At 29.4% G+C, this 72089-nt stretch overlaps 1 long non-coding RNA gene across 1 annotated transcript; it reads right to left on the reverse strand.

Annotated features, from left to right (window-relative positions):
- Positions 1 to 5977: 5977 nt before the first annotated feature.
- On the reverse strand, positions 5978 to 35395 carry LOC133319204 (uncharacterized). The gene is made up of 3 exons (XR_009752879.1): positions 35278 to 35395; positions 6864 to 6935; positions 5978 to 6192 (listed from the first exon to the last, which is right to left on the reverse strand). It is a non-coding gene; the product is annotated as an uncharacterized LOC133319204 (long non-coding RNA).
- Positions 35396 to 72089: the final 36694 nt, after the last annotated feature.

The raw sequence follows: 72089 nt of genomic DNA on the forward strand, positions 1-72089 counted from the left end.
GCAGTTTACAAACAAATGAGGCATTTCAAAAACATGTTTTTTATATTACTTCGAGTACATTTTCTTAAAATATATTGGATTTTGGGATGTTCAATCTATTCAACTGGTACTTTTTAAAAAGAATTTTTTTTGGTAACGAAACTATCCAACAAAACATAAATGTTAAAAAAAAAAAAAAATTATAGAAAAGTTTATGCTTAAGGACTAATAGATTTATAATTTGGTCAGCTATCACAACTAACTAAATAAACTGTGGTATCACAAAGACGCAACACTATCAACGCTTCGCTTGGACTCATCCTAAAACGTTTGAATATATCCAAACGGTTGCAGATCAGATCAGAAATATTATCCAATTATGATGACCGCTGCTCTACAGTGGGTGGGACTTAAATCATCTTTATAAACAGATTCTAAAATTGTTCTAATGAAATTCGCTGTATGAACTATTACATTAAGGTATTATAGAATTTAACAGAAAGATTTGATTGCAGTTTAATACCGATAAACGTGATTGTAAGAATATTTAGAATATATATATTATATTGTTATCACGCTTTAGGTTCAGCTTCGTGAGGGCAAAGCAAATGTTTCAAGCCTTATGATCTTAGTCCCAGCTGCCGGAAGTCCGGCACTCCGAAACTTATTAATTGCGTGCCCTAAGGTCTTTGAACGTTTTCTCTTACTCTTGTCAATTTATAATGTGGTAATCTTGGCTTTCGTTCTTGCAACTATTTTACAGTTGAAGTGATAAGGTTGTTCTGAAAACGGAAACTTTCATAATAGCGTATAGTAGTCAAAAACATATTAATGTCAGTTATTAAATATGATTATAAAATAGTATGCTTTACGGACAAGTAACATAACTAGGTTAAGTTGATTAAAGACACGTTGTTAAAATAAACCAATTACAGTCCGTATAGTCTAGGCTGTATAGATTTTTCAGTAGCATTATAATCAAAGAATTATGTCAATTCAAACAAATTAAAAATTATCAGGTTTCCTTTTTTAATTAAATGCAACATAAAGCAGATGGTATATTATCACTTCGCAATAATTATTATTTAGTGTAAAAATTGCCGTTAACGAGCTAACTACTCAATGGTTAACAAACACATTATTTAGTTAACCGGTGTACGAACAAACACCATATAATTGACTGTTACACTGCTCATTGTTACAGAGCACGCGACGTTTGCTAATGACTCGTAATATCATCATTGATATTATTTATCGGTTATAGTTTAAAAAATGTGTGTTGAAAATAGCACATCCAGATGTGCGACCGCGTTTATAGAATTATAAATTCAAAAACATTGTTTTATCTGTTTTTATTTAGTATTTGAATGTTTAAGAACTTATGAGTATTTTTTTTTTTATATTTCAAGTATCAAAAGCAAAATTATCAACGTAGTTTGATAAAACATTAATGAGACATTGTTTTTTGGTAGGATGATGGATTCCTACTAAGACCTAAAATAATAATTTTTCTTTACAAATAAGTCAAGTAGTTTGTGTTAATATTAGTATTACTTTTTCAATTTAATAATTAATATAATATTATTCAGGTACACTGAAAAGCTTTATCTTCATAATTTAGCTCTAACTCATATAAGTCATAATAAATAAGACGCAGACAGTGCTCCAATAAAACTTTTAAAATAAATCTCCCGTATAGCACAAAACAAATTTTTCTCTCAACTAAATACATAATTCATACAAGATTCCTCGATAATCGAGAGAACGCTACCGGTACAGTTTTCTTTATAAACGCCTCGAGCTAAGCAGATACTGCGCTCGGCAGAAATAATAGTACAACTTTTATCAGAGACAAGGGAATCGAATGGTTTTATCTAGAAAGTACTCTTTCAAATTGCAGTGGCTGTGTTAGTTTTTATCAGTGCGCCTCGGGCTAAGTCATAATCAATGAAGAGCGGCTACCGCATAATGGCTTAGACTTATGGCCTCAAGTGAAATATCATTGAAAATAAAACTTTATATATAATTTCTTTAAAAAAATAAGTATTTCTAAAGATGAACATATATTTCAGATTAAACTATATCAGCCCTCGAACAAGTAATGCAATCGTAACAGAATAATTCCAACAAAAACCGTTTAATTTCAACACACGTAGCGCTATCACAGCAGATGTCATATACACAAAACATTTTCCAGAGGAATTGGGTTATCACACTTTACAATGGACCGGGGGCTAGCATCTGATAGGCGCTTTGCCAGAGTTACTTGGCTCAATGTACGAACGATTGTGGTTCAACATCCATTCGCTCTTGAAGATTGAACTACTATTCTAGTGTCATGTAATAGTTCTGTTTTATATAAAAAAAGCTCAGATCTTTCTTAATGGTCTATTATTACCTTATACCAATTTCATTCCATCTTCTTTTAATATTTTTTTCCTAGTTATATAATAATTATGATTATAATTACATATTTATATATCTCAAAGCAAATGATATAAAATCTGTTTACCATTAATTCTTATTTGTTAATTCTAATTGAAATATGCATTATGCAATTCAACATCTTAAACAGCTGTCAAATATATAACTAAAGGTCTGATAAAAGCCTAAAAAAGTTTGTGCGACTTGATGACAATTTTTTTTTTTTAATAATTTAGCTTGACAAAAAAATCTGTAGAATAAAGTGAAGTGATGTGAATCCAAGCTATTAATAAAACATAATCCACATCAATACGTATAAGTTACAACTGTTTTATTAATTCTTACTAAACAATGTTACATCATTTGAAATTAATGGTTTTTGGAAGATTGCAATCTAACCATTTAAAATATTTTATCCAAAGATATCTTGTAAACTACATATTTTAGGATCCTTGTAAATCAAATATGACCAAACATTACTAACCAAATTCTGATAGAAGAAGTAAATGTTTTAAAACTATTCAAAATTAAATCAACGTAAAAATAACTGTATGTCTAACAAAACATCAAAATGTGCAACTTATTTAAAATGGTGCTGTTGGATCTGAGTACAGCATAAGAAATGTAAAAATTAAAACGTGGAATTTAGTCATGTCTTTCCATGTAGACTATATGAGGGTTATAATATAAGTAAACAATTATGATGAATATGGATAATGGTAATCGATTTAGTTAAAAAAAATACTTTCTGTTCTAGAAAACATTGTCAAAAAATAAATATTGTCATTGATTTAATATGAATTGTAAATATACGACAAAAACTAAACGTATTTTTTGTAATAAGGCGAAGGTCTTTTTAAATAAAGCTTTATATAGTTATAACACAAAAGATGTTTTTCCTCATTGTCCCATTCATTTGTTTTACCTGTGTATAGATTTTAGCATAAATAAATTAAGTCTGACTTCATTATATATATTTTTTATAAACTGACGAAAACACGGCTACTCGTTTTAATATCGTATAAAATTATTTGTAACAGGATAATGGCTTTATTTAAAATTTAATTCTCTTTCTCATCTCATTTAAATAAAAGTAAAATTATGTTAATTATTAAAAGGTTTATGTGTTCCTGCACGTTCCTTTCGAGCGGTTTACATATTTTCAATACTTCTCTTGTAAACTTTTCTCGTAGTTATATTTATATTCAAAGGATATTCTTAATACAATACCTACCAAATGGTTGAATTAATTCAATCGAATTCAAATTCAAAAATATATTCATAACAAACTTTGGAGTACAACTGTAATTTTGCAATGCATGCAAGCAAAATTGGAGTTACAACATAGTAATATGCATATAGTTATTCTTAAAACTTTCTTTACAAATCGCATATCATCTCTGTAGTTTCCATACGCAGTGTTTTTGAATCATTTTCATATAAAACTGAATCCTTTCAGATTTACACATACGTAGGTAGATACTTACAGTTAGAAAAGCGTCTGGCTCGACTCGCGTTATGGGGCCTCGAGTGGTGGATCGTTTACACTTGTTTACTTTACTTGCTTAAAAATTTTATTTTTTACAATATTCATCTTTTTATAATTATATTTTTATTATATTTTTGGCCAAATAACAGCAAACTCTCTATGAAATTTGCCAAGAAATCAATAAAATTGTGTGTAAACAACGTCTTAATAGCTTTTTTATAAACCAAAATCAAATAGTAAAACGTTAATATAAAACTTTTGATAAGTTACATGTACATGTACACTAGAATGAATATCAAAACATGTAACGAGTGTTATGATAATTGAAACCAGTAAGACTTCAAGCACTCTCCTCTCATAAAACACAACACTGGGACGTCACCTCACTCAGTGGCACTCAATAATGCATGCGCAGACTACGGCCTACGACCTGTTTCGCTCCCACACGACTAAAATGAACACCTAACAAATTTTTGTAGCTTTTTTCGTAGTAAAAATGTTGTTTTTCACGATCTCTTATTTCAATACAATTTACTCGTAGATGGTTCTAGGCCAATGTAAGTGGGTTTTAGCATACGTTTAATAAACCTGTAACGTTTGGGACTTCTTATCTCTTTATTATTTCAAATAAACTCACGAGCTTTCAAAATATATACCTAAAAGAACACAAGTATTCCTTTTTTTTTTCAAAGAAATTTAGTACATTTTTGAAGATCCATTTTTTCCAGCCAATAGGACTTAAGGAAGTTCCTTTCATTTACACTACAAAGTGAATAACTTTTAATAAAATTAGTTCCATCCACTTTATATAAAGCCGGTAATAACCGGTTTGAACCGCTTTGAGTCGGGAATGGCTGGTTGCATACAACCTTGAACTTGTAGAGATTGCACCCTCACAGACTAGCCGTCTCAAGTGGTCTGAGGGGGGCTGTGTAAAAATTTAAACTACCCACATCCCTGTAATATTTTTACAGCTTTTTAAATTAAAAAATACCATAACAATTCGACAAAATTTAATGAAACCATAACTGAATAAAATATATTATTTTTCAAATTTAATTATATCACTATTACTCAGATTATTGAACAATCTATATATTATGATAACTAGGATTTCCGATAGAATACATTCAAAATTAAAGTATGTTCTTCAGATACACTACGAATATTTTATTTTATTTTACATTTTCCCGACGTTTTGATTACTTTCAGCAACCGTGATAAACGTCTCATTAAATAAATATTAAAATTATCACAAATAATATATTACAATATTATAATTAGTTTTGTGTATATGTCATTTAAGTCAGTGGAACAGGTATTTTAAGAAATGAATTTAATTTATTTTTGGATAATCAAATTTATAAATAAACAAAATTACATAAATTAAATTCATGCAGACATTGCTATGAAAAAAATCATAGGATAGCTGAATCATATTATGTGATTAATGTATGCAATAAAACCTGACGGTAAATATAAATTTGGTAACATTGTAACGACGAAACAACACAGTACATATTACTCACTGTTCACTGTCTCACATTAAAGGAGATGTGACAAACTGCGGAGCAATTACAAAATGCCTACAAGGATTTAAATTAAGCACATACACTCCCTCTGAGTTCGTTAGAGTAATTTCATAATAAACGCGAATGCTTTTTGTTTACACAATCCTTACTTATTTAGGACTTTGTAGTTAACGAGTCCCATTTATATAGAGTATTTAGGAAAAAATATAATTGAAAGAAATCCCTATTCCCGTAAGAAAACTTTTCAAATTGTTTTTTCTTATTAGTTCAGCATTTTTTTCATTACAAAATTATTTTCAACAGTATCGAATTTTAAAATTTTTGTAAATATATATATATATATATAAATTATTCATGAAAGTTATATCAAATGTATCGTACGTATTTTAGACGCAAAAGTAATAGGGTTTTTAATGCAAATATATTTTTATATTATATAAATTTAAGGCCAAATATTGGTATGTCTAGGAATAAATTTACAAAAAAATATATATTCTAAAATTAACCGAATATATTACACAATTCAATTCCATCACGTGTGAAGGTCCTGGAGATATGACACTCGCAATCTAGATATCACATACCAAACAGCAATTAATTAAATCTGAACGCGACAAATCAATTTCAAAGTTAGATATTAAATTGCCAACTAATTACCTAACTGCGGGAGAAACAAAAGGGTTTGATTCCATTCGCTTACCCTTCCACCGTGCTGTTTAGGACGTGATCACGAGATAATTGCACCCCACCTGACAGACCTCTCCCTTGCTGAAATATCCAACATGCATTTAGGATAAAGGTAGTTCCATAGTACTAGCTGAAATGCATCTTTAAATAATAGTGAATATACATTAAGATGTTTTATAGCGTTCTTGTTTAATATTCATATGTTATTATAGCATCAAGGTTATTATAGCATACTTTGTAAATAATTAAATATAAATCAACACCCTTGTCTTACAGGTTTTCTTATAAATATGAACAAGAAAACCAAGTGATAATTTTTTGTACCAGCAATACAATTGTATCGCAAATCTTTGAGTGTTTTTGTATCTAAATCCACCCTCTAATTGTAACAATATATCGCCCCTGGATTGCGTGAAATCAACCAAGGCCGGTCCCGAGTTAGTGGACCGTGCGAGCCGACCATGACAGTGTCTGTCTGGTAAAATGTAGTGTAGTATCCAGTTTTTCTTTGATTTTGTCTGCTATGTGACATTATGTACAAAGTTGGATATAAAAAAATCTATTAATTCCAATATTATAATATATATTTATTATATATATTTTATTGACGACACTAAAAATACACCAAAAACAACATAATTATATATTTTTAGTTGAAAGTTATATTTGAATAAATAAAAAAATATATACCACTGACTTTTTTACTCTTACGAAGTTACTCTATTGATATAGAGTTAAGAGTTAATACTCACCTTGGGTATAGTGCATAATATTAGCAGTTCACCATTCGTGGCGGTTGAATCCCAACCAAAAACGCCACTCACCTGTGACAAATAAAATATAACATTTATAGTGCTATAGACGATTACGATTGGCGCATACATAATATTGGATGACTTGCAAACCAATAATTTAATCAGCAAGCGAGAGTCGAAAATATCGATGTTTTAATATATTTTCTTTTGAAAGGGCATTGGTGAAATGAAAGTTTAATTATTTTGGAGTCCATAACATTTTGTAAAATTTACTGTACTATATTTACTTTTTGAAATGAATCAAAAAATTCAATATAAAAAGTGATATTTCCTAAACAAATATCCTGGTTAGACAATCAAGAAGATTAATTTTCATATGTACAGCTTGGTCTAGAAACGCACACATAGAAATAGGTGTTTCAGAGCCAACTGCAAGACATAAATATAGGAAAACACAAAGTTATCGATGCCGCTAAGCCGCTTTTATTGACTATCGTTACATCACTAGTGGAATGGCACAAATCCGATTTATACTCGATACTCTATTGCTCGGTAATAAGGTTGTGATTCAAATCAGTTATTGTATAGGGATGTTTTGTTAAGCACAAACGGAGTTCGGTTTTGCAATAATGACACAGTGACAGCCATGGTGTGTACAAACTGTATTTCATATCGTTAATCGATAAACTGGTATCACATCTGAATACAAACTGCCTTTAAGTATGGACTATGAAGTGCTTAATGGCCACTTGCGTCACTGTCCAAATTTTATTTGTTTTCGTTCTTCCGTTCAATTAATATTAAAAGCTGTTTAACTAAATTTGCAGCTATACTGCGCAAACAATCATCTGTTAATTATTACTAGCAAGTTTTGATAAATATTGTACAAGACAACCTTCATAATATTACTGGTTACGCATAAATAAAGTTTAGAGTTTTATTTTTCTATTTTACTTCTATTACAACAAACACAATCCCCCGATGCCGCAATAATTTTAAAACTTGTAAGTGAAAAAAAAAAGATTTTTTAATATCCATATCGGTTTTGAAGTTACTACGTCAAAAATACAGATAGAAAAATAAACTTGATTATTTAACCTAACAGATAAAAAAATAATTTAATTTAAAAATAAAATATAACTAGTATTCCAAAACAGTCCCATTTATATAACAATCTAGCTCAAGTCGCAATCTAAGTTTGCTGTGCACTCTATTCCGGTCTCCACCTTTGCCAATTTAAGTAACACAATAGACACTACAAGAGTGAGTTTGTATCAATATTTTATTTTTTCTTTCATTTCGTTCATTTTTTACAGTTCAATATTATTATATAATAATGCTATAAATTTTTTAAAACTAATTGAATACATTACTTATATTTAATAATATACTTCGTGGCAGATACATAAAGTCTCAGAGATGACAGGAAAAGCATTAATTAACAAGTAATAATCTCCCCTAGACAATCTGTACAAAGGCGTCAAACCCTTACGATGAAAAATAACACAGCTGTCCGCTTGTAGATTTGCGATATTAAAACAAAGACATATTCATATACACAGCACAATACGCGACAATTAGCCCTGTCCCGCCGAAGCCGTAGAATCGTAAGCTGGTGTCAGACGCCTGTGTCTCTACTTTTATTTCGTAGACAGCTAGACTATAATCCTATAACTAGTTGTAAATTATTTCGTATATTTATATACACTTGACTTTTTTAATAAAATAGTGATTGGATGTTACAAACTGAATAAACAAATATTTGTTTATATAAAAAGAGACATATTCTTTTCTACATGCCTTTATGCCTCTAGAAAAGTCTGACAAAAATAATCATATACCTAATTTAAATGTTGAATAATTTTCAGCACTGGTTTTTTCTTTGAAAAATTTTAAAAAGTTAAGGTAATATTTAAATTGTATCTTTGCTTTCCAATTTAACTTTTCAAGTTGTCGCATTTTACCAAATGTGTAAACTATGAAGCGCATCAAAAGAATTGACTTAAGACGACCCAGCTTTCAATAAAAATTTGAGTTCATCAAAGCATTCTTCAATCATATTCCTTTATGATTATGATGATGATTGATTATTAATAAGAAATGTCGCAGGTAAGAAATGTTATACCATAATACTACATATCACCATCGAAATAGTTGAGACAGGTTTAGCATAACAATATTATTGATTTTGTTTAAAAAAAATAGAATTGAAATAATAAATTCTATCTACCGTGTACATTTATTTTTTAACATACCGTAAACAGAGTAATTATCTTCACATTGCCAGACAACGTATTGTAAATTTTTGTGTATCAACCCGGAGCTGAAGCTCCGTCTTGTCGAAATAAGATATATTTTGTTATTGCCAAATTATATAGCTCTTGTAACTGGTAATTTAAAATGTTTACATACTAAAAATTTTAATTGAAAATTTAATTGTCTCGTTATAACAATTAAAACTAATGCCCATAAGGACGTCAATTGGCTATCCATAGAGCATAAATTTTTCACTACAAGGATTACTTTTTCTGATAACTTCATATATAAAAATATTGTTTATAAATATTTTTTTGACCGATTACTAAAACTATGATTTTAAACATCTTTCACTTCAACACAACTGACAAAACTGTCGGATGAAAGCGTAACATTTGTAATGATTTTTTATAGTTTTAAGAAATAAAACACTTAAATTATTTTAGCACCATGTTAATAATAATGCTATAATACCCTATCTGGAACACAAACTGCATATTTTTTTATAATTAAGCGATCAGTAAAAAGGAAAAAGATTTTTCAAATATCTATTAATTAATAACTTCTCGTGTATGTCCTCGCTCAGAAAGAATTTGCTAGAAAGATTTATCTGTTAAGATAATAAATTAAAAAAAGCTTCATGCATTATATAAAAAAAAACAATAAGAAGCAAATTCATTTAGTACAATAAAACATATTCCGACCCAAATTGTCTGTGAAAACGCCATTACTCACGTCCAAAGCAAGTAAGGCTTCGGTGGCGTGTTATTTCTTTCATTGTTTGGGATCGATTACATCAACTCGTCAAAGACGGCTGACGGCTTTTATACGCAACTTTTTACGCATAAAACGATTCTTGAAGCTTTGTGAATTACCTGACGGTTATAAAATATAAAGACATTTTGACAGTATAAAGCTACTACATACATGTTTCCAATGAAAGGGATATACAAAAATATGGCTTGAATAAATTATTTCAGTTAGTTCTTAATTGTACCTTAATTGTTTTGTCACAAGACACTAATCTATAGATTTATCAATAATAATGTTTATCTATAAGTATATTTGTCACTGTTCAGCATATTCAGCATAGCTTACTGGGGGCTGAGTGTCACGAGTAGTGGCTACAAGTGGGTTACCCTCTGAACTATTTGACGATATATTGTCCTAGATTAAGTGTCTAAGATCCTAAGTCTTCCTCCACACTGACATATAGAACAATAACAGTCTAATCACTCTTTTAAAAATATTTAGGAAGCTTCATATTCAAATAAAATAAGACGTAACATACACATATAATTTTACATAATTGTTTTGTTCGTGTTTAAATTAAACGACTTTAAGAACCAATGCGTTTTTTACGTTATTAAATTTAAATATTACGGTCCACTAGACCTTTGTTATTAATTTTCAAAATGCACACTTATTATATAAATGTTCTGTCAGTTATATTGTTACAAGTGATAATAATCTTGACGAAGTTAACTTCATATTATACGAATATTGTTTTACGTAAATCTTGTTTAAGCTCCTATAGACATCGAACGTATATGAACTGGTTTTACAAAAAAAAACTTACAGAATATCGATTATAGCACGGATCCTTCCTCCTTGCTGCCTCTTATCTTAACTTAAAATTTCCTACTTTCAATACAGTGGAATATCTTATGGTTGTACGGTGACTATATTAAAGAAATGGCTTGGTTGTTAAAATGTCTTAATATATGGGTATTACAGTTAGTAATGATGATGAACTAATGACGGAGAAGTTTAACTTAGGATAGAAAATCAAATTTTTAATGACTTCCTGAAAACAATATATGCATCTGCATTTTTTTTTATAAATGAACACATCTAAAAAAGTTAATTCAGTATATCCGTTATTTCCATAAATCTCGTTTCAGTTTCTTTGAACTGGTGGATTTAAAATATTCTTCGCAAATGTCGTCAGCGATTCTTTCTCACGGCATCTCGCGTGAAACATTACTGACGTGATTGGTGTAGGTGATAATCGGAAGCGGCATAAAATAATACAACTAGATATATATAATTAAATATAGAATTTGTTAGAAAAATTCCAATAAAGATATTAAATACGTTCTTACTACGACAAATTGCCATTCAATTGAGGTATTAATAGCGTACTTTGACGTTCTTCATGTTAAATTTATAATCCAACCGTTATACAACGCTCAATTTGTAAAAGTTATAGAATGTAGCTATTCAAAAGAAAAGAATTTTACAAAGGTGTTAATTATTCAATAATTTTAACCAGTGTTGTCGCATCTTGTGTATATTAATATCGACAAGTATCTGTGCAATAACGTATTGGTGCTCTGCGTCTTAAACTTAGGTCATACAAGACTACCTACTTCAAGTAAAAGTTGCTATTTTTCCCATCTTAAAGGCTTCTAATATCGCAGTTCCTCGCCTCCGGCCCGTTGTCATTTGTCCGCAGCTCTGTAGGCAAACTTTGCCTCAATGTTTGAAAGCACTACATTATATCCGTAGCTCTTCATCGTCTTGTCTGCTTGCTAGTTATGCGATTGTATCGATATGTAATTGATTTTAGATCTCCTAAAAGTATAATATCATTGTATACATAAATAATATACGTAAGTCCATTAGTAACAAATTTCGAATAAAAAAATAATAATTATAAAATGACATTGGTGTTGATAGTGAACTGAATTTAAATTAATACTTCTTCCTATTTTTACAATTTAATATTTTTCTTTAACAAATATATTAAAGTTTAATATAAAGTTACATGCTTTTTATATAACCTAATTACATCAAATTATAATATCGATACCGTGAAAGCAGGTACATCACTGGCCATAAGTAAGACGCGGCACTTCCTTACAGTGGATTTCTTTTTAATACCCTACATTTAAACTCCTTGGAAAACACATGTCGACGTATAAACTTCCGTCTCTTTTTATCATGCTAATGTTGCCATCATATAACTGTTAAAATGAAAAATATTAACTTTAATATTTATCAATTTAACATTGTGATCTGTAATCTTTTACTATTTGTTGATTATTAAATAACCATTAAAATTTAATTTCTAACACCTACTTAAATTTATTGATTTTCTAATTATCACAGACTTATTATTTGATTCGTACATGTAATCACTCTTACCGACTTCAGTTATGTCGAATCATAAGGTATTCCATCTATAAATTTATATAGTATAAAAATAGATGAAACAATAAAAGAATATTATTTAATGAAAAAGTTACTGTTTAATGAAAAATTATAATTATTCATGTGCGAGTAGCGGTGTAATCATATCGTACTATGTGTATAATTAAACTTAAATAAAATAAATACAAAGTTACTTTAACAAGAATATAAATGATACCAAAAAATTAAAAAAAAATAAGACTATGTTTAATAAAAGAAACAAATAAGTAATTATTTTTTAATAATTTCAAAATACAGAGAAGTTACAATAAGGATTCATACAAAAGAAATGGGTACTAAAATAACTCAAAACTATTCACAACGAAGATATTTATAAATCTCATTTGAAACCAAGAGCTATCACAACGCGAATTAAATTCTAAGTAGATAACACAAAGCTAACAGTAGCCCCGTCTTAAACATCCACCTTAACGACTTTCGAAGGAGGAAAGAAAAAGAAACAAGAACTCTCCTAGGCTCCTGCTCCTTGAGTGTCGTTGCGTTTTAAAGAAATTAACTTTACAGTTTTTGAAATAAAAGCTTTATACAGTCTGCATTATAATGAGTACTTGAAAGACCGGTCGCTATCTGAATCTGGTTATTACCTGTGAATTGTACTAGATAGTGCTGGGAAATATCTAGTAAATCTATAAAAACTTGCAAAATCAACTGCAGTGAAAATAAATCTTTAAAATATATATTTAAATCCATTCACACTTTTCTATAAAGTCTATAAAGTCATTAGACTTTTCTGTTACAATTTTGTATCTGAATGAATTTAGATGTAATTATCTCGTTTAAAAATTGTTCTTTCTTGAGATCAGTAGTAATGATAACAGGTTTTATATCCGCTGTTATAATGATCGCACTCTTTTCAGACTTCAAGGACAGACTACGAAGTATGTCGCATGACGAAAAAGTCATTAGTGTCATTACGCTGATTAATGAGTTAGTTACAAAATCTTGTCGAGGCACAGTTTGGGTTTAGAGTGACGCGCTCAACGACCGACTCCCTGGATGCTCAGAGAGGGATAATAAAGGCGGTTAAGGAGAGTTTGGACTAGTTTCTGTGGTTTCGCTAGACATCTCGAAAATCTGTAACAGTCTCCTGTTTGAGATCCTGAAAAACTTAATCGGCTACCATAGAGTCCTTTGTATCACAAGAGGCAGTTGGAATCCTTCCTGAAGAAAAAAAAAGTTTTATAGAAAGATAGTGTTGACCCTCACCATCGTTAAGTTTCAGCTATAGTTTCCCACAAGGCTTGGATCTGAATCTGATCCTGTTCGATATCGGTTCCTATTGGCTCCTCAGGAGTCCCCTACTCCGAAGGATGAGGATGTTTTGCTATCGCGACAACACACTTTACATGCACATATTGTCAACACTATATTCGGAAACGATGAATACTTGAGCGCCATGACCTCCTTTTTTGAAAGAGTTATTTTTACAAAAAGAAGCTCGCTAAGCAGAACAAGAAGAAATAATACTCAGTTGATTTGTTGTGCCAGAGAATATTAGGAATGGGAGAAAGCAATATGCTCGACAACTAGCTCAGTGTTGAGCCTATTTGGCATGTAAGAGTAAACTTTTGTACAGGAAAAAAACCACCTGAATTCCTGCAGGAGTATCGTAGAACGTCACAGTTGCATGAAAAACGATCCTAAGGTGCTTCATTATGTCAATGAGGATCACCGCTATGTTTTAGAGAATATCTGAGTAAACGATAGGTTGAAAATTTCACTAAACAACCTTCGTCTTCCCCTGGTTTGAGGTGTAAGATCCCAAAACCTTTTCCAGCGTAAATAAATAGTTTACTCTCCAATAATTTACTTAAAATTTTTCCGTTTCGTATGGTAGATCTAAAAAAAATATGTTTTTAAATTGTGAATTCTATGTGACACTGCCAGAGAGTGTTACATAGAATTCACAAAATTCAACAAAAATACAATCGAGTTTTCATGAATCTCCTCTATACAATATTCAGTGGATCGCATTATGCAATGGGTCCATAAGTAACAAAATCAATATAGCCGTTGTTGTAAGAAAGGCTTTCTTGGTTTTGTCATAAATATTTAACGAGACCAGATCTATTTGTACATCTGACAAAAATGTTTATTTTGGCAAGATTGCCTCGTCATTAAAGGATTACTTACTATTTTTTGTCGATAGAATTCATAAAATTATATTGTCTTTTTAGCACATTTTTTATATTTCAATGACAAAAAAAAAACAAATTAAAATTTTCCTATAAAAGGAACTGAAGGAGGTTTTATTTAAAACGTTACTGTTACGCCTTACTTTGTTAAATAGTTTTGAAGCGAAAAAATTCCAAGAAAGAATTTCTAAATTTTTTTTAGCCACTTAACATAATTTTTTTTTAAATCCAAATTACCGAAATTTTATGAAACCTAAAGTTGCACCACCCTTTAGTCCCCAGAGTCGATCGGGATCTGACACGCTACCATAAATATCAGTCGAAGCCTTCCATGACTGAAGGAACCTGATTTCCCCAGTGACATCACACGAGTTTGAATTGCTTCATTTACAACCTTGGCTTTGGTTGAAGTTTTAGGTCAAGGCCGCTACTAAACAAATTTAAAATTTTCATACACATATTCTATTCATCATGAGGTGGAGCAAGGTAGTTAGTGAACGTCCCATTTATCACTGTGAGGTTGAAATGAAAGAATGTCTAAAATTTTCATTCAACTATAAGTCAATAATGAAGAAGTCTTAAAACTTGCTATAAAATCTTTCTTGCACAAAAATATATTTATTTCTTTTTTTCTGATATGATCTTCAACAGTAACGGTCTAATTACATACATAATTTTATGTAGAGGGATTACAAATAAAGTCTCAGTCAATCAGAATCACCAAATGTTAATCCAAGAACTACACAACTTAATTTAAAAGTTTTGAGTGAAGGTTTGGCGCTGCTTTGGTTCATCAAACCTAGGCTCATCCAACCTAATAATTTCAAAAAAGAATAACTACATCTTTAACATTTTTATTTTCGCATTATAATAAAATATATTAGTTTCAGAAATATTCTATTAAAAGTCAGGATGAAACAAGTTATTAAGTTATAAGTTCATTTTTTCTCCTTTCTGCCAAATTTTGAATCTAAACTTAAAATGATGTAAGCATGTAACGTCAAATCTGTATATTACATCAAATCCAAATACATTATCTTATAACATTTAAATAATGTATCAACATTAGGGTGGTTGTCTCGACCATAGCATTTTTGTAAAAATTACTGGGAACACTTAGACGATTTGTCAAAAACATCAGTAAGTGAGCGTTAATTCGTCGCTTGTCATTCGACGCCGCGCCTAAAACAACATGGACGATAAAAGCACCCCGCATCCGCTTCCGGCCTCACAAGACGCAATAGACACATTCATTAACTATATCTGACAAAATCACCACAAAAAAAGTCTTATAAAAAATACTTTGAGAATATTATACAATATTATTAATACATACAATATTTTAAGTCTAGCAGAAATGTAATAAAATTATGTCATCACGCAGAGCTGTAACGTAATATAATTATTTCAACACCTTCGACTATGAATAATGATATTAATATTTTCAATAATTAATACCAAGTGAATGCAGATTTTCTTTGCCTATTCCGTATTAAATATATCCTTACTAAAATATAAGTATACAAAATATAGAATGGATTTATTTTTATTTATATAGAAATTAGTGAATTGTTCATAAAAATACCCATGTTAAACATCATGACGATGATGATTTGAAATTGTACATTAGAACATCCTTGCAAATATAGTTAATATTTGTTTTGAAGATGTAAGAGTTTATGTATCAAAACGACTGGGACGTGATGTTCCAGAAGTCACATCTTGGGGGCCATAAGGTTATTTTTCATTACTGATTTCTTATCTTATAACATCACAATAATTACCTGAAGTATTCTATAAATCTCTATTTTATTTCATTAATAATCAAACATTATCTATTTTAGTCATTGTATAATTAAACCTTTATCTAATAACAGAATATCTTTCTTCTATATGAACAGTCCCCACAAAGTACAATTAATAAAAACTAATATAATCCTGCATCCCGCCTTAATATTTCCAAAACTAAAAGAACAAGCGATTATTGAAACGGTCCAGCTCGGAGCAGTCACGTTGCGTGGTGTACGTTAATATGTCGTACGTGTGTCGCCTGCCTAATACAACACATAAAACGTGTGCTCAGACTTTATTCTCCTTTTGATTGTGTAGACGTGCGTATCGTGACGTTGCGTTCTGCTATTCTCCTCTGCGATAATGAAATTATAAAAAACATTTTATCAGCATATACGATTATTCAGAATTATATGTACGCTGGCTTTTATTTGGTTTGAATTATATAATTTGATTATTCTACATCGATGTATCAATGTTGTATTAGCAATGTCGTCGCCATTTTATAATATTTTTTAATTATTTAGCACTTTTAAGTGCATGACTATAAAATTTTAAATTTTTTAAAGTTTAATACTGAACAAATATGATATTTTCGAAGACACAAATTGAGATTTAGATGATCGAAAATCTGAATTCCCCGCCAAAGTGACAGCGAGGTGATTTATTGCGCTACCGATAATAACGTTATCAGACTATCTTGGATTCTAGAATATAATGGAACATGGTCTTTTGAGCCGGCAGCGGACCATCATGTTACCCAGACCATCTAGTCTTTGAAAATGTTATTTGATTACACAAATCTAAAAAAATTTACCGAAAATAACTAAGTTCATGTAATTATTTGAATATAGTTGAGGTCTATTGCAAATTGTATGAATTATGGTACCGGTATTTAAATTATATTATAAATTCAACTAATTAAATGTTTACACGTATATGTAATGTGTATAATTTTATTGAACCAAAAAATAAAATGCCCTTAAATTAATCATTATAATATTAGTCATAATTTATTGGTAAGATAAAAGAAACTTTTTGAATAACTTAATTTTTTTTTAATCTCGCAATACAACATGCGGAAAAGTGTTTTTTCTCATCTTTAAGCCTGAAGTATTTCCATGCCAGACTGAAATTAAGTTTACAGGTAGCACTCATAAAGCAACCACATGATTAATTATTATGAATACCGTTTTATCAATTAACAATCTATATGTCAAAAACAATATAGATTTAAAATTTCAATTAAAATAAAATACAACCTCAATGGCAGTATTTATTGATGGAGATAAAATTGATAAACCTAAAATACGTATTCAAATATTAATATTGGCATCCTTTTATGTAAATATTGTATCCCTTAATGTAAACGTCCCTCTTTGTACATAAATAAGCTTTGAATGGAACTGATAGCGATGATTGATTGAAGATTCGTCGTGGACAAGCGGTCTCAGTGCGAACATGACGTTAGTTTTGGTGTAATGGACCAAATATTCTATTCAGCAATTCGTCACACATCATTGGCTCGGAGGTACAAATTAAACGGATGCTAAAGTTAATCGGAATCAACTGCAAATCATAGGAATTATACAATAGATATTCGCGTTATATATGGGTAGCTGTACTGTGTTTTATGTATAAACCATTCAATTTATTGTTATTTATCATAAATGCAAATAAAATAAGTGCAATAAAAATAAGGGACTCAAAAGCAAGTGATTGTTTTTTAAGTTTCTTATTGACTAAAAATAAGATTATTCAAAATCTGTACAGTAACTTTTGCGAACTTTAGCCAAGGTTTTGTTTATCCAACAAACATAACAAGGTCGTGTCCCCAAAGTAAGAAACCTTCGGTGAACGTTTCGTTATAAAATCCTACTTAGTCTCCCTTTATTTTCTCACAAATTAAATTAAGATTTCACAAAGCCGGCAAGAATTTTCAAGAATCCAAACCGGTGTACCTATCCTTGCTTTATCCTTATTAAGTTTGTGAGAGACAAGGGTCGGGATTTGGTCCCAATTCTGCTTGGATGTCCCCTTCATTGTCGCCGTTGATGATATTTTCGTTCGGTGCATAAAGTCAGTAATGCATTGTCACTTTACTAGATCAAAATAAATATTTGTTCAGCGTACTTGTTATGCTTTTTGTGATTGACAGTGATATTTCGCAATCGTTTAGCTATATCACGTTTCGTAATACGGAAATGGTGGAATTTGATTTTAAAATGGATTATTTTAAGCAAACCATTTTACAATTACTATGTTATGAATGCCCACAATTTACGTGGAAACCTAGCCACATTTACAGTTTTATTGGAGCGTATGTATTTTCCAGCTCATTATCACACTTCCTACTTATTATCACTTAACATCCGACTCATCAGTTATTTGATCGAATCATTACCGGGCTACGATTAAAATTTATAATCATGTTATTTACTTTGTTTTATCTTTATTTACTTATAATATCAGCAATAAATAAAATCAACATTTATGTTTTTGATTTATGTTAAAGGTATACAGATAAAATAAAACTATTAAATGGAAAAAAGGAAGATTTTCTTCTAGACTACTTAACAGAAACAAAAACCATTTTTTACACCTGATGCTTTTCATTTAAGTTCAAACACACCAATAAAATTCTTGTAAGCCGACCCCTGCATATCGAATGTAATTTATTTCTAATTTCGTCCCCCAATTGTCACCGTTACTAAGGCAACGCGATGATTTATCTCATCTTAATATTAGATTTTATCTGTTGTTCTCATATAATAAAATCAAATGTGCTATTTTTACCATACTCTTGGTGACAAAATATCATATTATTCTTCCAGTTGTATATACTGTAAAATATTATTTTAACAAAAAAAAAATCATTGCTACCTTATGTTATAAAACAGTTTTGTTCCGACTTTGTGACCCAAGAATTTTAAGAAACAACTTGTACAAGAGAGCACTTCAAACACTGAACACGTCCTACGTCAAGGAAAGAAGAAAAAACCTCAGCACTGATGGATTGCCTTCTTTTATTGACGATCTGTCAAGTTGTACAGTTATTTACAACCTCTCGTTTATTACTTACTTAGTGCTTAGTATAAATTAGTTGTCGCTAATCAACTCAACAATTTTATTACATAAAATAATGTCAAACGATTTTTTTTAAATCTATTAAGTCTGCATTCTTCATACCAAATTATAATTTCATCAAGACCTTAGATAACTCTTGAAAACAATTCTTTATATATATAACAACATTACGGGTGTTATGATAAGAAGGAATATTTTTCTAGCAAGTATTTCAACGATGTGGGGATGTAAAACATAAGTTTCTATTCACTTAGAGATAGAATGGACAGGATTCTTATTGCGTCAACGGGTTATTAATGATCTGAAACCCTCGCTGTTAACGCTTTAGACCCTTGTTTTGCTTCGTGTTTTACCCGAATTTTTGTGAGCGTATTAGGCAAATATGATGTTGAATTTTTGAAAAAATATTTATTTAAATTGAAATACTCAATGACCAATAATATATTTCAGCAAAATATTATGAACTACTCCAACTGCAAAATTTTGTTTGTATTATGTACCACAAAAGATGTAGAAAACATTGTTTAATAATGTAAACGACCTTTCATTCAAAATGAATAGTTTTTTCAAAGGAATGTGAAAAATATTTACTAGCAGATATCTTTTTTTCAAAATACTTCAACCCTAACAATATTTAAAATATATATATATACACAAAATGATTTTATGCATTTAAATTCTTTGTGATGAACAATTCCGTAAAACTTATTCAAAAAAATATTTCTTATCGTGACAAGTTGTTTTGCTCTTTTTACAAATTTTTCATTGCAACAGTGGCCTCGGGGATGAATTTCACATAGCTCCGATAGCTATTAGGCTGCTTTCAAACCTATTATGATTTATGCGACGCCTTAACGTATTATACTTTTGGATATACTTGTAGTACAAAAATATATGCACTATATTTGTAACACATTGAGAAACCACGGGTTGCTTTAACTGTTCTTTAAGCGTTGAGTTACTAATCTGTGTAAGTATTAAGTTGATTTACGAAAAACCTCTCATACTTCAACATGTTAAATATTTAATTTCAAATAGGACAAACGTTTTATATTAAGACTTCTATAACTTTTTCAGTAATTGAGGGTAAACTAATATTCCCAACAGAGTAAAAACTCACTTCAAACAGTGGTAACATAAAAATGTCATATGTATGTATGAATATATCATATTACCAAACATTTATTTAGTCATTATGGTACTTTGTATAAAAAATATAAAATTTTACATTAAAAAGCGAAACAGGTGACCGAAATGAATATAGGAAAATTTAAACTATCTCACAAGCAGAATAATATTAGAAACAAGAGTATCTACATATATTTTAATTAAGGATATTCAAACAAAAATGAAGAACAATATAGGTAAAATAAGTAGCAGCATAAGTTTAACGATCGGTGGAGTTGTAGCTAATCAAAATGAAAGTAACTTTTGCAGACTTCTTTAAAATACGCATTCACATCTTGTCTTCAGTGTCTAAGCGAAAATATTGAAAGAATTTTAGTAAAATACTCGATCCTTCCCCTTAAGAGTTATAGCCTCAATGACAGCTTTGCATTTTGGTAAGTTCTATTACAACGTCCATTAACACCACTATAATAGAAAAAAATCCGCAAATATCGAACCCCTACAAAACTGTCCCATCCATCAAAAACGAATAGTGCAATAAAGGACCTCACATAATCGCATTATTCATAATTTGTCGCGTTTTCACGTTGACTATAAATTACAGCGAACCGGCGATCAATCAAGTTGCGACTGTTTTAAATTAAACCCAAATTAGAGAGACCATATTATGCTTGCATGCTTCTTTAAAGTGTTAGTGACCATTTCTATCAGCCTTACAATACCCCCAAACAAAAATTTTACCCTTAAAACCGTGATATGGTGTTAAAGAATCTTGTATTAAAAATATTTTTGTTGAAGTGATTTTTAGATAAAAAATGATACCTTATTTTCACAATAAAAGCTTAATCAATGAATAAGTAACTAAGGAATTAACTTATGCGAGTTGATACAAGAAAATAAGTTGGTCTCCGAATATAATAAGAAAAACGATAAATTTTGTTAAAACATATACAAAAACCATACTTAAAGCGGGCCATTAACGATCCTACGGCTTGAAATGATATTCTAAATTTTATTACTGTACAAATGTTACATTTTACAGCAGATTTTAATGTAAAGAAGTTTTTACATATGCACCTATATATAATTTAGAACTAATTAGTGTTTAAATAGAACATTTTTTACTTAATCAGAGATCCCATCAGACAGATGATAATAAATACTTATTAATAAAATTAAAACAATAGAGAACAATAAGTGCATATCCAAATAATATTTGAATCAAGATGCATTGTAAAAAGATAGTATAAAATTAAAAGTCCAGTTTTCCATTCTAAATCGCAAAAGACATGTATTCAATCTCGTTGGATAGTGGATAGCCGCCTACATGTACTAATTAACCTTCGTTCCGAAACGCATAAATTGACTCAAACTCCACATCCCTCTTCGTTACAACGATGTGCTTAGACAATTTTTTTTAGGAAAAATGTTCCATGTCCTGTTAATTTATCGCCTCTTTAATCTGTTTGTTAGAGAGTCTACTTTAAGTTTATTTACGAACAGAATTTATTTCTTGTAATTGGTTTTAGTATCGTGCTGTTTCAATATAATTTTGCATATTGATTTGATTATATTAACATAATAATGTGTCCATTAAAAACGTTCTCTAAAATTTTTCTAACTATTCTACTAAGAATCAATATTCTCAGCCTAGAGATTTATCTAAATAAAAAAAATGTTTTTTAATTGTAAATTCCACATTACTATTACATACGTCTGAGTAAATTTAGTTCAGTAAACCTATAGGTAACGTTAATAAGAAAATGGCAAATAATTGCTTTAAGAAAAACCCAAAAAAAAAAACAATTACGGCAAATGCACCGTTATAAAAACAAAACCCAGCATCTCTAGCGTATGTGTCTCCAACGGGTGCAGTAACCAAGAGGCGGCCGCTTTCACATCCCCTGCGTCTTCACGACCAATTAGCCTCGCCATCGCGCCGCATAAATTATAACCAACAATTCCACTACCCCTACTCTTCATGGGGATGAAAAAAATCTAGATAATGTAGCTAGGTTTCCGCCATAGGAATAATTTAGTCTGAAACGATTGACAGAAGGATTTGAAAGTAAGGTTATATACCAGAATTTTATAACGATGTTTTTTTGTAAATTGATAGGTTTGAGTTAATGGCCGATAACAAGAAGATTATTTTATGCATTACTGACTAATTTAAACTTAGCATCATATTATAATATTAAGAGATTAAAGAGTATATTTAATAATTTCCTGAATACAAAACCTTTCCGAAATTTTAATATCACAAGTGAACTGGCCCTTTATTTCAATCAAATTGTTTCTCTTCACAATAGTGGAGTGAAAATCATACCGCATATAACCATTCTCTAATTTAAATAGATAATATTCCCTATTCCGTAACATTATAAAATATTGTGATCTTAAATTTATTTTCTGAATCTTGATAGTTAAGCCTTTCCAATGAGACTTCTAGTTTGCAGACGTGTAATGCTAATGAATATTTTTATAAGATTAATATTTCTTAAATTATGATATGAAATTTGTATTTGAAAAGAAACTTGAAAAGTTCAAGTCACATGCTTATCGAGTTAGTCAGTTTAAGTGGAGAATTAAATGTCTGGCTAGAATCTTAATCGTCTCACATCTCACGTATGGTTGTGGTTAAGAGTGCTCAGCATTCGGATTGTGATCGGGTATCCCATGGATAATTTACAACTGGAACACTCCATTTTGAACTCAATTTCATAAACATTAAGTTTTATCGTTATGCATACCAAAGGTGGACAAAGTCTGCTAAGAAGCCGACAAGTTATACAATTTGCTTGGATAACTGAATTTCGCAATTCCTGGTTGTTCCTATTGAAATTGGATGCATTATCTAATTACTGCCTAGTGACTTAGTTAATTATATATGAGCGCTCTACATGTACACTGTGCAATCGGTGATGAATGTAGGTACATATGTAAGTTATGTAGAAAGTATTTACTAAGCTCATTTAGATTTTAATTATATAAGGGGAATATAACTATTAAATATGACGAGAATAACGTTAAATGCAATCACTTTATTCCCGTTTTGGTTGACATATTTTGAATTAATGTTTATTCATAATATGAAAAAGTTATGGAACGGACGTTGTTTTATGTTGTACAACATTATAGAATAATATTAACATTTTTGCGTGGCTGATTAAAAAGAGCACACTTAAAAAAAATTAAATATTACATATTGAGGTGTATTAAAAAAAAAGAATCTTTTTCACAATTATTTTGTTCATAAAAATATGATTCCATTAGCAATACTTGTATCTTGATATAATCCATAAGGATATTTTTTTGCGAAAATTCAAATCAAATAGCAAAAGCCAAGCTTATTACCTGATATTACTTTTACATGATATTGAAACGCTGGGCTTTCATTGCGTACTATATTACATTAATATATTAATCCTCTATATTTAGGGGAGCCTTGCTAATTTCTTAGATGCGTCCCCCGTGTAATTCCTACTTTGTTATCTAATTAAGATTATGTGGATATTTGGATTTAGGTGAGGTGGTAACGGTGTTCATATCGTAAGATTCTTCCTTATGATATCAACTATAATTCAAACTTTGCTTTAGAAATTGTATTTTTTTAATAACATTTAAAATATTTCTTTTTTGTTATTTTAATAAAATTCGATGTATTAAAGTTTATGTTAAGCTCGCAAAGTTCGATGTATAAAACTGGCGGGGATAAATGAAGTGACAATAATCTTACAGCTTGGGATGAGGGATTTAGCCAAATTTAATCAGTGGCAACCGAGTTGACTGGCTAATATAGTTAATAGAAATGGGCTAAAGAATGAAAAATATATCATAAATATACAAGTATAGCCAATCATATAAAGATAAAATTTAATATAAACTTAGCTGTAAAATAATAAAATATACAATAATACAAAATCCTGCACGTCTAAATAATTTTCGTTTGACTTTATGGGTAGAAGCTCATTTCATATATAATATTTCGCAGATCTTGACGACAAAAATCCAAACAATCATCTAGAAATCATTAAAATTGTAACGTTATTTAAGGGTGCTTCATAATAGAACTCATATGAAGGGTGCTTTTGTAGTTTTGGTAATTTACAAAATGTACGCATCGACAATGTAAGGGGTTTGCATGTAACATAAATGGTAACATTTCATTGTGTGCTACAAATTATTGTAATTTACTCGTTTTTTTTTTTCAAAAGACCACCGAAATACTATTATTAGATGATGATAAAATATCGTATTGATACAGTGGCGAGTTTCACATGCCGTGTTCATATTTCATTTCAGAATATCTATACTACACTCCTTATAAAAGAGTGTTAAATCCAAATTTAATGTTTGTATTTCATTTTTTTTTGCGAGTTTCATATGTTATTTCAGTGTTCAACAATTAACATTATTGTATAAAATTTACAAATAATACAATGTTATTAATTGTAGTATTTTCCAGCCTATAATATATATTACAAAATATAAAATAATATTGAGCCAAAATTAATATAAGATTGCAATGGTTTAAATAATATTTTGTTAACGTTGTCATTTTTGAATCAATTTGTTTCAATTATAGTAAATATTATGTAAAAGTATTTTTATTAAAAGTTAAATTCCATGCATCAGATGTATGGTGACAATATTACAATACAGTATCATAAGCTGGTGCAAGTTTGACCGTATTCTACATTAGGGCTGACATGATGGATCGCTTCGTGTGTCATCGGAGTTACAAATAGGGGTCTATTGAACGAGTCGTTATTGTGTTAAAATCAATTTAGCTCATCCCTGCCGCTTCAAAGTGATTGCACGATATCGATATTTTAATAAAAATAAAATTGTTTCATTGTCTTTGGATATACGATTCAAAATCTGAAACGTTTGTTTTGGCAATAAATTTAAAATTTCTAATTTAAACAATTTTTTAAGCCGAAGCATATGCTTATAATATAATAAGTCATTAAGTTGTTTTATTTAGAAATCGATTCATAACTTTTTAGAAAACCTTTACTTAAAATTATTTTAATCATAGCCCCTGAACAAATCAATTATTATTGTTTTATTATGTTATTATTTTCCTCATCTTGAAATTTCATTAAGTGGATGTTTTTATTATATTTTAGCCTTATTTGAATTAACCTTTGCATTTATAAAATAAATATTAATATTACATTAGTATATTTTTAATACATCACAGCAATTATGTAACAAATATTATCGATAAATTAGACATCACTAAGTGATTGCAAATGTATTTTTTTTTAGTTTCTACCCCACCAGGCGAAGGCAAAACGCTATCCCATAACAAAAGTCATCCTTCCCCAAAATCTGCAAATATAAGTCTAATTTTTATATTTCGTAATTTTCAAAGGGTGTCCGGTTGCTATTTAATAGGGATCTGTTTTGTTGTTTTTTTTTTTTTGGCAGCATGTTTCGTTGAAGGGCAATCTTATATGATAATTTGAGTCTGCAATGAACGTGGTTATTTTTCCGCTTTTAACAACTTTTTGATATTTTAATAAGCCGACAATTTCCGAATAAAATAATTGGAGTACCTAGAATTCACATTTCTATAAAATTCAATAAAATATAGTTTGTCAAAAATTTTTAATCTCTGAACTTTTTTAATGAGAATATTTTCTGATATTTTGCTATAAATACAACCAAAAGTTTTTGTGTTTGGTAGGAATACTTGAGTAATATTTCATATAAAAATTTAAAAGTAATCCTACCAAAAAGTAAGCTTTTTTGAAGTATTCAGGAACTTACTTCATCCAGATGAAATTAAGGGGTAGCATTTAGTATAAGAGCAATGTATAAGACTCTTTCTTCCGCTTTCATGTATAATGTGCACAAAAGGATGTCTTTATCACATACGAGGCTATATAGTTTTCCCAATGATTTTCAGAAAGAAATCTGTGATATGTTCATTTTGTTATTTCTAAACTTAAAAAAGTTTTCCGATGTATGATGAAGGTTTGATGATCATAATAGTTTTTCTCGCAGCTTCAGAAATAGAAATGTAAAGCTGATCGGCGAATTCTGTGCTGCCTTAGAGGCAGTAAATAAACAGATTTTGGATTTTATTAAGTTTTTTTTTTCTTTCCGATCGAACGAGATGAAAAGTATTCTATATGGGGTTTCTGGTTTTAAGGCTACGTCCCCACCATTTTCAGCCAAATTCCTACTGCCGTTCTTGACTAATATTGACTTCTTTCTTGAAAAAAATTATGTCTATTAAAACTTTTTAAGTGGTAATAGACTGAGAAGAGGATTTTTAATACTAATTATAATAGTCATCACTCATACACTTTGTGTCTAGAAACTAAACGTAAACGACTGACGACACACTAATAATAAAAAATTAATTATTATGTTATACTAATTTATAGATATAATAAAATGCAATATAACATTTAATTTGCTAAATTATTTTTCAGTGGAGCGAAGAAAACGTAAGATTGTAGAAGGAGAGTAAACATGTTAGCGATATCGCGTTTCCAATGTCTATATTAAACTTAATTGAATAAGTGATAAATTTTTTCAAGAATTTTATAAAATCGACAACCGTAAAAGGTAATTGAGGACTTAATATATTTTTTTTTGGAAACAATTTTATTAATTGCAAAAGGTATATATTATTGATTTTCAACCGAAAATGCACGCTTCAAATCTTTGGCGAAAAAAAATATGTTCTAAATTTATGCCAAACGTTACTAAAACTGTTAATTTTACGTTCAAGGGTAAGGTAATATAAAAAAGTTATGAGATTTATCAAAGCAATAAATAAGAAGTCACTGTACTTCTTTAAAATGTGGATAACATTCGGAATTTTGAACTAAAATATAGTTGCTTCAGTATTTTAATTCAATGGGTAGGATAAAATAAGTTTTCCATCTACTTTAAAAGCTGAAGCAAAATTTTAACTAATAAAATGAGTCTAATAGAGCTCAATTTCTACAAACAAATAATGGCCAACTACAAAAACAGTTTTTAACATAAAAGTTCCGTAAAGGGTAGGAACGTTAAAAATATACTACCGCAAACAGCAATGTAAACAGGTAACAAAGTAAGGAACCGTTCCCAAATATTTGTGTAGCAGAATCATCCGCGGGCTACACTCCTATGTAATATCGTGATGGATGACGTCAGTTATCTCGGCTTTCATACGAATTATTATTAAAACCCGCTACTCGACTTACTTGTTAGCATTGTTTGCTTTGCTTCTGCATGTCATAACTATATCTTTGATGTGTTTTTACTGTATCTACCATAGAAGTATTTTTTCAAGGACAAAATTAAATGACATTTAAGTTTTATGTCTTCCTTTATTTTTATAGGTGCTCATAAGTAGATTGAATATAAAATAAAGCCCATATTTAAAAAATTAAAGATGTCAATCAAACCACTATGTCCTTTTAGAGACGACTCAACACAAATATATTTGTGAAAATTTTTGATCAGTTTTATTTTTCGTTTATGGCTTGCCAAAATTGCACAGCTAACATTTAGAAATAATTTCATATACGACAGCTTTAGTGATAAAGAATTTTATAAATACATCCGCGATTCGAAAGCGAGACGCAGTGGAAATCCTGAATGCAACTGTTTTGGCTTTCGATAGTAAATACTCACTCTGATGAATTCTGTACTATTAGTCTTTAAAAAAAAAATCTAGATCTTATGTCACATATATGTTCTAGATTTTAGGTGAATTAGGCAACATTTTAAATCATAAACATAAAATTTATATTAAGAAATCACTTTAAAAGATGCAGCTTTTTCATTTCCTTCTCATCTTGAATTATATACGATACCTCAAACATTAAACTGAAATATTATATTTAATGTTCATTATATAGATAATATATAGTGTGTCAAATTTTTAATACTAACAAACACTGCATTCTCGGCATGTGACAGGCTTTTGGTGTCTTCATTTGCAAGTTCACGCTTCGCTGCCCAGCGCTACATGGCTGAAATACGTCGCATGACAATGTACTGGCTACATTTCCGCGATTGTTCAGCACAGCTCACTATACGGGTATATTTAATGACAAAATGCTATTTATATTAATCTAGTAACTATAATTGTTACACGCTGCTGGAACTCTGTTACCTATCGATCGAGTCCTGTATACTAAACTAAAATTGAAACTATTTCCTGTCAGTGATATATTCAAAATTCATGAAAGAGATGCATTAAAAATATTGAACGCATGTTATCCTAGAGTAAATAAAAGGTATCTTTTAAAATAATTTTCCGTTAGATGGCCGTGTTTCATCACAATAACTGTGAATACAGGCTGGGATGAATAGCATTCGTGCAACGTGTTCATAAACGCGCTCTAACTTTAAAAAGTAAACATTATTATTTATATACGTTCAGTTTTTTTTTTTTTAACTGACATAACAAGTTCAGTTTGATCAATTTACTTGCTGATGCACGAATTAATTGGAATATATATCGTAAAAATAATTAACGTTTCTTTCTTCCTTCTCCAATATTGTAGTAAAAAATACAATAAATTACAATCACATGAAATATCTTATACTTTAAATAAATATAAAATATAAGACATATTCCGAGAAGACTTAATTACACTGATACGACGAAAGCCGAAATTTTATAAGTTATAATTCTTAAACGGGTAAATATATGAACAAAACTGTTAGTAATTAATAGATAACAATTAATTTTTGTTTCAATAAATACATACAAGATATTTTTGGCAACAACATCGAAATCTAAAATATATTTTACGTCAAGACTCAGAGTTTCATGTTTAAATTTGTTAACAAAGAGGCTTTTAGTCTAGAAATAGCATGTCTGAATTCACCCTAGTTCATAAATTTATCGTTGTGATAAATACATAATATGAAATACATTCATATTACAACGTTTGAAAATTCTGATGGTAAGACTTGTTTCATAGCAACAAAGAAAAACTAATAAAGACTCAACATAACACAAAATTTTATTAAACGTAAGACAATGTCTACATAATGACAACTAAGATTTATGCGAGCATTAATTTAAATTAAAATAAGGTTTTTGTATATTACTAGGCGTTTTTTAATAATTTTTAACTACATAATCCTCTCAGTTTCTTTAAAGGAACCACAATCACGGGCAGACAAGATGAAAGTGTCATTTACCGCCAAAGATTTCTTAATTTTCTAGCGTATCATTCTGGATGCACGCAAAACGCGCTTACTGTGTCTTGAAATCCAAATAACATAATAGTGTATTTCAAATAGATGTATGTAGATGACAAATAACAATACTAATTGACAGAAACCTTCATCTCGTCTACCCATGACCACGGTTGCTGCAAAAAAACCGAAACGTGGGAATTATGTAGTTAAAAATAGTAAAAAACGCCTAGTAATACACGATAATCTTGCTTTCATTTTAGTTTCTACATATAAAACAGAAAGTATAAAACAAGACATGGCTTTAAAAAAAACTAAAAATAAAACATTAATGTATTAATTCAGATTTAAGTTAGACTCCTAGACAAACTCTTTAGTAATAATTATTCAATAAAAATAAATAGAACAATATTTCTGTTCCCTAGAGACAAAGGCGGCATCTTTATTCAATAAAGTTAGCCGGCGCATCTGATTTAGTAATGATTTACAAGAATAAATAAGTGAACACTTAGAATATAAAGACCATTTAAACTATAATGTATTTAGAATTGTGTCCCAATTGGTAAATATATTTATGACAGACTTTTATGTGTCTTACAATTAATTTATAAAAATATAATATAAGACTGCTAATATACTATTATATTTTGAACAATTGTGAATTTTTATTTATTTATTTATGTACCAAAAGTAGAATTAGTTACATTGTTAAATATATATATATATATATATATATAAAAGCATACAAACCAAATTATAATAATAGATATATACGTACATAGATACATATATACATAAATATACACATTTATAAATATCTAAAATATATAACTCTTATTATTAGACTCAAATAACTAAAAAGATTTCTCTACATTCACGAGCTGACCAACGCCATTTTAGAGCAGGCTCTTAAATAAATATTCCCACAGATCGATTGATGCTAGCCAATAGATATTTATTGAAGTACTGGAAAACATTCAATGGGAGCATTATTTTGATTACAATTCATACGATTTATCATATTAATATTTTTCCATAAGTAATTACGAGGTTAATGACAATTTTTTCTGTATTTATACTTATTTCATACAAAAATCACGCTATTTCAATAGACACATATAGTTGTAACAGAAATAATAGTTTAAAATAAGTTTCGCGTGAATTCAATTGCAACAGAAACAACTCGTAAATAAAAGTCCTTACAAAGACATTCTTACGTTTCTGCGGTTCGCAAGTAGATTTACAAAAGACAACACGATCATCCGACCCTTGTCGATCTTATAAATAAAACACCGTATCTTTATCATTCCTATATCGTAACTGGAGCGCGTTTTGCTTTCATAATCAGAGCCCAGTGGTTGTTCAATCATGTAATGGAAAGTCGGCGGACTAGCGGCCGTTCTATAGAGTGGATTTCATCAAAATGCAACATTCAACGCTTACCCGAAAGTGTATTTCAAACATTTTTTACTCCATTATTAAGTAATCTTTTAGCCTATTGACGTCTACTGGACCCGAGCCTTAGGCTGTTTGCATGATGAATTCCACTATTTGAATATTTTAATATTTCAATTGATGTATTATTTACTGAAAATGCTTTTTGATAAAAATAGTCTAGGATGAATTTGTTGAAAAATTTTATATGGAAAAAACTCGTCATTCATCAGTGTGTGGTGAGTAGATCTCTAAATATTTTGACTTGATATGGATAACTGTATTGTCATTAAGGTTAGACAATTTTGTTATTGCAATGTTTATATATAATTCATTAAAATTTTTTTAAAAAATAATACAGACTGATGAAATTAATTTATTTATAGAAATAAAGCTATGAAACGTAAAACAAAAATTTGGATTAGATATGTATTTGATTTATGCAACAAACAAGTGTAGATATGTTTACATTTTGAAAGTAAAATTCAATTTGAAAATTAAATTACATTGATAAAAATATAAATACAAGTAGAAAGAAAAAGTTTTGACAGTCAAATGGTAACTAGTATACGTGAACTGGAGTCTTGCGAGAAAAAGATTTATCTTTATTTCATTTTTAAATAAAAATGAACGAGCAGCCCGTTAGTGGGCCAACTGAATATGATGACAAACGATCTAACAGTTGAACTTTAACTAGCAAAACGAACTTTGCAAAACGCTAAGTTTAATGTGGTTTACAGAAGCTACTAGGGACATTTTGATTCTTTTCAGATTTGTCAAGCATCAAAACGGATGGTTTTTTAGGTATTTTTTATAAAAATTATATGTAATCGAAATAATAGATTTCATTTTTAGTAAATGTAAAATGTTACATGCGTGCATGTTCTACTGTTTTATACTAAATAAGGTCAACTAGCTAAAGCATCTGATATTAAGGCAGAATTGCCAAAAAAACTCACTTAGTCAGTATTATGCTAAAAACGAACAGTCATTGTATTACATAGTATATGTAAAGTCGTGTTAAACACGCAAAGTTTTTGAATGACCGTTTTAATAAGCGGTATTATTTCTAAGTATAGGTCGTATAATTAATTCGACAGTTACAATTTTTGATTTATATAAAATGGTACTAGTCACTTGACTCAGAACCACGATTATTATTATTTACTGTTATGAAGCTGTTAATGGTGGTCAATTCTTTTCTTTTTCTTCGATATCTTCGTCATAACAAATGATTATAATATATTTAAATCTAAATAAATAAAGAAGGTATTAAAATGTAACAAATAACAAAACCTTATATTCACAAACCAAACATTTTTGAACAGGTTATAATTTTTTTGTTTATTTTATGCATGCAAATGAACATATTACGACTAAAATAAAGTAAAAATTATTTAAATATAAATTAACACTATAGTGGAGTTCAAATTCGATCTCTTTTCTGGCTTATATGTAAAACATCAATGTAAAACTTGCTCTAGACTAGAATTTATATTAGGATTTCCAAAGATAATAAAAATACTACCTTATTGAATCATATTCATTGTATCAAAATATTAATTCATTAAATGTTTGCTAAGGTTAACAAGACAATTACATAAATACATTTAAATTATATTAAGACAATTTAAATTTAGAAGAACCTCTTCAAATGAAAATGTAATAGAATATGTTTTACATCAGAAAATGTTGGTTGATATGAATGATGAAAATATTAAATAAGGTTTTGCCACACACGACGAAAAAAATTCAATCTGATAAAAAGAAATCCGATTCCGAGCACCCGAGTCTATGCCACCTTGGCTTCGAATCGAATCCAATCTCAATTTCAGTAAATTATAATAAGAAAAAACTGAAAATAAGCAGAATCTGGCCAGCATTACGTCTACTCCGTTAACAGGACGGAAACGTTACGTAAGCGATTTGGAAATCATGCCACATCTATTTCTGCGATATTTTTTTAGTAACTCAGGAATTTAAAACTTTTTTTGAAGATGATATCAACATTAATTTTTTTGACAAACTCTTGGTTTATACTTTTTGCATTTATAGTTATCAGTCGTAGTCGTAATTTCTTACTTAATAATTATTGTGGACTGTTCCCGAGCTTTATTTATTACATTGTAGTTTACAGTTTACATTGTAGTTTATAGTTTACAACAGCTTATTTTGTTTATTCTAGATATTATTATTCAATTATTTTTCTATTTCGATGTCCATCAATAGCCATGTTCGTAGCTTTTAAATATTCCGTGCGAACATAGATGCACTGTTCAGACTATTTGTTGCGATCCATCAAAATCGCTCGCATGTGTTCGCATGACAAATGCGTCCTTAATCTCCCACTATAATACTATATAGCATATGCAAACTATGATACCAAAGCACTGCGTGAGTTAGTATTTTGGTTTTAGTTCCCTCTAGATTTAATATTACATAAATCATAAAGTACGATAATATTTTTACTCTTAATATTATGTACAAAAAACTTATCCGATGTATTACGACGTTCCGTCTTCACCGAATGATCCGCCGCTCTTACACTTTGGCACCCATTCAAGTATAGTTATCGTCATAACTGTACAAATATTTTTACTACAGATGATATATGTATATATTAAAAATATATACATCCCTTGTTTCGTATTCTAATTATGAACATTTTACTTTAAGTCTCAATACTTATTTAAACATATCTAAAATATTTGCTTTTCTGATGTTTGTACTCGAGTGTACTAGAACTTCCAATGTCAAAGCGATAGATATAAATATATTTCTTGTATCAATAAAGAGCTTAGCATAAATATAGAACTGCAGACCGGATATTTGGATTATGAGACATTAAATGTATTCACCGTATCGACTAAAACGAAAAACAGTAAAAATTACATTTATTTTGGTTATATTTATATATAAGATTTTGAACATACAAAGTTTTCAATTGATCTATATATGTAATAACTTTTGAAAACTGGATTCACATGAGTAATATACTAATAAACGTGTCTCGTCGCTACGAATAAACCTTAAATAAAGCATCATAAAGCATTTGTAATTAGTTTGACAAAACAAAAACAAGTTGTAAATGACACAGCAACTGAACGCGAGTTAAATCAGAGCGTAAATCAAAACGATGGGAGTGATTCATCGACGCTTTTATTAACACTGCATTTCGTGTAGTTGCATGTTATGAAGTAAACTATATAAATACAAGTCCATTTACGTATAATGCTCGTGAATAAAAGTTAAATTTATTACGTTACATCTAAATATAAATTAATCATGCGAACTTTTTATAACGATTTTGATATAAAAAAGTTGAAGTTATTATTTACATTCGTAGTGGGAGCGTGTTTATTATTGTAAAGAAAATTTTAACTAACTCAAGGGAATGAGTGATTATGAGTGAATGATGAGGTAGGTACTTAAAATACACGCAAACTATGAAAATACAATTAACGTTCATCTATTTTGTCTTATGAAGATCGAGTAATTTTCATTTATTATATTTATTTTATTTATTAATTATAATAATATACATATAATAAATTATCCCTACTTATTTTGTAGAAATTACAATAAGTATCTTTTGAAGCTACAATAGTACCAATTCTCAGTCTTTTCTCATGCAAATATAATAACGGAAATAGTAAGGTGTAAAAGTTATAATCAATGCTCTTCTCTATTTATTTTTCTTTATCTATTAATTATTTTAATGTGTCACCGAATGTACGTATCTCTGTTCTTTAATTACTCCAAAAACAAAGCTGTATATCCCCAAGGAATTTTGTAATTGTAGCGATTAAGTTTTCATAGAGAACATGTCGCGTTTTTGTTCCCAAAACTTCTTGTATATAAAAAGGATGAAAACAAATGAGTCATTAATTTTATAAATTAAATATCCATCCTCATTTGTCTTAAATTTTTGTACAACTGGTAAACAATATTCTTATTGAAATTTTGTGAAGAAGTCCGTTTAAATTCAAATAATATACTCCGGAGTATAATAAGAAAAACAATCACTATTTATTAACGTAAGTAGAAGGAAATATTAAAAATATATATTCTATATTGCTTCACATGCTGCTTAAAATACATTCCGTGCCGTATTGTATAAAAAATCCATTTCTTAACTATCATATCAAAATATTGTATATGCCTTTATCATACATATATCATATCATGTAACTCACCTAACACAAATCAACAATCAACAAACACACATCACGTGAGAATCAGCTGTCAGCACAACACTCGCGACTTTCTGTATGGCCGGAGCGACGTCGGGACGTCGACTGCCGCCCGCCCAACGCTCGGCATGAATGGCTCTAAAATAAGGCTTAGGAGGCTCTCATTGTATCTGTTTGTATTGTAAAGTTTGCTAGAGGGAGTCTTTGTCGCCAAAATAATTTTATAATAATTTAACGATTGAAAGGAAAATATGCTTGTAAAGATTATTAATTTGGTTCTCTTGACATTTTACAACGAATTTTGTGTCTTGTAAGATTTGTTTTTTTTTTTTAAAGATTTTAATTCCATCTATAAATTTATTTGTTTTTTTAATAAACATATGACCTAATTCTCTAACTAAAGTAGATGACAAATATTGAATGTATTTATTTTTGTGACAATATAATTTTATTCACATTTCTTTTCACTTTGACTCAATAGCGATTTCGCTAAGTTATTCTTCATATTTTTTTTTCTCATATCTATTAAATTTCCAAAAAGTTGTTATTATTCTTTATACATATTACATATTTTTTAAAAAGTTACTGTTACTTTGGTTATTTAAAATAAAATATAAAACTATTCCATTTTATTTTCTCAACTATTATTGTCAATAAATAACTTGACGTATGGATCACTATAAAACTGTAAAAGTTATATTCTACATCACTAGATATCAATATATGTGTATAGGTCAAGATATAATCATAATTAATGATTTTTGTTAATTTTCATAATAATCGTATAATCTAATCACACACATCAAAATAAGAAGTGTTATCTAAGACATTTTTCGCATCGCGTGCAGTTAGTGCCCTCTATATATCAACGAGATAACGTCAAATACTTTCCTTTGACATTTGCATAAACCAAGAAACTGTTTACTAAGAGTGTTTGTGCAGTTTTCTAATTTTTTACGTAATTTATAATGAAGGAATGGAACGTTGAACTATTTATTATTTAAGTAGTATCTTATTATAGTATGTAAATTTAATATGTCGTGTAGATAAGTTGCATCCAATACTTTTTTACAATTAAATATTTTGTACTCATTGTCGGTGACAGATTTTTTTTTATACTAAGATATGTATTTTTTATATAGTCTATAATACAAAATAACGTGTACAAAAGACTTCCCTCTTAGTTTCTGTAAATGGGTCATAAAACAAAGACCTATAAAGATAGTATTAGTCCTGAGCTATTTTCTAATAAAGAAAGAGTGCCATGGAAAATGGTACTAGCCATAATACACAACAAAAATCGAAACAACAGTGCAATGCAAATACCATTGCAAATTGAATCTGCACCGTTCGTGTTTAGTGCCATCGAAGTATATGGAAAACGGTACTTTTATTGCAGTGAAACAAAAGTGAATATTAAGATTCTTTAGGTTATAATTTTAATAAATTAAAGTAAGTTTAATGTCTTTTTGCGAAAAATAAAAAGTTATAGGAAAATTTCTAAAAGCTAAACCTAACTAGGATTATCCATTCCTACTCTTTGTCCTTCAATCTATATGTGACTTTTTGCCAAATTTAGTGCAACTGGTGCTTTGTTTATGGCAAGACTTTGTTTTTGCTTCATACTTCCCTTTCTTCAACTCCATAGTAAGGGAAATTTGATAGCCGCTATTCCAGTTTCGTTAAATTTCAAAAAAGTGTTAAATAAAAAGTTTTTACAAAATTTTATCGTCCCTTTATGGGGTTCCATAAAAATTTTGACTTCGCCTTGTTCCATATAGTTACAAAACTGGGAAATGCAGCATGTTGCTCTTGGTAGTTTGACATAACACTAAGAATTAGCTTTTTAAAGAAATTGACCTATACGGATCAGATACCTGATTAAAAGTAATAATATAAATATTTTTGGTGGGGGATAAAACAGAACTATGTTTTTTAAGCAATTTAATTTTAATTTTAACTTATATTAAAATAAAACTTTCAAAACATTTTTCTAATCAATTTATTTATAAACATAAACATATACTAAAACTAGAAATTAGAATTTCAAAACGCTGAATCATTTTACAATATAACGAGAAAAATCTCGTTCATTAACGCATTACTTGAATGCAGTAGGTACGTGTTCATTGTCTGACGCGACGAGCATTGTCTGTAGGGCATTGTCTGAGGTGGGAAGTCACGGATTAATAGAGCTATATGGAGACTTATTTATGCTAAGTTTTTTAAATATGTGGTTGTTGCATAATATAATTTTACTTAGAAATAAACTTTGTAATAATCTAATAATAATGACAAGTTAAGATAACTTTTGGCATAATTGTCATCGTCATTAACAATATGAAATTATTTTGATTTTAAGACGTTTTATAATATAATTGAGAAATCATATACAAACAAATACAAACATCAATAAAGTTATATGTAATTTTTTATTGTTTATATAGTTTCAATTCAATATAAAATCTTTGTATGACAAGTAAATTATAGATAGATAGTAAAAGTTCTTTTAAATACATAACATTAAACCTTGAAGTAACAAAAAACCCGACAATTTTTTTTCAGGTAAGTTCCCTATCTTTGTATTAATATAAAGTAGAAAAAAATTAACACAAGTTTACTTTTTTTCTATCCAAGTAAAGCTTAGAATATTCGACAAAGAGGACTGTACATTATTTACAATTAGTTCCCATAGGAAGAGCTGTATTAGCTGGAATGATCTAATGAACCAGTTACAAATACGTAATATTTGATCGAAAGCGATCAATTGTATTGCTCCCCCTGCGGTCACAAGCCAATGTTCATAATTATTGTGATAGACATAAAGTAAATAAGCTTCATTATATGTAACCATATACGAGTTGCAATAATAATTTAATTACATACATATATTATATAATCTATATTTTAAGATGTGTATATAAATTTCTATGGACAATTTATATTATTATGTTTTAGACCACTAAATTATCATGGATATTTCTGTTGTATTCTGTTGTAAAAATTATTCTTATTATATTAGTTACGTATAAATTGTGAAGCCCATGTATGAATTTATTGATATATTTCAGTACAAATTAAAAACAGTTCGTCGAGTTTTAAAAATATTTACGTAATAAAAAAAATATTATTTTTATATTCGTTGTAATTAATATTCGTAAATTGAATTAATTAATTTAATTTAAATACAAGTAAAATGTTAGTCTTATATGATCTGAAATATACATATGTATGCTTACTTTATATATCTTAATTCTTAATAACATGTGATATCTATTTCTCATCAACACTATACAATTACAATGACGAAGAACTAAAGATAGTGTAATCACGGGTATCGATGATAGCTCCCAGATAGCGTATCAAGATGTATCGCTAGTTGGGCAATTTTGGATGTACCATTTGTAAACGTCCTATCTGACTGATATTCTCGTATTAGACTGTGTAGTGGGCGATCAATAAAGACGTATGGGGCTATGGGAACGGCGTTACTTTATATGTTTATATCTAATAGTTAATATGCATAGAAATGTTACTTATAAATCTCTCTGTTATTATACATTGTGTAAATTAGGTTTCAGTAATAGTCAACTAAAATTTATAATACTCTGAAATCGATCTTATAAACAATATAAATAATCACAAAATATTTAATGATTACCACGAGAGTTCTAGGACAGTTAAATGAGAATAAACATAATATATTATTTTTTAATAGCCACATGATAGAAAATCAAGCCAGCTGATAAGAGAGAGAAGTGAAAAATGATTAGATTCTGTAACTATCCTCGCGTCGTGTAAGTGATAAGGCACTATCTCTTTGTCAGATAAGTCGTGTAACCGGATCTTAAGGTTTAAATCAATTTCCTAGTTGTGAATGTTTTTATGATTTCATGACACATCTTATTTGTAAACGTCCAATCGAATAAATCTATTACCAAAATCAAAAATCCGGTTTTACTGACTTAGGTGTACATTTACTTCTCATGACAGAACGGACATCAGGTTTTGTATAAGCTTTAAGGAATAGTAAACAACAGCTTGATAAGAGTCTCCAAAAATTATATATATTTTTTAAATTCAATGGAAACCAGAGAAAGAAAGGAAGATACACATTTGTATATGTAAACGTTTTAAATATTACAGCCATAGCAGCATCCTTATTTCTAACTAACAATCAATTATAATTAACCCGTCTCGTCTAACCGGTCAAACTTCATCAATACTGATCCATTGTCCTTACTTTTTCGTTTTGCACAGGCTTAATAGACTTCAATTAGACGTACTTTATATCTATTCAAGATAGTTTATTCTTTCAGAGTACAATGAAAATTCTCCGTTAAAGTGATAAAAGCTCGCATTATTAGTAAATTGGTAATCATTTAATTCGCTTAAATCAAAAGAGGCTGTTGGACATTAGCTTCACTTTGATTCGGAAAACCAATGACAATGCAGTTAAGAAATTAGTACTAGCTGTAACTATAAGACATAGAACCAGGCAGTGTGGAAAAGAAACCAAACATAATTTGGTGAAATTAAAAGTAGCTCTAATATTAACATTAACTGATACTTGTGACTTTATTCAAATTTATTTATACCTCAAGAAAGTGTCTATTTATGCCAGAAAACACATCACTATACATGTGGTGCTTGTAATAATCAATTTGAATGTATAGTTACAAAAGAAGGTACACATATAATCTCAAAAATCAGCTAGTAAAAAAAATATTACAGTAAAAATAGGCGTGCTCGTTTTTTTAAGCCGATTAAAAACTTGCACATCGACAAATCAACATCTAAATATCACAATGAATTTAAACTGAATGAAACAGATGTGGTTCATGTTTCCACAAGTTAATTTAACAAACACTGATCGACTATTACTAATAGCAAGTCATACTTAATCAAGCGCATTTACAGCACGACCAATGCTATAACTTACTGGTCATGTAAAGAAGGAATTGCTGCGCGGACGCAATAACATCTCAGTCAACTGGTTTTAAATTAAAAAAGGCAAATTGAACATTTATTGATCACGACAGATGACGCTACTATGTGCTTACATCAAAATGATACATTTTAAATAAGACGGTATATTAAAGAACAGCTTATGTATTAATATTTATGGTCTAATTTTGAATGAGTACATTTGAAAATTTGTTATGTTATTTGTAGTGCTTTGACCATTTGAACCTTATCGTTTCTAACGATTCACGGCATTAAAGCGACGAATACATTCATTCGAATGTCATGTTTAATAATTTGACGCGTGTTCAAATTTTGACAGTCACGGAGAGATTTATGAGTTATAATTTTATTGGTATTTGCTCCATTTTTTATTACTAAAGGAGCTAACTCTTTATTAAACAGTGACTTTCAAAGTAGTTAATTGAAGTTGATTATTGATAGAATATTTTTATTGTTATGTCTTCAGTTTATTCTTGTTAATAAAGTAGTAATAATATTTACATGTTTTTAAGAATGAAAATTTCAATAGAACAAGCGTAAAAAGTATTTTCATGTTCATAAATATTAAGAGTATAAGGTGTATTTACTAGCAAATTATTAATTTTATCTTAGAATTTCTATTTACCAGAATGCGTAGAGTCAAGGGTGAAGAGTATAAATTTTATCTTGTTTGGGGAAACAAAGTGAGATCGGTTGATATCCTGCCGCAAATAAAACTTCGAGTCACTGGACTTGTTTGTACAAGACAAGGATTCATCAGGTTAAAAATATAGTTTGAAATATCAATTAACAACTACTAATGAACACCATTTTTGTTAAACGCTTTCATTAGGAATATTTTATACTGTAAAGAAAACGGGTCTATTAAATATAAATTATAAATTAGAACAATCACATTTGCTGTTTAGATTTATTATTCCTCTGAATGGTAACGATTTTTAATTATTATTCAAACATAGGGTTTGATTATGTAATTACATTAGATTTCAAAATATGTCATTGCATTTTATTGAAGTAATTTGTTAAATATTTAAAATGCAGTAGTTTTTTAGAGGTGCATTGAGGTAGTGGCGCCATATGTCGCAACGGAATTAAGTGTAAACTTACAATACTCGTTTACAATGTTGATCCAGAGATGGTGCCATTTTTAATTTTAGTAGATTATACTTGTCTGAAAAATTTATCATCACACAATTATTACCTCCTGATACTAACTTTCTGATATCCATTCGATATATTGTGTTACTAATTTATATATTTTTTTTAAATTAAATAGATTGACTTGGTAACACTTTCCACTTCATCTATTTTTTAACATCTCAAACATATTGGACACATTTCAAATTATAATGAAATTTTAGACACAAACAATCAAAATGAAGCTGAACGTATATTCTATTACAATTCTTATTTCTTATTTTACAATTCAATAAAGAAGAATATTTAAAAGAAACGATAAATTGTAATAAAGTTTTTAATAAAACATTGAATAATACGTCTTTAATATAGTCTTTAACGCCGCCCTACATATCAAAACGTGAATCACAATCAGAGAGCCATTAATCCGTCGAAAATTAAACATCGCACCCCCGTTTAATATTTAAAATACCAGCTAAGAATATATCTGTGGCCAGGTGTGCGGGAACTTTGGCCATGCATATTCATACCAAGTCCCAAATTGTTTGGGGTAAAGTTAGAAGAATCGCGATTTTAAGAAAATCAAAATGCTCGAGAGAATGGCACACCATTATAGTTCGGATTGTCTTCTTACGTTATTACAAAACATGTCGAGTTTAAGTTACCCGGGACAATTGAACATATAGTGATTAGATGCATAACTGGGTAATACAACCTAACCTGATTTTCTTTATAACAAATCACTTCTGAGATAACAACAAAAAAACAATTTTGATAAAGATCCATAACAAACACTTTGATTTTCTCGTTTTAGCTTCAACTGAACTTGAATCTTAATCCTAGGTCAATATAAGGACGTTGTACCAATCAACTTTACACGTGAAATTTTATCATTTTACTCCCAAAGGTCACTTTCAGATGACACGTGAAGACTGTCTCGTTTGTTCAACCTTAGTAAGTTATTTAAGAATTTATATAAAAATGTTAAATTTAATATTGTCTGTGTAATATTAGACTTAAATAAATCATAGATAATAATGATCCAAAACGGACATTAGACTGAAATAAATCTTGGGTAATAATGAATAATGACGAGCTAAAATTAAAAAAAAAAATTGTAAAATCTAAAACTATTTTTTTTCTTTTTAACATTACCAAGAAAAAATATTAAATAATATATTTTCTAGTTTAGTTTCAGATGCCAAACCAAGCTTGCGAGATATAAATTAGTGACAACTTCACTTGCTAACTATATTCCGGAAAACTTTACTTCATTGGAAGCTTTTTGCTGGCCACTAGTTACTTGCTGATTAATTTGTGAATTTCACGTCCTCATTAATTTCAAACTTACGATGACTAATTAGATCTGATACCAGTGAAAATTCATAATGCTTAACACGCAAACACGTTAATGCATTTTTTTAAGAGAGTTAAACAGAATTGAAGGATAAAATCGAGCGTATTTGTAAGTGACACTTAAATTCTACATTTAATACAAATTGACGCATTTACAAAAACTTGTAATTTACCCAAACCACATTTATATTAATATTTTGTTTCGTATCGTATAGTAAGAACAATGCCAAAATTTGCTCCACCGCCCATCCCTCACAAAATCTGGAATGGTGCCACAAGAGCAGGTTATTAACACTGCGAGCTGGCAGGTGGTGTGACAAATGAAGCCGACGTATATGAAGAAACCTCTCATATTTATGTAATCGTTGCTGGCTCAGCAATTCCAAATAACAAGTTTATAAGACCTGAATATACTTAAATGGATTTAAACTGTCATTGTAACAGCAATAAGCATTCTATTAGTTTTAGAAATATTGTTTAAAGCTTAACTCTTCATTAAAATATAAATATTGTTGATTCATTCTAAAAACAATGAATAATAGAACGAGTAATTAACTCGTTTAATTAAATAATTAGCACCCGGGAATATCAATTGTTTTCAAAGTTCAATAATAAGGACAGGAAATTGCCTTTTATAAGTTTTCCATAGACGAACACGGGCCATGGGACAATTGAGTCCTTTTAATGCCTAATTCAATTGCTTTTAAAATATAAGTATATTTTTATCATATATAATGATGATGTTAGCAGTCTTAAATGGGATTTGTTATTATAACCCTTCACATGTATGTTAATTTACTGTAAACAAAAGTATTTAACTTGGTCCAATTTTCAACAATATTGTATGTACTCTTATAATCATACCTTTATTTAATTTACACAAAGGCAAATTGATCGTAAGTTATGTCAATATACAACGAAAAGCTGTAAGGTTTATCCTATTAACTAAACATCACATAATGCAATATGAGCCGGATAACTATTTTGACGACAGTACAGCACTGAGCCGGTTAATGGTCAATAAAGCAGATCCAATGGCTCAACCCGGGAATTGCACACTGATCCCGCACTAATCCCGGATTCGTGAATAAAGTTCGCTCGAATGGGTAATAATTGTATACTTTTAGTTTGTCCGTTGTAGTGTTATTTAGCGAACCATTTTATATTTCCTTTTCATATACCTACGTTACAAAATTTTGTTAAATTTACTTTTATTTGGTTCGGACAAAAAATTTGAAGAAAACTTAAATAACTTTTTATCCTTACAATGTGATAGTTTGTATATATATACAAATGTTTTTCGTTGTCTCCCTACACTGCTAAAATAACGAAACAACATTTTGAATTATGTTTTTTGGCACCAGTTCATTCATGTTTTTCTTTTTTATTTCACTCTAGTGTTTTTTGTAAGTAAAGAAATGAAGATTTAGTTATTAAAATAATTAGAACGTTATATAAGTTTATAATAATATTAAAATATGAAAGGTAATAAAACCGTATAACCTCTTCAAATTATCCAACATTTGGTGGCACGTGAATATAATAGTTTGAAGTTATCAAAGAGGCGTAAAATTTGTCAGATTATCTCAACGAATACTCTCTTTATGAGTTTAAATACGGATATATAAATACAAAAGCAGACACAGAACTAAATCAAAAAATTAAAATCATGTTATGGCTTGTTATCTATTTATGCCTATAATTATATGAAGGCTTGTGTTTATCAAATATAAAATATTTGCATCTTATGTGAACGCACACATGTTGGGAGGAATTTGAATCGTGATTTATGTTTTCATTTTAGTTTCCAGTTAGTTATACAGAAAATACACTTAAGATTTTCAAGTATGGAAAAAATAAATATAACAATGATGTAAAGGTAATTAATTCTCTTTGTCTTTACGATTTACATTTATACCACATCTAGAAATCTACATTTCTGTAAGTAAGGTTATATAGACTTAGATTATTGCTAAGAACTTTGTTCCTTCCTACTCTATTTGCGGCGATGTTTATGGCCCATTAGAGCGAGAAAACTAGTCGTTACAGTAATGAAAACGGAGTGGACGTTGCCTCGTTATCATGGGATAATCTGAGACAGAGGGGATGCTAAGTTTTAGAGGCTTAGCTTATCAAAATTATTAGACATATAAACCTGACAACTTTTTAAACAGTCATAGACAATTAGAAACTATAAATAGGTAGACTTGAACATTATACTTCATGAGTATCATATATGTTTTTGTGCAAATTAAATTTTAAATCATTTTAACTTCTAAAAGGCAGCAACATTTGTTTTGTTATCCTAGCTAGATCTAAATTAAAAGCCAGTATTTAAGTGACTTAGCTATTGGTAATCCCAGCATCTAGGTCTAGCAATGATATACGACTAGACTTATCCTGGATAAAGCGATTGCGATGTGAATATTGCGCAAATTTTTGCAGAGGCATTTCGTTTGGATGATCTTTGAATATCAGAAAATCGGGTTAACTATTAGTGGTAACTGATTATTTTGTTTATTATTTAAAAAAACATTCGGATTAGATAAGTCATTATGTTTAGTAATGTACTGAATATTAAATCAAAACAAATCATATATTTATAAACATTTACAAAAATTAATTCAATGTTTTATATCAACTGAGAAATAATAATTAATAATTAATAGAAATAAAATGTATGTACGTAAAAAAGATATCTCTGGGAAATTACTTGTAAGGGCTTATTGCAAAAATCAAGAATGTGAAACATGATCCAAAATTTGAAAAACAGTATAAACATAACATGTTTTATATTAATGAAAAACAGGAACACAAGACATCAAGGTTGTAAACAAATTATCTCCTAGCAATCGTTTGCATTTGAACGTTATATTAGTTCGACGACACAAATTCGAGGTTACTCAAAACCAAACCTCGTTAGTAGATATTTGTACCCTATATAAATAATCAAAAATAATCTTTTCCATCAAAACAATTCATTTAACTTTACCACAAAGTCGTATCTCTTTGAAAGAAAGCGTGACGTGTTATCGTTTTTATAAATCTTAAGCCATTACTTAAAAGTGATAAAACGGCATACCTACTGCTGGCTTTGTTATTAAACAGACGATACTAAACTATACATCTAACTGTGTCTGATGAAATCATTTACCACATCACAAAATTAATGGTCTTAGTGTTCTGTCTGTATAACTATAAAATATCACGTAACTGTACAATAAATTATTAAAGATATATACAATGCAGAAGATTAAAATAAATTATTATATAAAATGGTGATTCATAAAAACCACAAAAAAGAACTTGTATCTTCAAAAGGAGAAGGAGAAGGTTGCTTAATTTACTTAATAATATATACTAAGGTTACTTAATAATAATATATATATATATATATGAGGGACACTGATGGTCCAATAACTATCCTGTAAAAGAGCACTGCCCGTGGTCTGACCGAGAATCGCGTTTTGTGTGTTGCTGGCACGAGGTATGGAAGGGCCCTCGATTCAACCCGCAGTTGCGGGGTCACACTGTACTCAAGACCTCAAAACAGACATAGGCTGATGCAGGATTGAAGGTAACTGAGCACATCGACATCCCGGGAGAGAGAAAGATGGGAAAAAGGAAATGTTAACCACCTCTACCGCTCATAGGGTAAAACGCAACCAGTACAGACTACTTCACGCTGATTTTTGTTAGAGGATAGTACTTCCTCGGTAGAGCCAGCCCATGTTTGAGCTATAGTTACTTGACCACCTCAAGAAGTTAAAAAGATTAATCACACTTTATTATTATTTTACTTAGAACCGTCTTCAAATTTAAGACATATTTATCTAATAATTTCAGAATAACTAGATGATAAGCACTTTTTATTACTTATTAATTGATTAAATTCGGTTGCTTTATTTTTACATCTTTTTTTATTTTTTAGGTCTTCTTGTTTAAGGCCCCTCGTACCTACTTTTTGAATATGATGTTACATTTATTAAACGTTCAATTTTACATATATACTTGATTAAATCCTAAATTTTTAAATAAAAATACATCTTTCAAATACTTCTAACAGGCAGATTACAAAGTACGTCTGTAATGTTACTTTTTTAAGCTCCAGCCGCCTAAAAATTTTTAGACATTGCTTTAATTAAAATTTTAATGAAATCAACATTTAAAAACTGTGAATTGTCTGTTTTAAAATTACCAGTTAATAGTTAATATTAAAATTACTAGTTTTTGACAGTTCACTTTAAGTTTTCTAGAAATAAATAAATGTCTTATTACTAATAACTACTATTAACATTTAATTACTTTCACAACTGCTACGTCAAATAAAAATAATAAGGTTAGATATTTACACATCATTCAATCAGTTTGATTACAACATCTATGAATTCTTTTTTTTTATATTAAAGGTGGCAAACGAGCAGGCAATCTACTTGATGAAAGTTAGTCACCGTCCCCCATGGACATTGGACGAAATACTACATGCCAATCTTCTGTGAGAAGGTGGTACTCCCTAGTCGAGCCAGCCTATGTTTGAGTTGTAGTAACTTTTCCACAGCTAGGCTATACCTATCAAAATTCACTTGAAGTATAACATCTCGAGACTGTGTATTTGGTTTTACCTATGGCTATGGCATGACATTTTACCGTCACAACAATCTGTCTTCCAAAAACTTCACAGCACTACTAGAGCACTTTCACATAATGCGGATGAAATTATTTCAGCTTCAAATTATAGATTTAGTTTTAATCTTTAATAGTTGTATTAGGTTAAAGACATGTACTTGATTATATTTGTCATGAACGTTTAATAAAACAAATATATTTTCTAGCTGTGACGAATTGATTTATAAAATGATTTATGAGTTAACTTTTCAAATGCTATCAAATAGTTTAGTGCTTGCACAAAAAGGGCAACTAATATGATTTCAACTACTTGCAGAATTAAGGTGATATATAATATTGAGATGATTAGTGATTGGTCTAAAGTTATCATCAAATTTTTCTTCAATTAAAAAATAAAGAAATTAGTGTTAGGTAACACTAAGAAATTTCGGTTTAGTACAGAATCCAATGCTTCACAATTTGGGATCAATTCTGGATGGCATCTTATCATTTAATGATCACATAACATAGAAAATAGGGAAATTGTATTCTTCTTCGTGTTTAATAATTAATATACAACGTAACAAAATACATTATATATAATATACTACTGTATATATTTGAGCTTCGACGACACAATGAGATTGGGTTTGACGTATTGTTGCAATGTTCCTAATTGTTATTTTTTTCTTTATGTCAACGTTTGTAATCTAGTTCGTGTGATATAAATTGTATTAATCATTCGGTTCATTATTATTTTATTTCTTTTCTTTTTAAATGTAAAAATGCATTGAAAGTTTTTTTTATTTTATACTGTGTGTTGGCAGAATTCGTCTGAGCAGGTGGAGCTAGCAAACTGAAAATCAGCTTTAAGCTGTGCTCGCTTATTTTCAATAGTACAGATATATGTACATATGTGATGTTATTTATTACAATATAAAAATATCTATGAATATTATTTTCCGACATTACAATGAAAACTCATCCAGGCGATATTTAATTATTTATTTTAAAATACAGGACCTAGCTTTTTATAAAGGAACCGGGTCGGTAACTAGCCAACTATAATTCAATTCTTATCTCCCTATCTGACCTCGGGATCTTAGTAAATTAATTAGACTTAGTCGGCCGCTGCAGTCGCCTCACTAATTTACTTAAACAAGCTTTTTACACTGATATCTCCGCCTTAATCGCAATGGATTAAGTGAGTTTGGGTTACTCTATTTCATAGATTCTTGAAATGTTTTTGTTTAATTCAATATTGTATTTATAGCAATGTAACTATATATTATCGATTCTATTAAATCTAATAACATCCTCCTGGATGCATCTTTAGTTTCAATACAAAACTTCCAAGAATATTTACGTAAATGAAGTGAAATAAATGAATTATTTTACTTTTTGTTTTAAGCAATAGCTATATTCAATTAACTCCATTCCGAATAAAACACAACTTCACTTATTAACAAATAAGCGTTTTATAGAAACTTCCGTATGACGTACTATAATTAATTTTGTTTTGATATGTTGATTTGAATAATGCCTTTGTACTCTTCATTTTTAGAAACTTAAATAAAGAACAAAAAAAATATTAAGAATAAAAAAAGTATTGTCGCTTACATATGTGTATGAAATATTAATATATCAGAGTAAATTAGTAAGGGATAAAGGTACCGAAAAAAACTTGCTATTTCTATGGGAATGGCAGTTCGAACTGCTAAGCATATACTGTTGGGATGTGGGGAACTCCTGGATAGCGGTCAATACTCGCGTCGTCACGATAGGCTTCTGGAAATCATACGTGAAGCGGTTAGTCTTTCGGGAGCCAGAGCGCAAAGGGAAATAGCCACAAACAAGTGATCAGTAAGTTTTGTGAGAGAAGTAACTAGGTCTATAAAATCAATCGTCAAGATTGACTCTATCCTTAAAGCGGTTTCAGATTGGACTACAATGATGGATACGTATGAAAAACAATACAAAATCCCAGAGGATATTAGTACATCGGCTTCCGGACCAGAAATATTTATTTATTCGCGAATTTTAAAGTGCGTTGTGATAATAGAGCTTGCAGCTCCTTAGGAAACCAACAGACCTAAAGACCATGCCATCGAGGTCATTAAATATTACGAGCTCAATAGATACTAACGAACTCACTAGAAATAGGTTCGTCGTGGATTTGTACGCGGTAGAAGTGGAAGCGAGAGGTATAGCGGCTGAAATTCTCTACAACCTACTAAAAGATTTGGGCTTGTCCAGGACTCACATCAATCATTCTTGAAACGTAATTCACACTTCAAAGGAGGCCCTAGTAGGTACTTTTCAAATTTGGTTAGGTAGAGAGAGGAGCTTGGATGGTGGAAACGAGCGTCTAACGCGCGTAAGTCAAGGAGCCCTTAAACCTAGACCTGGGTTGCAAGTCTCAGGCACTGTTGAAGGTGCTCTCCCTGCAACGCGATGGACCCGGTACCCACGCAGTGGATACCTTGAATGAAAAGAGGTATCGTCTACAGAGTTGGAGAAAATTGTCCACTACCTGTGGTACCGAAAAAGTTTTTCTTTTAAAAAAAATGTATCTGATACTAATATTTTAATTAACTATACTTATTTCACAAGAAAATCATTCAGTAATTAGTTTTGGTGCCTGTTTGCAATTATTTGTTTATCTATTTTATAAAATACAAAATAGTTCACATATTAAGTCCAATACCAATATACATCTTTAATTAAAATTTAAATCAATTAAGTAATTTTATATTATAACTCTTTTTTGTAAAGTGAAAAAGCTAGAAGACCTAATACTTTCATTCAGAAACCTATTAAAACTTTATTTTAATGTCTAAAATTAATCTCATCAAGAAAACAAATGTTTGTCTATCGTATTGGTAAAATGTATACTTATATACTTCTCAATTACACTTAAAGAGATTTAGTCACTTTTAAATGTAAAGATATTTCAACGAATTCATTTATTCTAAATATTATATTACATCCCACTTCATTTTATCTAGAAAACTAAATGATGCTTATATAGAATAATAATAATTCAAATGTAGGTACCAACCGTACAACTTCTTATACATATATCTGTATAATGTACAAATGTTGCAGATACAAGAAGTATAAATACGTCAAGGTGACCCGGCTGTTACCTAAATTATAAAGTCTAACAGTAAGTTTACTGCAGTCGCGGCAGATGGCGCTGGGGTGAATTAAAACAAAAGACAAACACACAAAGTTGGTCGTTGTTTTCAAGTTTATTAAATTTGTTGAATACTTGAGCTCAGTGGGTCGAATTAGTTAAATGGTTCGTGTATCATTTCTTGGGATATAAATTATGAATGTTCGACTGGCTGGGTCAAATTTCCGTTTTGTTATACAAAGTGCTTTGATTCCAATGGGTGTGGTATGTATTTAATATTCCACACTTGAATTGTGAAGAACAAAAACATTAATAATATCAACAATTTTAAGATATGTTGACTAAGCTTCGCTCACAATCTTTAAACAACTAAATTCTATGCTCTTTATCAATTGACTTAAAATAATGTATTACTAATTTAAAGTTTGAAAAGTGTGTTGGATGTGGTTCGTATGGAATAAAAGAAACAGTTTTATTTTATTTTCCTCACTTCAAAACATACAATCAATATCATTAATTCCATTTTCGTTTCAAGGGAAAGTTAATCTTCTATCAATTTTATTAATATTATATGCAAATGTATCGTGAAAGGTAAGATTTTTCATTTTATTTCTCCCGTCGCAAAAAAAGGGCTCATATAATTTTGACGTCGGTATCTGCTTTTGTGTAAATATGTGTTGGTTTATAGGTCTGTGTTAAATGAGCGATCGATTCCTATGCGGTCTTTTCTTTTGTAAGCCCATTTCTTTGCGCTGATTCTAAGAGACGTTTGACCAATACTGGTCCACGAGTGTAAGAGTATCAACTCTTTTTTAAGATGATGTAATTAGTTTTTGTCTTATGATTACTAAATAAAGTGCTTCACTTATGACAGTACAATCATTTAATGACAAGTTTTTTTTTTTTAATTAAATAAAAATATGTTATTATAAAACAACTGTAGCAAATTTAAGGGACAGTTTTAAAAATATTTTTCTTCTATGTTAAATATTATTTTATATCTGTTTCTGGTTCTTACATCCACACACCGTTCCCGATTTATTCTATGAATAAGCTTCTTAAACTGTTACTCTAGTTGCCTCTAAAAATCCATTCACTAGTTTTTTAGAGAGTATAAACCGGTAAGTTCATATATTTGGTTGTTAGACGTGTAATATTGGCAGGAATCAGAATATTGATCTTTTGCTTTCAGTGAACCTTATGTAATCAATATTGTCTACTGATGTTTTATTGTCTATTTTTGCATTTTATGAATTAGTAAATTGTACACAGTAAAATAAGGAATTGAATAATTTTCTAATAACAATAAAGATTTCATTTTCAAAATATTATCCTTTCCACTGCATTTTAATTATCCTTTTAAAAAAAAGCATTAAAATCTTAAAAATTTACAAATGTAGAATAATATAGTTTATACTCATGTATTTGAAATATATAACTTAATTTTAAATTTTTGAACATAAAATGTTTTTAGTTAATACTAAGAAAAGGAAAATAAAACCCCCAAAGATCTTCACATAAAAACAAACTCAGTAGTGCACTGTAAACTAGTATTCAATCCTATTGCAACAATTCTGCTTTCATTTACTAAAGGCACACTCTTCACATTTCAGCTTTAGAGCGAGATGGAAAAGGTTAACGAGCCGGTAACCAGTTTACAAAGACCCTTTAGTGCTAGTAGTTTCGAATGGTAGTTTTTTTAAAACGAGGAAGACTAGAGGTCAGGGTGGAGTGGTGCAAAATGCTTTGAAAGCAACTGCGCCAAAGTTAGCTTAGCTACTAATTACGTTAAAAAACAACACTTTTAGTTCTCAAAGCCTGACCTATGAGTGCAATCTTGACCCACATGCTTGTTAGAATAATGTAGCGCTTACTGGGTGAAGTGTGTAAACCAGCCTTTTTCAATAATCTAGCAAATGGACTTTTAGGGATACGAAATTCAATGATTTTATAAAAAAATTAAGTTAAATTAAATTAAATTGTTAAGTTTTTACCTTTTTTTCTACTAAGGAGATATAAATTATAAACTTTATTTATTCTTAAGGCATAAACTAAAAAAATTCTACTAATATCATAAATGCAAAAATAACCCTGTCTATCTGGATGTTTCGTTTTTACGTCGATACCGCTGATTCAATTTTGAATTTCAATATAGAGAAAGGTGGCACCCTGGAGAGAGACATACGCTATCTTTTATCTTGATACCGAATTCCGATTCTGAAATTAAGTGTTGTCAAAAGTGAGTGGGAGACGAGGCGCATGGGGCGCTACTAGCATGTGGTGAGCGGGGTAAGAGCAGCAAGGAATTGACAACGCTAACTATGCTTACCCGACAGGCAAAAGTATCAGAGCAGGCAAAGTTGTCTGAATTATGCGATCTTAAAGACATTTCTCTGCAAAAAAATTTGCTTTCTTCACGCTTTATACTATATTTTTTGGTTAAGCATTCATTTATATCGTTTAGGCTGTTTTGATTAGTTTAATATAAGAATTTTTTGGCTAGTTTGTTTCACTTTAGAATAGGTACAGATCAAAGGGTACATTGTATTAGTAGTATTATTTATTCATCATAAAACACTTTGGTTTTTGTCACTTTTATTTAGTTCAGTTACATAAACAGATATATTAGTACAGTAAGTTAGTCAGATTATTTTTATTAATTTAGCATTTCGAGAAATTGATTCTTTTTTTTTTGTTCCTATGTGAATGCCTAATGTGTACTTTTTATAAAAAAAATTCAAAGTCTTTCCATTGTTACTATAGGTTTTTCATTGCTTTTTTTTTTAAAACAACGCTTATTTTATAATCGAATAGGAAATTAAATTCATCAATATTCATCCTTTGTATTAACAAGTACTAAACCAATATTCCAATAACCTCACACGACCAAGTTTACCAACTCTATATTCCATACATATCAATTGTCGTGTTATCTGCTGCATTGTCTCGATCCTTTCATCTACGTCTAAGAGGCGTCTGAGAGGCGTTCAAACGGGGAACCGTGACTACACACTTTATACTGATAAATTAATGTATAGTTCTCGTAAAATATATCTATACTGATAATTACTTTTGCCAGTTTTGTTGACAGAAATGTTGAAGTTTGAGTTGTATATATCTATTAAAACTTCAATTCAATTCGTTTATGTTTAGTCAACATTTGGAGCACTGTAACTTCAGTCATATATGCGCTTATTGTCAGCAAATTTTACTTTTAATAATATGCAATACACTTCTAAAGGCATGCTATTATGGCACCCTCACTTTGACTGTAGGTAAAAAAAGCAATTTAAAATAGCCGAAACATGTAATTTTATCAAACGGTGCTTGAGAATGAAGGACTATTTTTAAAAACATAAATTGTATGTCGTTCTTAATAATAGAACCATCCCCTGGCGTAAAGGTAATTTGTTACTGCTGCTGTTATTGCGATAAAATGTTAATGCAATCAAAATGATATAATAAAATTTCCACATCACAGATCCTGTTGGATGCTTATAAAAAAATCTGAAACTTTTACCTCTAAAATTATAATTTATGTTATAATTATTTCACAAATACACGTTTGCTGATAATCACAACATTTATTACAAAATATACATATATATTAATATAAGAAATAGGAATTCCAGTGGCTAGAAGAAAATGTTGTATTGGATAAATTCGAAGTCATCTTAGATATGATATTTATATAAATGTTTAATAAAAAACTGGATTGTGCGATATTTTAAGTCATGTCAATTAAATTTAGTAAAATTTTTTTTGTTACTGCTTAGATAATAAAATATTTGTACAACAAGTGACAATCCCTTCCTTCTTTGGCGTGCTGGGCGTTAACATTCGAAATTTAAAATTTAATTAAGGCTGCCGCGCCTTTCTGCATTAATCTTGTAAAGTCTGGGACACATACTGTACAAAGCAATTTTTAATTGCGTTCCTGGGTTAAAGCTGCCGAGTCTTTGACGTCTATAATTGATAAAAAAGTTTGCAGTTAATGAGGAGTGTGCTCAACCTTTCTGGAGTATAAACGTAACTAAGCTATTGAAACGATTTTCATTTTATCTAATTGAATATATAATACTGTTTGTGTTTCTTAACTATTATTTCTAGCCGTTCTCTTTTTAGGAATACCCAAAGATACAAAGTCCATAATATTTTTAGTCAATAATAAGTAATATATAGGATTTATTTTATATCACACTATCATTTTATAATTATTTAAAATAAGTTTAAACCGCATCACTTTTTTTTTGGTATGAACATATATATTTATATCGTATATTCATACATAACCGCTAAGGGATGAAGTTAAATACTATATAGGTACGTATATGCCTTAATGAACATAATTTCAGCGAATAACACCTTTAATATACTGTACGTGTTATATATTTATAACATTATCTTAACAATTAGAAATTTAAGATATATTCCCACGAATAAAGCATCACGTCGGGTATTGCAAGCCTGTTTCAAAAGCGATATAAATAAATTGCAATGGCATAAATTGTGGACTGCGTTCCACCCGCGCTCTAAAGTTTTGGAATTCCGCTGCCTGCACATACATATTAAAATTGAAATTTATTAATATGAACCAAGTTGACCGCAGTGTTTTAATATAATTTGTATAAATAAAATATATTGAAGGTAATAAATTGTTCTTTTTGAAGGTTATAGAACATTCAATTGTGGTCCCTCAATTTACAAGGTACTGACTGATTATAAAGCTAGTTAACCCAGAACTGAATGATAGCATTTTTAAAAAGCACTTAATGGAACTTCGTCGATAAGTAATGAAGTAATAACTACAGAATCAAATGATAATCACAAATTTTTAGTGAGATATGTATTTTTTTTTTGAAGCATCTGATAAGTAAATAAACAAAGTTTTGATCGGATCGATTCCTTAATTTGTCCGTATTTAGCAAAGTTTTCAAGATAAAAAATTGCAATTTTTTTTGGTAAAATCGCATTTTTTAACAAAAATTGTATTGTTCATTAAAATATTTTTTTGTGAGTTAAAGAGTGATTATTTATAGAGAATACATAATTTTTTATAGTAATTAATATTGCTGAACCAATTTACAACCAGAGCAGGATCTCTAAGGCTCTAACTTCTAAAGCCTTTCAAACTTTCCCCTGGAATGTATTTTCCTCTACGCCTTATTAATACTGAGCTGGTGATTAGTAACTTTTGATTTTGACTTCCCAAGTCGCTCCGATGAGGAGCAATTATTCGACACATTGATTTATTGTTCCGCTCCCAACTTTTAGACGAATTGTCCTCAGAAACTTTCCTATCGACCCTTGGAGACGCTGATTTTGCTCGTATAAAATATTGAGAGACGCTTTAATAACTTCTTCGCTGATACCAAGTTTCTTGTATCTTCGTGTGATACGGCACGTTCCTCGTCTAATGGGGAAGATTTTTGTTTTGATTGTTTTACATTGTCGTTTTATTTATAAGCAATTTATCATAACTTCTTGTGAGATAAATGAACACGAAACAACTTTTCCCTCTTTCGTTAAGGCATTAAATGAAACAATTTTGTACAATTGATTTAGATACATAAAAAAATAAGATACAAAAATTTATAACAGTGTATTAAAGTAGTTAAAAGAACAAAATAAACATTGTATAGAAGCGTATAGAATAGTTATGAATGATAACAAATAATAATTCACATTATGCAGAGGTGTAGGCATGACGGGCGAGGCGTGGCGTGCTTTGTTTTGTATCTGTACAGTTTACAATGAATCGTATTTAAAGCGAAGTTTTTCTAGGTAACAAATTATAATCAAATATAAAAAGGTTTAAACGTTAAAAGTGGGATAAGAATGAAAATCTCTTATTTCTCTAGTGATTAAAATGATTAACACTTGTAAATCTAAATAAGATTATAAAGCCTTATTTCTTTGTTCAAGTATAAAGGCAAAGGTCTCTGCGTCAGAACCATATTTTATACATGGGTATAAATATTACTGGTCTGTTATTTGCAAATGATCTCCAGTTAACAGTGATGCGTATTACTCTTTTGTAACGGTATGTTGTAAAAATAAAAATGGATTATATAACAAAAATGGATTTGTCAATACTATCTTTATAAATATGTCATAACCTCAATTTGCATTTAAATTGCTTTTAATTAACAAAGACAAAAATATGTCAAATTCTAAAAAAACTTTATTTAATTCTTTCTACCTTGGTAGCAACACGTGTAATATTTAAATTTCTTTACTAACATGTGCTGTAGCGTTAAAAATTTATCATTTATATATTTTTAATATATTTTATTTAATGCACATTAAGAGAAAATTACTATAGAGCAGAACAAAACACTGTCTGTATTTAATTTTGTTTTTTTGTTTTAGGAGAGTACAAAAAAAGCTCTCTTAGTCATTACGGCGATAAAAATATTATATTATGTCTTTGATGTCATTGAATAAAAATATGTAAAAATTATTCAATTTTATTAAAATTTACTATCATTTATTACAAAATTTTTGGTTTGCAGAATTAAATTAGCAAATGAATTCATGTTATAGTATTTTTAATTCGGTTTTGTTTAAATAACAAATAAAATTGATTATATTTTAGAAGAATAATAACAACTGTTTTTATTTTTATGGTAACTATAAATAGACCTGGCCTTAAGCTAATACATATCCATCCATAGTCGCAGAGAACAATATTATGCGACATTATCTATGCAAGATATCACGGGTCAGCGCTGGCTAGGGACTGAGCCAAAACTAAATAAAAAACTAGCAACAATACATGAGCATGAAGATGTTTTTAGAATTTCTATTGTATTTTTCATAAATATTCAAAGATTTAAAACACTTAACACACTTTAATAACACATCAAGCACAAATTGATTATCTCAAATATCCCGTTCCAATAGTCCTACAACTTTTTTCAAATTTTTAATACGATCCAAATTTTGATCTTAATAAGATAAAAATAAGAGCAACAAAGGCAAAATTAATATCTATGCTCCGGTGGCACAGAAGCAACTAAAATATGATTTGAGACCAAAGCGAATACACAATGAGAGACAAAATTGGACTTTCCTCTCGTAAGAATAGAATAAAAGCAGGCAAACGCAGCCTCGTTTTAATATTTCCCTTGTATAGGGTAAAACAATTTTATCGTTGAGTGCTAAAAATGTAATATTACATAGTAATTTTAGGACTGTCTGGACTTTTGTTATTACTGTTAAACGTATTAGTTAACCTATAAAATGAATACATATTTAAAAGCTGTTTGTAAAGTGTCAAAATTAGAATTCTACAATTTCCTTGAGAACAATATACATAACATAGAATAAGAAAACACTAATTTTGTGTTTAAATACTTACAATATTAGATTAAATTTAAGTATACTCGTAAAGCAGTGTCAGAAGTCAAAAGTGCCGTTTTTTCATAGATTGTGAGTGGGTATTCTAATTACCTGGATCCTTCCTGCCCCGCCAGTTGAAGGGTTAAGCCTGGCAATTTTTCATAGGGCTTTATTCTCTCACAGCTCTTATTGATGCTATTTGTACGCGATTTAAAGTATTTATTTACATTATCAATGTTAAACTGGAACATTTATAAGGATTAGATTTATGCAGAAAAACAGATTATAGGAGATGAGATATAAGACTAACGAGTATTCTTGTAAATGATACTAATATTTTTAGGATAACTATGCGTTTTTTATTATTTTAAATACTCCCGACATTTCGGTTACTTTGCAGCAACCGTGGTCAAGGGTCACGATCACAACTCCTCTGCCCGTGACTGCAAAGTAACCGAAACGTTGGGAGTATGTAGTTTTAAAAAATTAATAAAATACGCGTAGTAATCCGAAAAATATTAGTATCATTTAAATTATACTAGAATAGTAAAAAGTGATTACAACTTACAATTAAATCTTTACGTCATTTACGATAATTATTAATAATGGGGATGTTTAGTTCTACAGCTATATTAAAAATAAGAACAAGAAAACGTTCATCCTGAACGAAGCAACATAATAAGGAAACAAAACAAAAACTGAAACATCTAAAGCTATAATATGTGACACAGAAGTAATACGAATATTATCAACAAGTGTGTTGTGACCCAAAAGTTATACGATTCGACTAACATTACATTTGAAAGCTCTCAATGAATTTTTAATGGTACTCTCCTGTAATAACATCAAGCTATTAAATTACACACGCATAATACACAAAACGCGATTATGTACTTTTGTGTATCTTAATTTCCAAAATATACTTCAATAACTTTGGCTAAAAGCAATTACAATTTATTTATCCTATATTAATAATTAACAATGTCTTTTTATAAAAAATACGATAACATCCAAGGATCCAGTTATGTCTAGGTATAAAGTTAAAAAGTATAGGTTGGCACCTTAAGCATTCACGATTGATGCCTTTTCAGTAATACGAATATAAAACAAAAAGTCTCAAGCCTACACCGTATAAGTCCCACAGAACTTCGCTACATTATAATAATAGAAAAGTTAGAGAGAAAGGCCCAAAAAGGAGCGACCTTTTTGCGGACCGCTGAAACAATAGACTAAGATGGAATTTTGTTAAAAAAATTTCGTCTCGCAATATTCATTGCCTCAAGTTCTTTATAACCAAATAAACTCTTTGTATAAATCTCCATAATGTTGAGAATGAAGTACTGACTTAGTTGATTGGATAAAAATTAGAGAAATTCTTTTCTTTGTGTCGTCTCATCGTTTTTTGTTATAATTTTATTCGCTTTCATGGATATTACTTTGGTTTTTTGAAATACTTAGAAACAATGAATATTTAATATGGCGGTCTCAAATGAATGTTAATATTAAATTTACTATTTCAATATCCCTCTATGACAAATACATTCCATAATAAATTAAACATATATATTTGTTATTTGTGTTTCACTCTAAATTATGTCGTCTGTGATTTGTTATGACAGAATAGTAATAAATGATAATGTTGCTTACTTTTAGAAAGATATTTTTACTCTCATATTCCACGAGCCCGTCTGTCTGAGACAGAATTTTTAATTATTTACTACAACCCAGATAAAAATAAGTTAGTTTATACATTTTATTCGGTTTATATTTATAAGACTTTATGAATATATATTCGGTGTTGACGTAAGCTCGAATTTCCGGACTTAGATTTATTTGATTCTAATACTAGATAAAAGCATTTAAAAAGAGCATTTAATTCTTTTAATTTCTACTCATTAACATAATTTTAGACTAATTTTTGAACTAAATTTTAATCGAGACGAAAAAGTATCCGGAGTTAACTTAAGCATGAGTTCAACGGGTGATTTATGAATTGAATTGTATAGTAAGATTAAAGAGTACAATAATTTGAGTATACTTTATTACCTAGAAACATATTTAACGAGTATGGTTGCAGTAACAACTTATACATTCAGTTTTTTAAGAACATAATTATTGGTATCGACTTAGACCGTACTGTAACAAGCATCCGATTTTATCTAGTAACTGTTAGGCATTAATGGGAATTTTTCTATTCCATTCTTAGGAGTTCTCAAATGTATTAGTATAAATAAATATTTAATACCATGGCCATATCCTATTATTCGGTACGAACAAAAAATTGTTCTATCTCTCAGGATTTCAATATTATAATATCAATGTTGTTATAATTACGTCAGAATTGTCTGATTAAATATTAAAAATGTATACATAACTCTTTGTATTGCTTTAACACAAAATGTTTTTCAAAAAAGCTTGAACTTATTGTGCCAAAATAATATATATATAATTTCAATTACAATGCTGAATTACAAAAACACACAAAGGAATATAATCAAAAAATATCTATATTATACTACTAATAACACGTATTCACGCGTTTTTGTGTCCCAAGGGAACAAAACCTTTTTGACTTCTTTTCCCATTGTTACATATACAAAAGAAACAATCTTCAAGGAATAATATTTGAGTGTCATCATACGTCGTGCCTAATATTTATATTTTTGTGTCACGGATTAAGTTTTATAATAAATATAAAACACTTTTCATATGAAATATCTTAATATATACATGACCTTTAAGATATGTTTTGTCATAGGAGTTTGTTTAAAAAAACGTTATTTTATATCTAAATGGTTCTTTGTTTATTTATTAATATTTAATAATATTTTGCAAAATAAAAGTTCCCTAACAACATTTCGACATCAAATACTCCGAAGTTCGCAAGTTCGCTCCAGTTCAAACTAGTGAGGCGAAATGCCCGGGAGCTAGACTATTGAATATGCTCTTGAACAATTACATTGTTTTAAAAAAAAAATAATGCCTCACATAGTATTGTAGATAATTTGGTTCAGTATTGTTCGAAAATTAAGTACTATTAGAAATGTAAAAGAACTGTTTTCGATAAGTAATTACTGATAAACGAAATTGAAAAAAAAAGAAAAACTGTGTTAATGTCTAATGTTCGACAAAAAGCACATGCCCAATCGTATATGAAATCAATTCTCGGTAATTAGTATCAAACAAATTCAAAGGCAATTTCCTAATCAACCTCAAAACCTCGTCAGCAATATCTTAGCAATAAATTTGATATAATCACCATGACATCCATTGCTGGCATTGCATGTTCACGTTGTACACACCTGTCAACTACGCCGGCAATATGCGACGTGGCAGCTATAAATCTCTTGATACAACGAAGATCGATTGTGACATGATATCGGTCAGCAGTTTGTGCGTTAAGTTTTGGTTAAGCATTGCATAATTATATGAAATGAAAAAAATAAATGTACATGGTAAGAGAAAGTTTTTTTTCCAGGATGATTTCTTTCTTTAATAATTCGAGAAAATACCAAAATAACTACTATTCGCATCCAATATTAATAAATATTTTAAATACCACCATACCTTATTTACATTTTTAGTGTTAGCAAAAATATTTTCTAGTAATAAAATTCTACCAATAAAATTAGCCCTAAAATTCGAATTTTACCGATCATAAACTTGGCCAGCAAAATATTCTGTTTGCCGTTCTATAAAATATTTGATATTTCTAGCACGGTGACAATTTACACCCGAATCTGGAATCGTATGGCGAGGTCTATCATAAATAAGAATTTGCATTCCATATCGAAAATATATTTCACTTTCAACAACGTTGTTACCCTGATTTTCATAACCCAGAAATGTACATCTCGGTAAATTTGATGTTTGGGCTCAAAATTTTATATTAAAATTTCAATTTGGTACTTAAATTTAAATATTCTAAAAAAACCTAATACGGAATAATAATAATGTATTAAACAAACTCAAAGTTTTAATCACTCTGATATTATACTTTTAACACTTGAATAAGCAAAACAAATATGAATGAATAAAGCAAAATGCTAGTTTCGTATTAAAAGTTCGGAAAATTGTAACCTTAAATGACAAATACAGACCTTATCTTAATTATAAGGAACAGATGACAATCCTTATTAGATGTTTCAGTAACAGCTACGGAAAATAATATGTGAATTGGATTGACTCATTATTGTTATCAATGAGTAATTTTATATACCTTCCAACAAGATAAACAATAAATAATTAATTAAAATAAAACGCCATACATTTTTGTAGAATTGTAATGATACGTATCTTAATATGCCGTTGAATAAATCCAGATAATACCTAGGTACCTCTTTCTTTCTTCTCTGTCATATCCGTTAAATTTAACAAGTTAATTCTTGAGTATACGTTCAAGAGATAACATTTTTAATGATACATTTTTTTAAGGGATCAAAAAGGTTTCATACTTGCTATAAGATATTTTTTTAGTCTGCCGTTAATCATTCAGTACCAAATATCAGTATCAAAACTAATGATTATTATATCACCACTTTCATTTCGAGAAAATGCTTTCATTATACTACATAATAGAATATATTTTTTAAATAAGCATATCTATAATGAAATCAAAAGGGTCGAATAGCTATATCAGATAATCATAACTTTGTTTTATGAGAATATATTATTTATTAAAAGCCCTTAAGTTGATAAGTATTTGCATAATCATGCTGATAATTTAAGTCAGAATATGAAATTCTCCTAATTGTGAAGATACTGTGAAACTGTAGGTGTAACTTTCAATAGCTTTGGCTTTGATATTTTATACAGCTTGAGGTCTTCTCCACATATTTTGAAAAGCAGCATTTTAGTATATCGACTTATAGAGAGAAACCAAAGTTTTTTATTGAAGTTACGGACGTACATTATGGTTATTATTTAAATTCATTAATTATCTGTATAAAATTGTGTCAACAAAAGTTTTCTGAACAAAACAATTTCTTCTGAGAATTTAAACTAAGAAAACATTTCCAATTGTAATTATTATTCAAAAGATTCCATTGTATTTCATATTTTATTGGTCGTGTTTTAAATTTATTCTTACATTAAACAATATACACTATCTAAATAAAAATAAGATTTCGGGATACCAAGCGTATTTTATAACTACATAATACCGATGTCCCATTTCGTTTACAGCAACCGTGGTCACGAGAATACAAGATGCTTTTAAACCTCACTTTTATTTAAATGAGTACATACAAAAATTATAAACTGGATTTGTTATATTATTTTTTTGATTGAGGAAAAATATATAAATAAATAGAAACATACTAACGATGCAGTATAATTTAATCAAAGGTGATATATTGAGATCTACGACTTTCTCGAGTATTCGTTGAAGTAAAAATAATAGTTTTGGATTTACTACGCGGTTATAATTATTTTTAGCAACAGAAAAGTATTAGTTTAATTTCAAAGGCGATATATATTTTTATTGAACAATTAAATCAGGATGTTGAATATAAAATTAAAGATACCAATTAATTAATTAATTTTGGTTATGTAACATGCATACCGATTAGTACACAACGCGACATACACTAAAGGCAAAGAGCTGTTCTATGTAATCATGAGATTAAGACTATGGGTTAGAACACCACCGGCACGCGTTTGAAATGTACACCGAATTGCAAACTACATTGCTTATTAAAATATAGATACATATAAATTTATATATCGATACAAAAAATATTGCAATCGAGTATTAAGTGTAGAAATTCTTTATCCTCTAGTCAGAAAAAAGTAATTTCTTAATTTTTTATGAAAAAAAGCAATGTTTATGATGTGTAATAAATTGCAATTCGAATAATACCTATTTTAAAGTTCTATTTGCTTTTACATAATTAGCACCTATAAAATTAGATACTCTTTAAATGAATGACCGAAATAGTAAACACTTAACAAAATGGCAATATAACAAAAGCGGTCTGGCTAAGGATCACAAATGAAACACCTAAAGGTAAATTTTAAGGCCAGTGACCTAAGAATAATCAAATCGTTTTGACGGTAAGCTTTAACTGTCTTATGCATTCATTGAAGGGTATGTTAAGTTTGGACTTATCAACATCATGTTATAAACAATAAGTTAACAAACAAAGCCGACAAAACGAGGTTCAAATATTTACCAAAATTGATAAACAATATTTTTATGATATTACATCACGGTATTAAAGGTAATTTTAACTGCTGATATGTAAAAACATTTAATATTTTTTTCAAGAAAACTTTTCTTTTTGTGTTTAGTAATTTTTACTTTAAAACAATAATAACCTTACTAAGTACATACTTAGTTTATTGTCACTAGTATAATAAGCCATAATAATATTATGGTTGTCATGATCAGCTGATTTAAATGGAACTAATAATTTTCGGATAAACTACGCGTGATTTATTTTTGTACGGGCAGACGAGATTTGAGTGTCTGTCCCGCGATCACGGTTGCTGAAAAGTAACCGAAACGTCGGGAGTGTGTAATTTTTTACAAAAATAAATCACGCGTAGTTTATCCCAAAAATATTAGTTTCATTTAAATGAATAAAACTCGCGAAAATCTTAGATCTCATGATCAGCTGAGTCAGAATTTAGTCGAATCCTTATTCTTGGGCGAGGTTAAAGTTACTTCCACTAGAATGATTTTATGAATTTACACCAACATATATTGACTATAAATTCGTGTTTATGCAATTTTTATTTTGACATGATATGCTTGGAGTTACGTATAATTTGTATGGGAATTTAATAAATTGATATTGTATTCAATACAAACTATTAACACGAATTCTTCATTTATTCGTTCACATTGTTGTCATGAGTGATACAATTGCGCCAAAATATTTTGTACATTGAAAGACTGTTTTTTTATTTATCAAATAATTATAACTTTAAATGATAATTACAACAGGAAACTCTTAACAAAGTCCATTTTTACAAACAATTCATCCTAATGAATTCTTCTTGATGACTATTAAAGCTTAAATATTTCAAAATAAAGTTCCCAACTCCGAAGTCTGATGTTAAAATATTAATGGAGAGCTTTTATTATTTCGGGCTCCAATTACTTTGATTTCTGCTACATTAGCACATCGGAACCCCATTGCAGTCTAATTCTTTTAATAAATCATCACAGCAATCACAAAATTGTTTATTCTGTGAAACTTGGGTACCGTTTTAAGCGGTGTAAATGAAAAGAAGTGAGCGAAAACTAATACGTTTACGTTTTTCTACAACAAATGAAACATTTTATTGTTCTATGATATTTTCGATATAATAGAGGCTCTTAAAATATTAAACCGAAGAGAAGTGTCCTAAAATGTAAATGATGGCTATGGGTCAATAATGTACATCCATTATTGACTGTTTATTACATTATAATAAAGTTTCGATTGTGTAGTAAAATTGTACAATTTCATTAAAAAAATTTTTTTTTGCTATAATATATTTCATCGGCCACTTTCCCATTACTTGCGACCAATCAAGTAACTTGACATTTCTATCCCCTTTGCATTACGCGGCATTTTCCTTAGATATCATTGTTAGCGAGAAATTTTTAATTAAGTTTATATTTTTACAGCTCACATTATAATAATTTATTTTGATATTTTGAAAATAAATGATCAAAAGTAAGCTATGATTATAATGTTTTAGCAAAACCACTCACTGTCACCCAAAGTAATAAAATAGGGACATAAAGCTGAGTCCCAAAACATCGTTATCAATATTCAGTTTCTGAAACACAACTAAAACAATTTAGTGCCTCCGCACCTGTGACGTTGCTTTACGACTTGTTGTCTGCCGACGTAGTTTGAAAGTAGGTGACAAATTGACATTTCCAAATGTAATTGTATATCGAGCCGATAAATGGTGGAAGTATATCGTATCTTGAGGAAGATACACTGAAATCATATTTTGTTAAAAATTCCTGTTGCTTGTACCAACCTTGTACCTCGTTGATTGTCTTTGAGATTATACATAGATTTTTTATTACATGGAATTGAAGTAAATGTTATAAAATAATCCAATAAATAACTGACTCCTACAAATTCGAAGAAATTAACGCCCTACCAGATACAAAACATTAATTACAAAATAATTAAAGAAACGATTAAAGTTTAGCCCGAGAGCGGCCGAAAATTGTTAGCGTACGTAACAGGGCTGTCTCTGGCAATAAACTTTGCTCAGGAATTTCATTAGTTTCGTTCAATAAATTAAGAGGTTATGCTCGCGTGTGTCAGCCCTGCAATTACCTCGTCTGGAAGGTGTAATGAAGAACCTAAGTAGACAAGTTGAGATATAAGCGTGGTAAAGTGTCGTTTCCAACTCAAAGATAAGTATATACATGTTAAGGGCCTATTATTTTTAAGTTCGTAATATTTGACTACTTACATTTTACTTTTTCAATTATGTAATTGTAATGATCTACAGAAATGATAGTATTTTTTGTAGCCTACGACATTATAATTATTTTAATATTCTTTGCCTTAATATAGCTATAATTTAATCATCTAAATACAAAATCTACGTTTAAGTTAAACATTTGTCTACGAACTTCTATTATCACAGCGGACTTCTATAACAAATAAAACAGAACTCAAATTTCAATTCCATTTTAAAGTCTTTTAACTAAATTCAACAAGACAAAGACGAAAAAAACATTCTATTCATCCAGATTTAAATTAAATTCAGGATGTACATCGGAACTACCATAAACACTGAACAAAGCTTCATCGAAACGGGCTAGTATTTGATATGCAGTTAATTTTATGACCCATAAAGTGAAATAGTAGTAATACGAGTACAGCTGTCATAATAGAAGTGTTGGTGATGTTTCTATTTTGGAAGAGCGTTAAAATTCTTAGACGTCCATATGTTAAACTTTTATGATGTTCATTTTTGATGCAATATTTTTTGTTTTTTTATGAACTATTTATCACTAAAGTTACTTTCATATTTCCGCTTTTGCGTTACTATTTATTTTTTATTCGAAACTAAACATCTAGTCAATACAGATAAAGATATAAGTTTACCAGAATCTTTAAGTGTTTTTGGGAAGCATAACCAACTTTTGCTACGAATAATAGCCAACTATTTGCGACTGTTTATGTATGCGTGCATGGATCCATGCATGAGGATATACGACTGTAATCAAAAAAGAAGTGATTATACAGGCGAATATATATTATTCATAAATCTATTGAGCTCTTTCAATTTACTCTGACTGCATAGTTTCTATTCCTTTCTACGTTTAATCAAGCTGACATTAAAAGTAATAAAAGCATTGTTGTTAAAATATTTACTTTAAAAACTAGTAATAATTTAGACAACATTACAATTTACTTAATCTATGAAAGTTTTCTAGAGTTTTTTTTTCATTTTAAGTAACGAATTTAAAACAATATTTTGTAAAATTACCAAACGGTAATTCATAAATAAACTATTAAAGAAATCTAAAAACGCACTCTCTCATAATTTGTTATAAAAAGACACTTATTTTAAAAATAAATTTTACTTTTTAACAATTTTCTTGCGTTATCTAACGTCAAAACTGTTATATTTTTCACTATCTTGAGTTATTTTATAATTCTTGTCACTTGTCGTGATTTAGTACTGGGGTCGGCATGAGAGGGCGCCGCGTTAAAAATTACACAGACGTCATTATGATAAATTACCACAAGATATCTGGTTTCTTGTAATTTCATTCTTCGTGCCTATTGACCGCATTTCGTTCTGTATATTTTATGATTAAATGCATTTTGTTTAATTTAATTGCCACTTTTACTTTGCTTTTACACTTTAGAAATACAGTATGTTTTCAATGATATAATAAATGAGTCTATCTGTTAGTAAAATAATATATGTATAACAATCCAATTATAGGAATCTTTGTACTGATATGGAATAGACCTTTAATTTGTAAGTTTGTACTCAATACGTCGCAACGGGTGTATTTTAGACGGCAAAATATTGTTTCTGTATTTATGGCCGCCGCGGTCAACCGACGGGACATCAGAGCGTAGAGTTACAGTTAAAGCGATTTGGAGTTATTTATATTTTTAACATGTAATTTATATCTACGTGAGTCTATCTATTTATTTACTATCTATGTGAGTGTATATACATATATTTTTCTATATTTATATATATTTTTTAAATAAGTGATGATAATTAGGCTCAAAGCGTTTTTAATAAAACATATGATAGCAGAAATAGACTTTTTGTAAAAATTATATCGAGCGAAATCGGAACCGAAGTTTTCATATCTCATATAGGAACAATGTGAATGTGCTATTCTCTGGTTTTATAACAGACTCGATAAAGGTCTGCCGCCCACACAGAAAAGATCGGCGTGAAGTAGCTAATGGCAGCGTAAATACAAACTCCCCTTTCTTTTCCCCTCACACCTTGTGCCTCTCTATAATTCAAGTATAGTGCATCTATAACTCCTTTACTTAATGTTGCAGATCTCTTGGGTCGACATCGTTAACCACCAGAAAACAAATGTTTGTGATAGAAACAAATATTACATTCAAAAAATAATAAGAGTTTTGCAACGATATTATAAAATATAATAGTTCTGTATATTGACGTTATATTTTCATGTCGTTGTGCTAATATTACACTTATACTTTTTTCACATTTTAAATTGTAAAGGAGGAAAACGTTGGTTTATTTCCTTATCTTTAAACACTGCTTTTGTAATAATAGTAACTTAACTATTCAATATTTATTTATTTAAATCTCGTTAAATGGCACCACGCACGCCGTCTGAAAACTGTACAAGTTGTCTTCTATCGTCTATAGCAGAAGATAATTAAACAGCTGTGCCGTTGAAGGGTCTCCAATGAACATCCGGATATTGAACTTAATTAATTATTATTTACTATGGATTTAAGGACATATTGCGCTGACTCCAAGAAACTTGGGAAAAGGCCAGGAGAAAGATAGATTTAATATTTATTCGTACTCATTGTAGTTTAATTTAAATAAAGAAAAAATAAATTTAGTTCAAAAATATAAATCTTTAATCATAAATCTAAGGGTCTTCCCCTTAGATAAACTCAATCATTAGATAGCTGAAAGTCAAAGTTAAACAATAAAATTAGGAATATTAACAAGAGTTAAATAGTTCTGTAAATTTAAATTAATCTAATTTATATATTGGGCCCCCTATAACATAAAAAAGACATACGTTCAATATAAGGTTTCTTTTATAAACATAATTAATTCATACGTATGCCCGCCACATCTTCAGCATCCAATCTTGAATCTTATCACTTCACAGCCAATCGTTGCCTGCACGTGCGTTACTCCAGAAAACCCTAGGGACCCAGTAAATTATGTATTTTATTGTCCACCAATCCAATTTCATAACAAAAGGGTCTACATAATCGATATCTTACAAAGATATTTTGTTTATTCTATGTAAGATGAAAGAAAACTAAAACGGTACAGTATTCTAAATTATATTCGTTGATGAAATCGACGATATTTAATCTGACATTAATAATATAAAATACGGTTCACGGAACCGAAAATATCTCCGATAAACCACGATTACAACAGATCCGAGCTAAAGGGTTACTCACAACTGTTTTACAGCGGCATAACTATTTACGATTAAAGCTGTATAAATCCATATTATGTATTAATTTTATCCGTAAAATGTAAATATAAAACGAGAATTTATTCTCACTCTTCAACATCCTTTAAATCTTAAAACGTGAACATTAAACGCCTACCATTTCTGCATTTAAACAACAACTTGAATAATAGTCTTCTCTAGGGCTATGTAATAAGAGCTATAGTGAACGCATTTGAGTATCCACCGCTATTATGATCTGACAAGCGAACGGCGCTTCCAAGCGCTACCTTCGCTGTTTGCAGCACTAATTAATCTTTTACCGAGGCCCGGTACTCTAAACCAATTACGTTACCAGCCCAAAACTCGCTGTTTTTCGACTAAAATTGCTTTACACACGGGCTTTGAAGTGTTAAACGCTTATTAAATTTAAAGGCGGCAAAGGGAAATATTGTAAGCATCTTTTGCTCTAAGGCTCCGCATGTGGCCTTACATGATGTATTATTCGAAATATAATATCAGTTGCATACTCTTTAATTTGCAAATGGGTGTCTCCTCGGTGTTTGCTAAGTGTATTAAATTTTTTGCTGACATTTAATTAACGTCGACATCATCAAATTAAATCTTAGTTATGAGATATACGATAAAAACATGTTAAATAATTTGTTTCACCTAAAAATTTTTTATGATATACTGAATAAAATATATATTCACTTTTATAGAACAAATATAATTTTATTTGAAAAGTCTGTTATGACGGTATTTACAAGACTCAATAAACATTCAAAAACTAAATGTGTAAGATAATTTTATCTGAGATTGTGATTACAAAAGTTTCTGTATAAATATAAGATAAGCTGGGTATTTTCATTTATGTCCCTGAGTTGTAAAACTAACAAGATGCCCTAATCAAGCCTTAATCAAGCAGGCACCAATTAATTCCAAATTAGCGTCGTTTCAGTAGGCCGGGGCGAATAATAAACAACTTAGAAATTTGCCTCAAGTTATTTTTAATTAAAACGTACAATTAAAATTCTTGTTATGTAGTATTTTGTTGCATGATTGATGAAGTATTAAGAATACAATATTAATACATTGTTTTATTTATGAATATCAGGTCTGAGGATATATTTAGCACTTAAATGATTATGACATATAAGAATTGCATTAAATATATAATTATTATATATTAAATTAACGTAAAATAACCATTTATGAATAATAAGCATCCTTACCTTTAGTTATATAAGTATGTTGAAATCTGGAACAATGAAAGAACATTATTTTCATCATGTATACAATTTAAGGTCACTCATAAAGTCATAAAATTACAATTAATACTCAAATCTTGTACACTTAAATGATCAATTCTGGAATATTTTTATGTATAAATAACCATGTAATCTGAGTCTCGGTAATTTTTCGATTAATAGAAATAAAACTTTATCATTAAGACAAGTTTCATCCAATGTTACTAAAAATATATATGACTATAAAGCATTCTTTGTTTGTAATGTTTTTCAACGCTTTTCAGAGAAGAAAATATCAATCATACAGGAATAAACTAAATAACTGCCTTGGTCATTTCTGCGGTATAAGTCAAATGAAAAGGAATGTATTCAACAACGTTGTTCAAAACACCCAGTCGCCATTATTTACCGAATCTAAACTCAAGTGCATTTACAAATACCAGCCCTAAGCTAAAAACACGCGTGAAGTAACTGAAAAACTGAATACAACGCACAGAACTTTATTTATGTACTGCAGTTCAATGGCGGCTGGTTCATTCATAGCTAGCTCATTCTAGTCGGGAATGAGCCGATTCATTTACAAGCGTCTCATGATTCCTTATTTTAAAAGAAATTTCTAGTAAGGCCTGAGACGTGTGCGCTTTGAGTGCGAGCTCATTATGGGCTTTCATTTCATTTCTTTGAATACAGGTAAGTTCATTAACTTAAATAGAAGTATGAGATGCTGGTATTTTTCATTACCGGCGTACATTCAGTTTTCTATGTAGTGTATTGAGGTCGGAAATGATTTTAAAGGGTGATTGGGTGCTCGATAATTGAAGATATCACTATGGTATGGTAGTAGAAGCAATTCACTGTTTTAAACGTTAGGGCTGTATAGATTTTTACCGATTTTTTTTTATTACATACAATATAGAGATTAAAATTAAAATAATCAATTTTTATTCTATATATAAACTCATATTCTGTTTCATATTCAAACTAACGTATACTCAATGCACATAACAGTAGCTGAAACTGCAAGAAATATCACAATTGTAATTCGACGTATCAAACTAAAAGGTAAGAAAACTAAATAAGAAGATCTTTCAGAACGGTTCCAATGCCTGTCTCACGAACCACCTTCATTGTTACCTTTTCTAGAGAGTTTTTTTTGACATCGTTGCCCGAGACCTATAAGCTCGATGGATATTCTAAGTTTAAAGGTTATAGCGGATTTTTTTATTACAACAACTTACAAAAGATATGATCAATTACAATTTTGTACATCTTACGTTATATACATACACAACAGTGATTATAATGTGTTTGTTATTCCACTGTTTTTGTTATGTGAAAAAACGTAACTGGTTACTAGGTAGCAAGTGTAGTCATTTTAAAAATAATTATGATT

The sequence above is a fragment of the Danaus plexippus genome, chromosome 15 (genome assembly GCF_018135715.1).
Source record: "Danaus plexippus chromosome 15, MEX_DaPlex, whole genome shotgun sequence".
NCBI classification, from domain to species: Eukaryota; Metazoa; Arthropoda; class Insecta; order Lepidoptera; family Nymphalidae; genus Danaus; species Danaus plexippus.